The sequence below is a fragment of the Gossypium raimondii genome, chromosome 2 (assembly GCF_025698545.1).
Source record: "Gossypium raimondii isolate GPD5lz chromosome 2, ASM2569854v1, whole genome shotgun sequence".
NCBI classification, from domain to species: domain Eukaryota; kingdom Viridiplantae; phylum Streptophyta; class Magnoliopsida; order Malvales; family Malvaceae; genus Gossypium; species Gossypium raimondii.
The window spans coordinates 8,280,500-8,352,588 of record NC_068566.1 but is presented as its reverse complement, the minus strand read 5'-3'; the positions used below and the strand labels follow the sequence as shown (position 1 = coordinate 8,352,588).

General features: G+C 34.7%; 2 protein-coding genes and 1 non-coding gene across 3 annotated transcripts; 2 read left to right on the top strand and 1 right to left on the bottom strand.

Moving 5' to 3' along the window:
* Positions 1 to 19,647: 19,647 nt before the first annotated feature.
* On the top strand, positions 19,648 to 23,858 carry LOC105789507 (phenylacetaldehyde reductase). The gene is made up of 5 exons (XM_012616876.2): positions 19,648 to 19,798; positions 19,881 to 19,996; positions 22,498 to 22,686; positions 22,828 to 22,986; positions 23,709 to 23,858. Exons 1-5 carry the CDS (start codon positions 19,648 to 19,650, stop codon positions 23,856 to 23,858), a joined length of 765 nt encoding a protein of 254 aa, XP_012472330.2.
* Positions 23,859 to 37,226: 13,368 nt separating this feature from the next.
* LOC105789411 (putative ribonuclease H protein At1g65750) lies at positions 37,227 to 40,114 on the top strand. The gene is made up of 2 exons (XM_052621876.1): positions 37,227 to 37,407; positions 39,474 to 40,114. The coding sequence occupies exons 1-2, from the start codon at positions 37,227 to 37,229 to the stop codon at positions 40,112 to 40,114; spliced, it is 822 nt and encodes a 273-aa protein (XP_052477836.1).
* Positions 40,115 to 43,958: 3,844 nt separating this feature from the next.
* Positions 43,959 to 44,065, bottom strand: LOC128039534 (small nucleolar RNA R71). Its single transcript, XR_008194034.1, has one exon. It is a non-coding gene; the product is annotated as a small nucleolar RNA R71 (small nucleolar RNA).
* Positions 44,066 to 72,089: the final 28,024 nt, after the last annotated feature.

Genomic DNA, 72,089 nt, shown 5'->3' with positions numbered 1-72,089 from the left:
TTAATTTCACTCTTACTGACTACAAATCCTAACAGTTTGCCTGATGTGGCCCCGGAAGTGCATTTTATTGGGTTTAGCTTTAGCTGGAATTTCCTCAACCTTAAGAACAGTTTCCTCAAGACTTTCATATGCTTACTCTTTGTTCGGGATTTTGCAATCATATCATCAACATAAACCTCAATTTCTTTGTGCATCATATCATGAAACAAGGTTACTATGGCTCTTTGATATGTTGCTCTCGCATTTTTCAATCCAAATGGCATCACTTTATAACAAAATGTTCCTCACATTGTTACGAATGTGGTCTTCTCCATATCTTTAGGATGCATCTTTATCTGGTTATATTCGGAGAAACCATCCATGAAAGAGAATAGTGAATGACCTGTCATATTGTCTACTAAAGTATCAATATGGGGTAACGAGAAATTATCCTTTGGGCTGGTTTTATTTAAATCCCTGTAATCTATACACATTCACACTTTCCCATCTTTCTTACAGACGGGTACTATATTGGCTACCCACCCCGAATATTTGACCACTTGTAGGAAACTAGTCTCAAACTATTTCTTGACCTCTTCTTTTATTTTCAACAGTACGACTGGCCTCATTCTTTGAAGTTTTTGTTGAACTGGCTTGCATTCTTCTTTTATGGGAAGCTAGTGTACCACAATATCAGTACTTAGACCAGTCATGTCTTGATACGACCATGCGAAGACATCTTTGAATTCTTGGATAACTAAACGAGGTTTCGCCTTGTTTCTAAAATGATACAAGTCCCAATTTTCACCTCTTTCTTTTTTTGTTCATCCCCTAAGCTCACAATTTCCACTGACTCTTTGTCAGGTAGGATCTGTTTCTCATATTGCTCAACCATCCTTAACAAATCATGAGGCAAATTATAATCTCGATCATCTTCAAAGTCCTGAGGTTCCTCTGGACACATATCCTGCTCAAAAGGAGACTTCGAGTTAACAGCAGCGTCGCTCATATCATTGATATCCGAAGAACTGTTATAGGAATAAAAAGAGTCCCAATGAACAAATGGATTTAATAATGATTAACTGTGTGGTATGAATACGAATGAAATGAAAAAAATGCTAAAATGTTTGCCAAGTAGGGACATAAAAATGCATTGTTTTCATTGAAATAACGATAATTGACATGTGCCTTTTCACAAAAGGATCCCTATTGCTCCCAGGCTTTAGAGCAATAGATGTGTTCTGAGCAATACTCTGAAATAGTCTTTAAAAACTACAAGGATCTCCTCCATAGTCCAGTTGTTCAAAACACTTTCAGGGATGCATGGACAAATTCCTGATAGATTTTCTTCTTTAGTTCCCTTTTCAGAGGCACAAACATCTTTCCCCTCTAAACCCTTGATATCTTTAAAGAATTCCAACTCTTTTTTGTCCATTAGGCTCTCTACCAGAGTTCTGAACTCGGCACACTTTTGGATTTCATGACCTCTTGCAGCGTGAAACTTGCAGTAGGTTTTTACTCTTTTCCGCCCCTCCTCTAAATTTTGAATGATCAAACTCACGTCTATCATTTTTTTCCAAACCCATTTTAGAGGGGATTTTACCTCTACAACATCGGTTTTTTTCATCTTGCCCCCACTATCGATTATCACATTTACCCCTTAGTCGTGATGATTGGGTAGCAGATTTTCGGCCACATTAGGCCCTGAGGGATCGTCGAACCTTACAATTCCCATATTGATAAACCTCTCAATCAACTTCTTGAAAGTAGTACAGTTCTTGATCCAGTGTCTCGTTATTCCCGCATGGTGTTCGCACTGAGCATTCGCATCATACCACTTTGGGAATGGAGGTTGCATAGGCTTTAAGTAAAATGGTGATAGACGTGAGCGTTGAACAGATTCTGGTATAATTCTCCATATGTTATCAGGATAGGCGTGACTTTCAGTTTTTCTATGTTTGGCCTTAAATTGGATCCTTGCCTTGAAGAGCCCTGATGATTGGTCGTCATGGTCCTAGGTTGCACCATTGTGACTAGCTTTGAATAGCTCTTATTATATAGCTTGCAGTGTTTACTTCATTTTCTTTCTTTCTCAGGGAAGACCTTTTAGCTTTTTCCCCTGCATCTATTTTTCCCTTCCTTATTACATTCTCAATCTTTTCTCCGGACATAACTATATCTGAAAAGCTCTTGGTAGCATTGCCCAGCATATGGTTGATGAACGGGGCTTTAAAGGTGTTGACAAAAAGTATTGTTGTTTCCTTTTCTAGAAGAGGTGGCTGAACTTATGTTGCCACATCCCACCACCTTTGAGCATATTGCTTAAAGCTTTCATTTTTCTTCTTCCCCATTTTTGCAGCATAATTCTATCAGGTGTCAAATAAGTCACATGGTTGTACTGTTTCATGAAAGCCTACGCCAAGTCTTTCTATGAATTGATCTTCGCACGACTCAGCTGATTATACCATTTTCTAGCTGACCTGATCAAACTATCTTGGAAACAATGAATTAATAATTGGTCATTATTAACATACCCTGTCATTCTTCGGTAGAACACTGTGATATAGGCCTCAGGGAAACTAGTCCCATTGTATTTCTCAAACTATGGAGTTTTAAATTTTGGTGGGAGCACTAGATCTGGGACTAAACTCAATTCCTTAGCATAGACCCCATAAAGGTAGTTAGCTTTCTCTATAGCTCTGAATTTTTCCTCCAACCACTTGTAACGATCTTCCAACTGTTTTGAAAGTTCTACTCTTGCTTTCTCAATTTTCACCATGACGTCCAAATTTGGAACAACGGGGTTGGTTGGATTATCTCCAGGGTTGGAACATGAACCCAATGGGTAATTCACCGGTCTTGAGCTACCGACCTGGTATTGTTGTGGTCTTATGGTAACGGGTACTCTTTGTGGATATGTCTCTAGTTTGGCTTGGACGTTCATTGAGGTAAGCCCCAGAGGGTATGTAGGGTCATCATTATCGTCTCCAGAGTTTACCGTAGCACTCTTTCCTTTTTCAGCCCCTTCAGTCAACTGGCTTATTATGTTTCTTTGGACTCTTGTATATGGTCTTTCATGTCTTGTTGTAACTTAGCTAATTGATCCTGCAACTGCGCTTGCAACTGGTCTTGCATGTCCTTCTGAATTTATTCTAGTCTTTCTAACCTCTAATCCATGACTCTAGTTTTACTGCGGGTATCGTAGCGATATTCGGTTGGCAAATTCTTAGTAGTTTCCAAGGTAACTATCATAATTTTGATTAATTAGGGTCTTTTTATGAAATTTAATGTATGTAATGAAATGTAATGCTAATGAATGGAAAAGATGCATGCAAAAAGACACTGATTCTAGTTCAATTCCATCAGAACAACTTTACTAGAAAACAAGTTTCTTTATATAAAACGGATACTTCCACTTTATCAAGAAACTCATTTTCCATGAAAAACTCTCTATTTAGCAACTAAACACGAATCAACAGCTTTCCTTTAAGATAAAAATGTAATGCAACTACAGCCAAACGAAGCGAGTCAATATATTTTCTATAAAGTTCGAATATAAAGCAAAGAATACCAATCAAAACATACATTCTTTGTAATCTATTTTGGTAAACGTTAAAGGTTTGACATGGATCTTCCTAGGGCTGGCTCTTAGGGTTTATTATATGCAGTTTGGTTCTAAAGTAAAGGTACCTGAACTGGTAGATTCCTCGATCATCACCCATTATAAGCTCTTGTGGACCGAGTTTAGTTCAGGAGAATACATTTCCCTATGTATGTACGAAGGTGAAAACCTCATGAAGGCATAGGTACGGATGTATCCTGAAAGTGATCCACTATCCTATACGAAGGTGAAGACCTCACGAAGGAATAGCTTCTCACTCCCATTTAAGAAGGGTAAAATGGGATGATTACGCCATGGAATAGGTGAAAACATATAAAGAGAAACTCAAATCAATAAAACAGACGTATTAAATCACCATGTAACCTGAGATAATAAAGACATTATTTACCACCAAAATAAAACATGAAGAATGAAATGTAAGGAAGAGATCGTGAATTTAAACCGAATTATCAATTTTTGACCAAAAGACGAAAAATTAATTAGCTCGTAGCTCCACTCTCTTATTTTTCCCCAGTAGAGTCGCTAAGCTGTTGAAAATTTTTTGGAAATTAACTTGTTATTTTAAAAAAAAGATGGAGTCGCCACCAATCATTTTTATTAGGTGTGATTGGATCACCTTGAAACTTAACCGTTTTAATAAAAATGTTAATTTTACTAAAACAATAAATTTTGGTCGACAAAATCGAAGAAGTTGGTTCAGGAGTCAATTACATATGAGGAAGGATTGGCACCCTTATAACGCCCAAAATTGGTACCTAGTTGATTACTTGATGTCTTGGTGTCAAAAATTGAAAATTCGAAGCAAATTTAAAATATGATCCATCTTTGCATGATGTTATGTGATTAAACTATTGCTAACTAAATTAAATTTTGTGGAAAAGGCTTTATTTTGAGTCAATCGAGAAGAAAAGAGCATGCCCCGTAAGTTAGGGTATTATGTCTCGAATCTTCGAAAACAAGAATAATCTCCGTTTGATTATTATCTAAATCCTATGTGTTTTCATTTTAAACATGATATTCGATTACTTCGATTCAAGAAGAAAGTCATACTCCGTAAGTTAGGACCATGACCCCTCAGATTCTGAAACAAAGAATATTGCCTTGGTCTTAAATTATTTATTTTTGTTATGAGTTTGCACAGAAAAAAATGAATTTATGTACTAATATTTACAATACATGATGATAGAAAAATTATGACATTTAACGAAATAATGCCATAAATAATAAAAATGACAATAATATAATGAATACAATAATAAAAATGAATAAAATCAAATACAAAAATTCAAATAATAATATTATATAATAATGATACGTGTTGACACCATTTTTTGATTGAAAACGGGGTCGACTTGGGTTTTGAAAAATGAAAACGAAAACGGGAGTCGCCACCGATCCTTTTTTTATGAGGTGTGATCGGATCACCTCAAAAAGTGGTTGTTTTTAATAAACAATTTAATTTTATTAAAACAATGATTTTGGTCCACGAAATTCAGAAAAACGGGTTCGGGAGTCAGTTACGCACGAGGAAGGATTAGCACCCTCGATACGCCCAAAATTGGTACCTAGTTGATTACTTAATGTCTTAGTGTCGAAAAACTGAAAACTTTAGAGAGATTTAAAATACGATCCTTAAAAAAAACTTGGATGACATGGATTGAAATTCGAGAGGATATTTGGCTATTTGGTTAAACGAGAAATCGAAACCCAGCACCTTAGGGTACATTCCTCAAATTTCCAAACACAAAACATTGCCTTATTTTGAAATTTTTAAAAGGATATTTAGCCATTTGGTTGAATGAGAAAAATCGACACCCAGCACCTTAAGGCATGTTTTCTCGAATTTCCCAAACGCAAAACATTGCCTTATTTTAAATTTTTTAAAAGGATATTAAGCCATTTGATTGAACGAGAAAAATCGACACCCAGCACCTTAGGGCATGTTTTCTCGAATTTCCAAACGCAAAACATTGCCTTATTTGAAAAATTTTTCGTTTTTGATAAATCCGAGTAAAATGTAAGATAATGATAATGATGATAATGTAAATAACACAAGCAAAATAAGAAAAGATAAATAAATAAGATGGAAAATATATAATGAAAAGAAATCAACAAATAAAAGTAAATAAACAAATAAAAATTAAAGCACTTAAATAAAATAAAAATAATAATGAGCATGTAAATAAATAAATAAATTAACACCAAATAAAACAATAATATTGAATAACATTATAATATATATATATATATATGCATGTATGAATTTTAAAAAATATAAAAGGTATGTTTTAAATTATAAAGATTGCATATAAGTAGGTATATATATTTATGAAAATAAAAATATGTATATAGATATATAGATATGTATATAAGTGGTAAAATATGTAAAATATATAAATATATATAAGTTTAAAAAATAATGTATGTATATCATAAAAATATATGCATGTATATATATATATATAGATTTGAATAAAAAATATAAATAAGTAGGTAATAATAACAATAACAATAATAATAATAATAATGCTAAAATATGGACTAAATCGAAATAAAAACGAAAGTATTGGGCGAAATCGAAATAAAAAACAAAAAAGGATTAAATTGTGACGCGCGTCGAAAAGGGGGGACCAAAATGGTAAATACCCCGAAGCCCCAAAACGCTGCGCTTTGATGGGGACTAAAATGAAACAAAAGTAAAATTTTAGGGCTAGATCAAAATAAAAGAAAACAACGAAATAGGACCAAACTGTAATGCGCTGAAAAAATAGAGGGACTGCGCGCGGAAATAACCCATTCAAGGAAAACATGCGGATCCTTCCCCAGGGTCGGGTCACCGCGCGGGTCAGGGCCAAAACAACGTCGTTTTGGCACCTGACCGTATATGGTAAAACGACGCCGTTCTGATGGTTTATTTTAACCAAATTTTTAACCAAAAATTCATTTTAGTTGCAGTTAAAATAAAAAAAAAACCAAAAGTCTTTTTTTTTTCTCTGTTTCAAAAGAACCGATCCCCTCCCCTTTGAATCTGGCCACGGTGCCGGCGATCTCGTGCGAAGGCTTCGCCATAGCCTAGTCGCGGCTTCGCCTTGCCAAAAAAGAGAAAAAAAACGTCTATTTCCCCTTTAGCCCGCTCCTCCTTTGACGCGGCCTAAACGAAACCCCGAAGGGTTTCTACAGCCTTGGCACACGGAGGGAAACATCGACGGTGGCGCGCCGCAAGTAAAAAAGATACCTCCTTTTAACCCTTTTCTTTTTAGATTTTTGAGAAATGAAATCAAAAGAAAAATATAAAAACCTATGAAAAATAAAAAGAAAACAGAGAAAATAAAAGGTGAAATCACCTTGCGACTTTGCTTTTTTTTTATTTCTTGCTGTTAGTATCTGTTTTTTGTTACAAGGAGTACTCGAAAAAAACAAAAGAGTTACATATTCGGCTTTTATAGCCGATTCTCTACTGCTTGTGTTCTTGGCTTCTTTGTTCTCTTCCTTGCAGGTGACGGTGTAAGTGGTGGTGGTGTCGTGACTGCAGCGGTGGCGACGTGACAACGACGGCGGTGGCAAATAGCCAAAAGGTCAAAAGGCTAAGGGGGAGGGGGAGGCGGCGCCTAGGGTTTCAACTTCTGAAACCCTAGGCAGATATTTTTTGGGAAATTGGGCCCGGACTATTTGGCTTCGAGTTTGGGCTAATTGGGCTGAGGTGAATTGGCTTGGTGCTGTAATGGGTTAGGTCTGCTAGGTTTGTATTGTTTTTGGGTTCTTGGGTTGTATTGGGTTTTGCATTGTAATTGGGCTCGGGTTGGTGGGTTAGGCTAGTTGGGTTTTGTTTTAAATTTTTGGGCTTGTTATTTGGTGAGGCCCGGGTAAATTTGGGCTGTACAGCTGCCCCTCTTTGCTCGTTGTCGTGTAACGAGAACAGAGCAAAGACTAAGAAAGACGAAATTTTCCCGGTCTCGTCGAGTCTTGACCTCTTGGTGCCTTTCTTCTTCAGATAGCCTTCTCGCAATCCATTGTGTCTTGTTGCTTCAATCCACTTCACTGCACTTCAAAGAGATACGGCTTGTAGCTTCAATCCATTCTGTTGTAACTTCAGGGGGTGAGGTTTGTGGTTTAAATTTACTTCCCTACTATCTTGGGAAGATAAGATTCACCATCTTTGATCTGCACCACTACTGCTTAAGGAGACAGAATTTGCAATCTTTGACCTATTCCACTACTGTTTAGGGAGATAGGATCTGTAATCTTCAATCTATTCCACTGCCAACCAGGGAGATTGAATTACTGGCTTCAATGTACTCCACTGTAATCACAGGGAGGTAAAATCTGTCATGTTCAATCTGCTCCACTTAGGGAGATAAGATCTGACATCTTCAATCTATTCCACTGCCAACCAGGGAGATAGAATTACTGGCTTCAATGTACTCTACTGTAACCACAGGGAGGTAAAATTCACCATCTTCGATCTGCTCCACTACTGCTTAGGGAGATAAGATCTAAAATCTTCAATCTATTCCACTGCCAACCAGGGAGATAGAATTATTGGCTTCAATCTGTTTAACTACAATGTCGGGGAAGTAAGATTCACCGTCGTAGCTTCAATCTGTTTCACGGCACCGCCTGGGAAGGTAAGATTCACCGTTGTGGCTTCAATATTTTGAATTGCAATGTCGGGGAAGCGAGATTCACCGTCGTAGCTTCAATCTGTTTCGCTGCATCGCCTGGGAAGTAAGATTCGCCGTGGTGGCTTCAATCTTTTGAATTGCAATGTCGGGGACGCAAGATTCACCGTTGTGACTTCAATCTTTTCCGCTGCATCGCTTGGAAGTAAGATTCGCCGTTGTAGCTTCAATCTTTTGAATTGCAATGTCGGGGATGCAAGATTCACCGTTGTGACTTCAATCTATTTCGCTGCATCGCTTGGAAGTAAGATTTGCCGTTGTGGCTTCAATCTTCTGAATTACAATGTCGGGGACACAAGATTCGCCGTTGTGACTTCAATCTGTTCTGCTGCATCGCTTGGAAGTAAGATTCGCCGTTGTTGATTTGCTCCACTACTGCTTAGGGATACAGAATCTACAATCTTTGACCTATTCCAGTATTGCTTAGGGAGATAGGACTAATGGCTTAAATCTGCTTCTCCACTGTCTTGGGAAGATAAGATTACCATCTTCGACTTAGGGTGACAGAATCTGCAATCTTCAACCTACTCCACTACTGCTTAGGGAGATAGAACTAATGGCTTAAATCTGCTTCTCCACTGTCTTGGGAAGATAAGATTCACTATCTACGATCTGCTCCGCTACTGCTGAGGGAGGCAAGGCTTGTGTCTTCGATCTGCTTCCCTGTCGATGCAGGAAGGCAAAATCTGCTATCTTCAACCAGCTCCACTACAACCGAGGGAGGCAAGGCTTGTACCTTTGATCCGCTTCGCTGTCGATACAGGAAGGCAAGATCTACTGTCTTCAACCAGCTCCACTACAACTGAGGGAGGCAAGGCTTGTGTCTTCGATCCGCTTCGCTGTCGATTCAGAAAGTCAAGATCTGTTGTCATCAACCAGCTCCACTACAACCGAGAGAGGCAAGGTTTGTGTCTTCGATCTGCTTCGCTGTCAATGCAGGAAGGCAAGATTTGTTGTCTTCAACCAGCTCCATTACAACTGAGAGAGGCAAGGTTTGTGTCTTCGATCTGCATTGCTGTCAATGCAGGAAGGCAAGATCTGTTGTCTTCAACCAGCTCCGCTGCAACCGAGAGAGGCAAGGTTTGTGTCTTCGATCTGCTTCGCTGTCAATGCAGGAAGGCAAGATCTGTTGTCTTCAACCAGCTCCGCTACAACCGAGAGAGGCAAGGTTTGTGTCTTCGATCTGCTTCGCTGTCAATGCAAGAAGGCAAGATCTGTTGTCTTCAACCAGCTCCACTACAACCGAGAGAGGCAAGGTTTGTGTCTTCGATCTGCTTCGCTGTCAATGCAGGAAGGCAAGATCTGCTATCTTCAACTAGCTCCACTAAAACAGAGGGAGGCAAGGCTTGTATCTTCGATCCGCTTCGTTGTCGATGCAGGAAGGCAAGATCTACTGTCTTCAACCAGCTCCACTACAACTGAGGGAGGCAAGGCTTGTGTCTTCGATCCGCTTCGCTGTCGATTCAGGAAGGCAAGATCTGTTGTCATCAACCAGCTCCACTACAACCGAGAGAGGCAAGGTTTGTGTCTTCGATCTGTTTCACTGTCAATGCAGGAAGGTAAGATCTGTTGTCTTCAACCAGCTCCGCTACAACCGAGAGAGGCAAGGTTTGTGTCTTCAATCTGTTTCGCTGTCAATTCAGGAAGGCAAGATCTGTTGTCTTCAACCAGCTCTGCTACAACCGAGAGAGGTAAGGTTTGTGTCTTCGATATGTTTTGCTGTCAATGCAGGAAGGCAAGATCTGTTGTCTTCAACCAGCTCTGTTACAACCGAGAGAGGCAAGGTTTGTGTCTTCGCTGATCTGTTCTCTAGGGAACATGACTTGTATAATGAACCTGATTATGCCTAATGATTAGGATGGCATGATCAAAATAAATCAAATGCTCCTAACTAGACATGTATGGATGGTGTTTGCATGAATGCAAGATTTTATTCTTCGAAAATGATCCCTCTTAGGTTATCATTACTCAAAGTTTATTAAGGCTTTGTGACTAACGTGCTACAACGCCTTCTTGCTTGGCTGGCTTTTCTGAAGAAACATTTTGCCAGGTTGCCCCCACTGTAAACCTCAAAGTTTAATTCATTAGGGCGCAAAATTTGTACTATCCTTCTCCCACTGTAATCCTAGGGTAGAAATATGTGGCCTTTCCTCAATCCTTTCCTACCACAATTCAAGGATACAGGACCTGAATCGTTCTAGTTCCTCACACCATTCCGAAGGTGTTATACTCATGTGCAAATGAAGGATCTCTTCTCCGAGGTAACCTCTTCCTATTGTCTGATAATCATTGCTTGCTTGTTTATTTAAGTTTTGTCATTGACACAACATCTTGTCATTTTGTTCAAGCAATGCACTTGACAACAAAATCCAAAGAGAAAGTCTAAATTTGGACTCTTCCTTCTCAAATTTCCAACTTTAAAATTTGGTGTGTTCTAAACAATTGTCCTATTTCAGGTTCCTATATTATTTAGAAACTTTTCAGAGAAATATGTAAAACTTCCTTTGTGAAAGTTTTATTAGTCCATTAATCATTATTCCAATGCAACATGCTTGCAAAAAAAAGATCATAACAATGGATAAGAATAAAGTTGGTTCTGAGCATAGATCGAAAGAACAAACTATCGAAAATAGTAAATGAGGATGACAAAGGAATTAATTGGGAATGTATATCTTGGAAAAGAAAAAAGTTTTCCAAGAACAACAAATAATATGAGAATTGGGTGCCCCAGATATTGCAGCTTGAACTTCTCTGTACAAACTATCTGAAGACCATTTTGAGTTTGACATGTGTTTAGGAGATCTACAGGACTTTGTCGATGCCCCAAGATGTTGCCTACCCTTTCCTATTGATTCAAGTATAGCAAGATCATCACATGCCCCAATCTGATCAAAATTTGAGCTGATCTGATTGCCTCATGCCACAATTTGATCCAAAATTTGAGTTGCCCTTTTCGGGTTTTCAACTCAAATCCCCTTTGGTTTCAAGGCGCCCTTTGCGGGTTTTCACCTTGGCCTCTCTTTTTTCTCTTTTTTCTTTTCTCTTTTTTTTCCTTTTTCCCTTTTTTTTTTAGTTTTATTGAATCCGTGATCATAGGATTAGGCATATCCTTGTTTTCCGATTAAGATCGACGCTTTTCCATATAAGGCCTTCCACATAAGGTTCTTCTCAGCTTGGCATAAAGTTCTTTTTGTATGGGAAGGATCTTCTTCGATACCAGGTCCCTCTTCATGGAATTCTCTAGGGCGAACTTTTTTGTGAGCTCGCATCATTTGCTTTTGGCGCATTTGACCCTGATGGATAACTTTGAACATTCCTCTTCAATTAGGATTGGATCCAAAAACTCAAAGAGAAGAAAATCTCGACCTCAATAGGTGAAACCGCGATAAGCCAAAAAAGAGGGCGTTGCCCCTGCGGAGTTTTTTTTGGCCATTATCCTTTTTTTTTTGGCGATATGGTGTTAATCTTGAACAAACTGCAAAATTCTGATATCGTGCTCTTGTTCAAATTTGGTGCATTGTCAGATATGATCCTTTTCAACATTTCATGCTGACATGATTTTTTCCAAAAATTTGCTGTCGACTTTATGACATTCGCATATGAAGCAGCTTCTTCCCGCGAAGATAAATTAATGACCGCCAAACTCTTTTGGTGAGATCGACCCAACAACCTTCATACCCCACATAGGGAGAAGTCGTGGATTTCATTGATTCTTTGTAGGGTAGGATCTGTTTTCCATATTGTTCTACCATCCTCAATAAGTCTGAAAATAGGCTACAATCCATGTCATTTTCAAAGCCATGAGATCCGTCTAAACACATACCTCGCTCAAGAGGAAAATCTGAGTCTGTAGTGTCACTCATGTCATTGATATCTGGGGACTCAAAATAAGTACCAAAGAATGTACAAAAGAAAGTATAAATTTATGAATAATTATTTATACAATATGATTATGAATGAATGAATGATGTGGAAGAAAATCCAAAAGAATGAAATAATAATTGGCTCCAAAACGAATGCAAAGATGTATTTTATTAGAATAATAACGTTCGGACATTAGCCTATTTCACAAAGGAATTTCAATCATTTTTAGGCTAAAAACAACAAAAATGTTTTGAACATTACTCTAAATAAGCTCTAAAAACTACAGGGGTTTCTTCTACAGTTTAATTGCTTAGAACACTCCAGATTCATAAGGGCAGATATCTAACAAGGTCCCTTTTCATTTGTGTCTTCACATATGTCATTGGTATGAACACTTGCCAACATTGTGTATATGTTTTTATCCTCTTTAATTTCCTCACAGAGCTTCATCTCCTTGTCATCCATCGTGTCCGGAGCCAAGGCCTTAAATTTCACACTCTCTTGGGTCTCGTACCCCTTCTCGTGATGGAACTCATAATGGTTCCTTGTTTTTCCATGGTCTCCTCCTGAATCAGAAATAACTAATCCCCTTCCTACCTTCATGTTTACCCCACTATCAATATGATTGGGTAGTGGATTTTCTGCGCTAGACGAGTCATTAAATCTGACAACACCCATGTTAATGAGTTTTTCAACAAGTTTCTTGAAAGCAGTGCAATTCTCTATTGAATGCCCCGTAATTCCTGCATGATAGTCGCATTGTGCGTTTATGTCATAACATTTGGGATACGGAGGTTGTATGGGTTTTAAGTAGAAGGGGGACACCACACATGCATCAAATAAGCTTCGGTATAACTCACTATATGACATTGGTATAGGTGTAAACTGCAGCCTTTCTATATTTGTCTTTGTATAAGATTTTTGCTCTAAAGGACTCCGACGTCTGGTGGTTTCTGTCTTTGGCCTGCTCATAGTGATTGGCTTTGAGTGGCCCCTGTTATGCTTGTCTGCATTATCCTATTTATTTCTCTTCTTTCTTGGGGCCTTAGTAGTATCTAGGTACTCCACCCTCGCCTGTTTTGTTTCAGCTGGGTTATCAAGAGCAACAGGGAAATTGTTCCTCAAATTGGATCTTGGGTCCGTCAGGCAACTCATTGGTGTTGCTGTACCAGTCTGATATTGTTGAGATCTGATAGTGAAGAGTGCCCCTTGTAGGTGCCCATCTGGCTGGACCTGGGCACTTGTCGAAGTACAATCTAGGCAATAAGCAAAATCCTTATTATCAACCCCAGAGTGGTCCATCGAGTCCTTCCTTTTTTCTCCAGCTAGCAATCGGTTGAACTGGCTCATCATGGTTCTCTATAATTCTAGCATCTGATCTCTCATCTCCTGTTGAAATTCGATCAATTGCTCCTGTATCTGTATCTGTATTCGCTCTAATTTTTCCAACCTTTGTTCCATTTCTCTAGTTCCTGTTTGGGTAACGCAAGGGTGTTGGTTTGGTAGGTTGGTTTCCATTGACTCTGAAATGATTTTGTTTGATTAGGGTCTTTTAGTGAAATTTGATGCATGCAATGAAATGCAATGCAGACGCATGAAATGAATGCAAAAAGAGACGTTGATTCTTAGTTCAATTCTATTAGAACAACTTTACTAGAAAACAAATCTCTTTACATAAAGCGGATATATATACGGCTTTACCCTTATGTTCCAAGAGAACGATCATTTTCTTCATTCGCGCGTTAAGATAAATCTCACGAACTCTTCCAAAAGGGATGTCTCTTCTATCTCCCTTTTGCTTGATCCGGGCCGCGACTCGTTGCTCACTCATCTTCGTGACGCTCGTTGGCTTCTCTTTTAAGAAAGTTCAGCGGTTCTCAAATAATCTTTGTCATCTCGAATTCTCGGACAACGGAGCAATGGTCGTGTAGTCCTCCATTAAACTATCATCCTTCTCTTATCATGTTTTCTTGGACCATATTCGGACAACCGTATTATTATCCACTTTATCAAGAAACCCATTTCCTTATGACAAACTTTGTATTTAACAACCGAACGTGAATCAACACCTCTTTATGATGAAAATGCAATGCAATCATAACAAAAAAAGAAAACAGGTTAGTACAAAGCAAGAGCAAGCAAGAATAAATAGAACACCTATTTGGGTGAATACTAGGGGTTCGAAGTGGTTCTACCTAGGGTGGGCTCCTAAGGTTCACTACATGAGGTTTGGCTCTAAAGTAAGGGTACCTGAACCAGCAGATTCCTCGATCTTTACCCATTATAGGCTCATATAGACCGAGTTCGGTTCAGGGGAATACATTTCCCTATGGCTACACGGAGATGAAAATCTCACGAAGACATAGGTACAGATGTATCCCGAAAGCGATCCACTATCCTGTACGGAGGTGAAAACCTCACGAAGGACTAACTTCTCACTCCCACTTAAAAAGGTGTGACCAACGGTCATGGAATACAATGCAGAGATATAAAAATTTAAAATACAAAACATGATAAAAACTATAACTCAAAACAAATGAAATGCAATGAGAGGATCATATATTTAAATCAATTTTTCAAATTTCGACAAAAAGACAAAAAGTAATCAACTCGTGGCTTGACTCTTTTATTTTGGGTCCCCAGCGGAGTCGCCAAGCTATTGACACCATTTTTTGATTGAAAATGGGGTCGACTTGGGTTTTGAAAAATGAAAACGAAAACGGGAGTCACCACCGATCCTTTTTGATGAGGTGTGATCGGATCACCTCAAAAAGTGGTTGTTTTTAATAAACGATTTAATTTTATTAAAACAATGATTTTGGTCCACAAAATTCAGAAAAATGGGTTCGGGAGTCGGTTAGGCACGAGGAAGGATTAGCACCCTCGATATGCCCAAAATTGGTACCTAGTTGATTACTTAATGTCTTAGTGTCAAAAAAATGAAAACTTTATAGAGATTTAAAATACGATCCTTAAAAAAAACTCGGATGACATGGATTGAAATTTGAGAGGATATTTGGCTATTTGGTTAAACGAGAAATCGAAACTCAGCACCTTAGGGTACATTCCTCAAATTTCCAAACGCAAAACATTGCCTTATTTTGAAATTTTTAAAAGGATATTTAGCCATTTGGTTGAAAGAGAAAAATCGACACCCAGCACCTTAGGGCATGTTTTCTCGAATTTCCCAAATGCAAAACATTGCCTTATTTTAAAAATTTTTAAAAGGATATTAAGCCATTTGGTTGAACGAGAAAAATCGACACCCAGCACCTTAGGGCATGTTTTCTCGAATTTCCCAAACACAAAACATTGCCTTATTTTAAAAATTTTTAAAAGGATATTAAGCCATTTGGTTGAACAAGAAAAATCGACACCCAGCACCTTAGGGCATGTTTTCTCGAATTTCCCAAATGCAAAACATTGCCTTATTTTAAAATTTTTAAAAGGATATTAAGCCATTTGGTTGAACGAGAAAAATCGACACCTAGCACCTTAGGGCATGTTTTCTCGAATTTCCAAACGCAAAACATTGCCTTATTTGAAAAATTTTTCGTTTTTGATAAATCCGAGTAAAATGTAAGATAATTATAATGATGATAATGTAAATAACACAAGCAAAATAAGAAAAGATAAATAAATAAGATGGCAAATATATAATGAAAAGAAATCAACAAATAAGAGTAAATAAACAAATAAAAATTAAAGCACTTAAATAAAATAAAAATAATAATGAGCATGTAAATAAATAAATACATTAACACCAAATAAAACAATAATAGTGAATAACATTATAATATATATATATATGTATGTATGTAAGAATTTTAAAAAAAGGTATATAAAAGGTATGTTTTAAATTATAAAGATTGCATATAAGTAGGTATATATATTTATGAAAATAAAAATATGTATATAGATATATAGATATGTATATAAGTGGTAAAATATGTAAAAATATATAAATATATATAAGTTTAAAAAATAATGTATGTATATCATAAAATATATGCATGTATATATATATATATATATCGAGATTTGAATAAAAATATAAATAAGTAGGTAATAATAATAATAATAATAATAATAATAATAATAATAATAATGCTAAAATATGGACTAAATCAAAATAAAAACGAAAGTATTGGGCGAAATCGAAATAAAAAACAAAAAAAGGATTAAATTGTGACGCGCGCCGAAAAGGGGGGACCAAAATGTTAAATACCCCAAAGCCCAAAATGCTGCGCTTTAATGGGGACTAAAATGAAACAAAAGTAAAATTTTAGGGCTAGATCAAAATAAAAGAAAACAACGAAATAGGACCAAACTGTAATGCGCTGAAAAAGCAGGGGGACTGCGCGCGAAAATAACTCATTCAAGGAAAACACGCGGATCCTTCCCCAAGGTTGGGTCACCGTGCGGGTCAGGGCCAAAACGGCGTCGTTTTGGTACCTGACCCTATATGGTAAAACGACGCCGTTCTGATGGTTTATTTTAACCAAATTTTTAACCAAAAATTCATTTTAGTTGCAGTTAAAATAAAAAAAAAACCAAAAGTCTTTTTTTTCTCTGTTTCAAAAGAACCGATCCCCTCCCCTTTGAATCCGGCCACGGCGCCGGTGATCTCATGCGAAGGCTTCGCCATATCCTCGTCGCGGCTTCGCCTTGCCGAAAAAGACAAAAAAACGTCTATTTCCCCTTTAGACCACTCCTCCTTTGACGCGGCCTAAACAAAACCCCGAAGGGTTTCAACGGCCTTGGCGCACGGAGGGAAACACCGACGGTGGCGCGCCGCAAGTAAAAAAGATACCTCCTTTTAACCCTTTTCTTTTTAGATTTTTTGAGAAATGAAATCGAAATAAAAATATAAAAACCTATGAAAAAATAAAAGAAAACAGAGAAAATAAAAGGTGAAATCACCTTGCGACTTTGCTTTTTTTTTATTTCTTGTTGTTAATCTCTGTTTTTTTACAAGGAGTACTCGAAAAAAAATAATAGAGTTACATATTCGGCTTTTATAACCGATTCTCTACTGCTTGTGTTCTTGGCTTGTTTGTTCTCTTCCTTGCAGGTGACGGTGCAAGTGGTGGTGGTGACGTGACCGCGATGGTGGCGACGTGACAATGGCAGCGGTGGCGGAGAGCCAAAAGGTCAAAAGGCTATGGGGGAGGCGGTGCCTAGGGTTTCAGCTTCTGAAATCCTAGGCAAATATTTTTTGGTAAATTGGGCCCGGGCTATTGGGCTTCGGGTTTGGGCTAATTGGGCTGAGGTTAATTGGGTTGGTGCTGTAATGGGTTAGGTCTGCTAGGTTTGTATTATTTTGGGGTTCTTGGGTTGTATTGGGTTTTGTATTGTAATTGGGCTCGGGTTGGTGGGTTAGGCTAGTTGGGCTGTGTTTTAAATTTTTGGGCTCGTTATTTGGTGAGGCCCGGGTAAATTTGGGCTGTACAATACGAATAGTGAAATAATATAAAAATGTATGTTAATAATATAATTACAATAATAAAATATTGATTTTTGAGCAAATTTTTTTTAAAAAATAATATTGATTAACAACGGTAATCACTTAATAGTATTAATAGTATCAATAGTTAAAAAATAAAGGACCGAAATAAAATAATCAGAAATTCGAGGGCAAAAAATTAAAAGAAAAGCAAGTACAATGACTTAATTAAATGGATAGGGGACTAAATTGAAATTGTGACAAAACCTCAAGTATAAATAAATAAAAATAGTAAATAAAAGGGTTAAATAATAAAATAATAAAATACAGGGACCAAAAGGGTAAATAATCCAAACTCAGTACACGTCGTTCCTCAAAGGGTCGATAATCTGGGGACTGAATTGAATATGTAACAAAATTTAAAGCATAAATCATAAAAAACAAAAAAAATAGAATATAAAGGATCGAATTAAAATAAAGCAGAAAAGTACAGGGACTCAGAAGGTTATTTTCCCAACCCCTATACACGTGGCATTCCCTTAGTGGGTCAGCAATGGGCCAAGGGACTAATTTAAAAGAAAATGAAATTAAGGGGTAAAAGAATAAAATAAATAAAAGACACAAGACAAAATTGAAAAGGAGCGAAAAGGCAGAAGGACCAAAACTAAAAATATCCCCACCCTTCAAAAAACACGTGGATCTTGAAGGAATTCGAGTCAAGCTTGGAATGATGTCGTTTTGGGCGTCTGAAGCGAAGCCCAAAACGATGTCGTTTTGAGGAGGCTATATAAGTAAAAAAATATTTAAAAAACTCGTTTTCAAGATTTTTTATAAAAAAAAATCTCTCTGCTCTCTCTCAACTCCCCCTTTCTGATCCCAAGGCCACCGTACATTTGCTGCACCACCGGTCATCAGTGCTGGCAACTGCCACCTTCGATGGTCAAAAATTCCCAAAAGAATCCTTTTTGTCCCCTTTTCACGTGGAACAGAGATCCGAGGTTAAAGTCCCCAAAAACCTAGCCAAATTTTGACTATGGACCAAGAAACCCTTCGAATTCTCCCTTTTTCGATGAGGCCCTTGACGGAACCCCTTGGGTTTCGAGGCTTCTCAAGTCGGAGAAAAGGGAAGTTCCACGACGGCATGAGTATTATAGGTAAAAAAACATGAATCTTTTGTTGTTTATTTTTCTTTTTTTATATTTTTTGAAATTTAAAAAGGCAAATGAAATAAAATAAAAAACTACCTTCTTTTAAACTTGTTTTTTTTTTCTTTTTGTATTTCTCTGTTGAATCTCTTCATAAAAAGGGAGAGAAAAAAAATTATGAATTGTTCATTGGCTTTTTTATAGCCGAAAATACATGTTATTTTTGTGTTCTTCCTTTCTGTCTCTCTGTTTCTATTTCTCTATCTTTTGTAGGTGGTGGCAGCGGCAAGGACGAGGCGACAATGTCAGGCCTCAGATGGCACACCTACTGATGTGGCAAGGGGAACGGCGGCTATATTTTCTAAAATTTTTTAATGTTTTAGGCTTTAGGGCTTAGATAAATTGGGCTTTAGGGTTTTATATTTGGCTTGTAACAGATTGCACTTTTAATTAATGTACTATTTATTTATTTGAGTTTTTTTGGGCCAGATAAAAATGGGCCTCTACACTAAGTGTTGTATAAACAAAACAATATTCTTAAATAAATGTTGATGTGATTTTCCTAAAATTAAGAATTTGAAAATATTCCAAAAATTTAGAGGTAGAAATTAGTTTTAATTTGGAAATATTTTGATTTTTAATTGTTTTAAATATATCTAAAATGTACTAATAAAATATTAAGTAAAAAGTTAAGCTTCAATTTGTTTTTTATTTTAATATAAACGAAATTATTTAAAAATTTGGAAATTTTCTCTAAGTATTTACTTAATTCAACGGTTTGTGATGTTGCTTGTCCCAACCAATTGCTCTTATCCTAAAAGCTGATGGCAATGTCTGGGTGACTTCCAAATTAGCTTAAATGACTTAGCTCCATGCTCTTTAACCTCAACCTTCGTTACAAGATATACATAGATGCATGCAAATGAAGAGGTCAGGACAAAAAGGGTTGAGCCTAGCAGAGAAGTAGTTTGTGTGTTAGGAGCATCGGGTTACATCACTTCCTGGCTTGTCAACCTCTTACTGCAACATGAGTACTCTATCAATGCCACTGTTCGTGACCCACGTCAGTGCTTCTTTTTCTTTGCTTTTACTATCCCACTTTCATCATGCTCTCTTTTCTTTTTAATCTTAAAATGTTTTCTTAGACGATCTAAAGAAAACAGAGCTAATTGAGGAGGGATCTTTTGATCTAGTGGTTGAAGGTTGCATTGGCGTTTTCCATACAGCATCTCTTTGTTATTTTGATGTGGAAGATCCACAGGTATTTTCTCTTTTTTAATGGATGCATGATTTCTTGTTAAAATTGAAAATAGTTGCAATTAGAATGTAATACCCCATACCCGGTCTAAACGTTACAGTTAGATTATGGAGGTTACATCATTCAAGCAAAAGAAACACACATTTAATCGTATTGAAAATCAATTTTAGCAGAAAGAAAAGTAACTAGGATAACTTTTAAAAGTATAGAAATTTTTTTGAGAACACATCTTATGTCATTTTACTAAAATCAAAACCAATTCATTGGTACATTTGCAAGATAAATCACTTAGAAAATTTCAGTTAGACTTGCAGTAGAAAATCATACCGTGAATTGTTTGAAAAATCATGATTATTATTATTTAGTTATCTTAAGTTAAGCGTCATTAAAAAGGAAGAGACTTTTGCTTAATAAAAATCAAAAAGGTCCTAAAGATCTAAATAAACCACAAAATATAAAAAAAATCAAGAAAAGTCCAAAATGTCCATAATAACAAGAAAACCAGTGAAATCCATAGTACTAAACCAGAATAAAATGTGAAACCCGAGCTCTAGAGTCGTCGTCCTACCCTAAATCAGAGGATCACCTGAAACAAAGCAACAAATGTGTGTATGATTTGACTCATAATTTTAGTACAAACATACATATGTATCAGAATGTCTCATATTATTTCATATCATATCAGAATTTATACGAATCATATCTTAACGAATCATATCATATTGAATCTTAGCATATCATGTTATATCGAATAATAACACAACATACTTTATCATATCATATCATATCCTAGCCCCATCTACTACACACCATATTTGTCCAACCAATCACACCATACAGGACTAAAAGAGTCCATCCATCCAATCACACCAATTTGTGGCGGTGTGCCACTCATATATTTGGAGCTGAGCTGCCATACATAAATTTGCGGTCTAGCCGCCATAACTGTAGTATAAAGTACCATATAACACTTTCTCCATCATATCATAACCCACCCTGAAACACAGATAAATCATAATCATATATCATACTTACATATATCATAAATCATATGGCATACATACTACATATATCATACAATTCAGAACATAGCACATAATTTAATAGTAACATTTCTTACTTAACACAACTTAGGCCTTTCCGACCCCATACGATGCCTACGGACCTAAATTTCAAGTTCCTCAAACAACCCCTAATTCGGCCCTAAAATTGGACAAAAAGACCCACACAGGCCAAAAACCTAGCCTGTGTGGTCCATACAGTCTACCCACATGGTTTGCATAGTTTTACACGACCGTGTGCCACACACGTCTAGCAACACGGCCTGCAGAGTCTCACAGTCATGTGCCACACATGGTCTGGCCACATGGTCTGCACAGTCTCACACAGCCGTGTGCCACACATGGTCTACCACACGGCTTGACACACGGCCATGTGGCATTGGGCAATTTTGAAAGAGCCATTGTTTTATGATTTTTTGAGTTTCTATAGAGTTTAAAGGTCGTTTTCACACACCTGATTGTGTAGTCGACTAACTTCGATAACAAGAACTCACAAACCTACAATTATGTAGCAAATCGTACCAACAATATGTCAAAAATGCAATCAAACAATGCCTTAATTAAACAAAATTGCAGCCCCCAAAACAAAATTTGAATCCATACCACTAGGAAAACAACGACTAAAACGGAACCTACTCTGCTGGAGGAATTAGATTATTGCTTCCTTCGCCTAATCAACACAATAACATTATTCACTAAAAAAATGAAAGAAAACAACTTTAATACAACCACTACCTTAAGTAAAGAACAATTGAATCAAAATAATAGAAATAGAACAATCGCGCTTACTTACTCTTAAATTGATTACAATAGAAAAGAAGAGCCAAAGAAAACCCTACTATGGTCTAACGACAACCAGAAAGAAACAGTAGCAAGCAAGAAAGAAAGAAAAGAAAAAATGGGATTTCAAGAACAAATAACAAAAGTGAAAGAACGTGCAGAAATGAGAGGGAACAAACAATTTTAGGGAAAAGAAGGAATATAGGGATTTGATAGACTTAAATTATAAAAATAGAATAAAATAAAAATAACAAGTTTTTATCTAATCCAAACCCCACCTTTCAGATTTAATAGCTAACAACCCACGAGATGTCCAAGCAAAAACATTCCACATTTACGCATAATAAGAATTGAACTCACTACCAAATAGTAACCAAATCCTTAACCAATGAACCACTAGGCTCATCATTTTCATAACCCAACAAGGAAATTGATTTAAGTCCTAAGGTTCCAACTTAACTTAAAGTAAAAAATTAATAAAAAAATCCCTAAACAAGGGTATTGAACTTAAAACCTAAAGCAAACTTCCAAAGCACTTAACCAACACACCAAATCAAATTATTTAACAAACATACACATTTCAAAATCCAAAAATTTGGGGCGTTACATAGAAAGTAAGCCCTGATACATCACTAAACTAAATATATCCTTGGGTTTATGTAGGCTGAAATGGTTGAACCAGTAGTGAAGGGGACACTCAACGTTCTTGGATCCTATGCTAAAGTCCCATCTATTAAAGGAGTGCTTATAATCTTCTCTATTGCAGCAGTAATATTGATTGGAAAACCTCTGGCTGATGATGTGGTAGTTGATGAGACATGGTTCTTAGATCCTATTGTTTGTGAAAAATTAAAGGTATTTGCTTTCTTGTTATCTTCATTAATTGTACCTTTGAAAAAGTGAAGGATGTTTTAAGAATGTTGATATTCGATATGCTTTGAATTATTATTATTGTTTCACATTTTGTTAATCAATGATCATATTCTTTTTTTTCAACAATGGTATATGCTTTCAAAGACTTTAGCAAAGAAGGTTGATTGGAAGTTTGTAGAAGAAAATGGTATAAACATGGTCACAATAAACCCATGTATGGTGTTAGGACCTCTTTTACAGTCAACTCTCAATGCAACTATGGATCCAATTGTGAATCTTGTAGCTAAGTAAACTTCCACCCCAACCACCACAACATTAGTATTATGGTTTATCTTCTTTTATTTGTGTGTGTGTGTGAAGATAGTAAAGAACTACATATTCAAAAAGACTTTGCTTGTAAGTGGTTAGTGTTTATTTGCAAGAGAGAGTAGGGAAGTCGTTGTAAAATAGAACACAAGTGAGAAACTACAAAGGGAACTTATCTAGGTTTTGTATAGGGCTCTAAGCAACTTCTTGTGGCATAAGTGATAGAGGCCAAAACATAACATGTTGATAATATAAATGGTTAATATGTAGTTTGCCCCTGAACTTGTACAAAAGTACCTAGTTGGTACTTGAACTTGTATTCCATCACCCAGGTTGGTAACTCCGCACTAACACCGTTCTTTTGTGCTAACATGGCATTGATGACATGTGGAGGAGATAAACTAAAAAGAAAAAATCTTTTAATAAATATAAATTAATTTAAAAGAGTATATTTTTTTAATAAGTTCAGGTACTAATTAGGTACTTTTTGGACAAGTGCAGGTATAACTAAGTACTTTTGGACAAGTTCAGGGGGCAAACTACATTTAACCCTTAAAAATTTAACGCAATGTGTGTGAAGGAATACAAGTTCAAGTACCAACTATAATTTAGACAAGCTTAGGGAGTAAACTACATATTAACCCTAATATAAATCATTTTTCTACGAATTTCTCACACTTTAACATACAAATGAGTTGATGCATGTAGGGGGTGAAACATTTTTGAATGCAACATCTAGATGGGTAAACGTTAGAGATGTTACGAATGCATATATATTTGTATTCGAGACACTTTTAGCATGCGGAAGATATTACGTAGCCGAGAAATCTGTGTATCCTTCTTAACTAGTGAAGATATTACTGGAATTTTACCCTCATCTTATTCTTCCCCAAAGGTAAGTTGTTTAACTTGAAATGTAATTTGCAATTGGTGATGCCATTTGGTGTGTGTGTGAGTGAGTAATTAGTTGAAAGTTTTGGTGATGGCAGATGCTGAGGCAAGAAGGAATCCCTACCGGTATTTCCAGCATTTCAAGTGTCCCAGGAGAGAGTGAAAAGTCTAGGCATTAACTTTACTCTATTGGAGGTGAGCTTAATGGAGAAGAACTTGTTGAGTGTGTGATTCATGCTATATTACCAGCCACTCAGATTATATTTATCAATTTACATACTGTTGAGTGCTTGTAATATGTAGTTGTTAACTTGTCACTTTGTTCTCATTGTGTTCTGCATATGTATAGCACTCATCACAAGTACTAATAAAATCTAGGAATTAAAGAATTATATGTTCAATTAAAAGGTTTACATGTTTCACCAATGAAATTAATTCATTATTTTTTAAATTAAATATTTTTAATTCCATTTTAAGTATACAATTTTGGTTTTAATTTTTCCTTTTAAAACAAATTCAGTTTTGAGGATATTTAGGATTTTAGTCTCTTCAAGTGAATATGACAAATTTTTTTTTGGAAACAATATATATTTAAGATCTTTTTAACCGTGCTTATTCAATATTTGAAAATACAACAAATTATAATTAATAAATAAACATATTATATTGGGTCATTATTTATATACTATATATTACAAAACATCTAAATTCTAGTTTTAAGGAGTGCAATACCTTCAATGCAGATTCTCTGCATGTCTGCAAAGTCTTCAAAAGGAAAAGTAATTGATGAATAGTAAGTAGTCAAATTTATGAAATATATTTTAAAACAAGATGAATGGTGCGATTCCTTTCAAAAGTTTTGAAATATTTTATACAAAAGTTTATGAAATTTAATAATCAGATATGATAATGGATCGGGTCGGGTTCGGACTGGATTAATGTAAAATTTTAGGTACATTTTTTAGGCCCGGCCCATCCTAAAAAATAAGTAAAATTTTTCCAATCCCGACCCAAATAAAAAATACTAAAGTTGAGCCCAAGCCTTCCTAATTATTTTTATGTTATTATTTTATATAAAAACAAATTTAAAAAATATAATACATCAAATACACTAAAAGCATCAAAATATGTCCAAACCCATTTTTCGAGCCCATACTTTTACCCAAACTAACCCACTCTTTAGGTGAACCTTTGGGCCTGAGTGGGTGGCTCGACCCATGATCAGGTCTAGTAATAATGTAGGCAATAATTCTCAAATTTGCAATAGTGTAGTTCAAAAAAATATTTTTCACATTTGTAATGATATATGGGAATAGATTCCCCAAAATGATAGAGTTTGTTGGTTTAAGAATTAGGAAGTTTGTTCAATAAATTCCTATGATCATGGGATATTTAGTCATTTAAGTTTATTGGGTAGTTAGTAGTGGCTCCTTTATTTTCTCATTTTCAGCTGCCGAATATTTTATTTTTCCAGAATGTAGAAGATGTTGGATCAAGTGCCCTAAGTGTAGTATATTTATTTAAATTTGTAAACTTTTTGAACAGATTGGTTAATAAAACAAATTCATTGATTCTATTAATATACTTTATATGATTGTCCTCATATGGTTTTTACACGCAAAGAAAAATGTACGCAAATGTTGCTTATTGGTTGTCTAATGTTTAAACTAATACTAAACGATATTACATGGTCAGGTCATAATACAAAAAAACAACTTATATTAGTAGACGAACCTAAACATGTCCTTAGTTTAATCAGAAATGAGTAAAATCATTGAAAGACTAATATATCATTTATCAAGTCCAATTCGGGAGATGCTTTATCTTGGGCATCTAAGCCGATGACTCCAGAAGATAGAGATATAGATGTGACTGACTGGACTAACAATATATCAAACTAGACCCAAGATAAACAGATCATGAATCTATCTATGAATTTATTCATTTGAGATATTCATAGTGTGGCATAGCTAAATCCTGAGTGGATGGCAGACTATGTATGCGTGACTTATACACTTTGATTTAAGTAAAAACCTGAGTTCAAACAAATAAAAAACAAAAAATTGGTGCGTTGGGTGTACGAATTTTACAGTATGTAGTGTCATTCAAAATAGTGGAATTCATAGCCCAAGACATGGGTAAATGATATCCTCTCATTTGAATTACATGGTTGATAAAAAATAAAAGTGGTCACAGGTCGTTCATCTTTGTTATGAATGACTTGATTACTATTTGATAGTAATTGACTTTTCATGAAGGAAGATGTAATGGTTACCATGAGATAAAATAAGATCATATTGGGAGAACGAATATTATCCAAAAAAGATTAAGGATATCCTATGAGGGTAACCCACTTATGATAAGGCCATTGGACGAGCACTAATCGAGTTGCTTTCATAATGGTATGTTGTTGGGGAAAGCTCATTTATGATACTATAGTGGAATGATTTCATGACTAAATGAGTTTATAATTAATAGGCGAAAAGCTGGAACTTAATTATAAATCATTTAAGCCTCAATTGCATATGTCCAATCTGTCCCTCTGCTAACTCGTTGAAACAAAAAATGAGTTGTATGTTGAATCAAATGAACAAAAATGAAAATAAATGGTAAAAATGGTGAAATAGGAAACATTTGGAAATGATTATTTTTCTCCAAAATGGAAATGAAAATGGAGAAATGGAATCATTTGGAAATGAATGTGGTTTTCTCCAAAATGAAAATGAAAAATGAAAAAGACCTAAAAAATGAATTTATGTTTTTCAAATTAAATAAAGTTAAAAATGGAAATAAATCATTTGATCATAGTGAACTGTTGAATACAGACATATTAAATATATTTTCTTATAAATTCATTTACGATAAAGTCGTCATCATTTTAACGGAATTAGAATTGGGTGAAGAAATTTATTTAATTAAAAATATATTGAAGTTTATTTTTTGGGAAATAGGAAAACAAATATTGGGTTGGACCAAATTATAAATTATTGGGTTAAAAGCCCAGAAAGTACTTATAATTGAACCCAATATAGAAGAGGCCCAAAAACCCCTTATGTTATAAGGTGGGACGACAAAATTAACTAGGGTTGCCGCCACTTACATCCTAGTTAGACCAGGAGTTTGTTTTTCTAGTTGAAATGAACATCTACAATTCAACAAGGCTTCTAACTTCTCTCCCTATAAATAGTTGGCATCGGTAGGGCTATTTACACAACTTTAAGATATTGTTACTTTGTCGAAAAATAGAATTTTTTTCTCAACTATTAAGTCTATTTTTCCTTAGCAACAATTTTGTCGATTTTATTTGAGAAGAGAATTTTTGTTTTCACCCAAAATAAAATAAAACTATTTCTAGTTCTATGTTTTGATTTGATTTGTTCGAGCCCACACTCAAAGCAATTTGTGGCACGGGAATAACGGAGAAGATCATTTGGTTGAAAGTCGGGAATGTTAATGATCCGTCTATCCAAAAACACATTTATGATTTTGGTGTAGGGTTTATTGCTATAAATATCACGAACCGGGTTGGGTGTCAAAATTTTTATTCTCTGCTGTACAAGATCATTCTCCTCCATTTCTTTTGTTCTTTAATTATTCTTTCTTATTCTTAACATTTGGTATCTGAACCATTAAAGGGCCTAGTTCATTTAGAAGCTGCAGTTTTCTTAAACTATGGCAAAAAAGGGATTATTTTTACAACCAGCAGTGTCAAAGTTTAATGGGCATTATTATCATTGGGCGATGCTTGTGGAGAACTTTCTACGTTCCAAGGAGTATTAGGGATTTGTGGAGAATGGCATTACTGCTGCAGCAGAAGATGCTACTAATGTATAGAAAAAAGAACATTGAAGATCAAAAAACTAAAAGATTATAAACCAAGAAATATTTGTTTCAGGCTTTGGATCATACAATTCTAGAGACGATTCTTAACAAGGATACAACAAAGACGTTAGGAAATGTGCCCATATTGTAGTAAACATGTAACTAGTTTCTATTTATTTGAACGATGAATAAATAAATAAAGTTAATTTCATATTTCACTATTATGTATTTTTTATTTCTGTATTTTATATTTTGCATTCATAGTGAAATCTTGACAAGCAAATATTAGCTCATTGATTGTCTAAGTTCAAACTGAAGATAAGTGGCATTGTATAAACGTTTACATTGCGAGAAAGACAACTTACTGCAATAGGTAATCAAAATACGTATGTAATCTCGCAAAAGAATCAAAGTGATCATTTGATTCAAATACTAAGAAGGATTATTATGTCATCTACAATTCCAATTGGGGAGATGGCTAGTCTTGGCTATTGGAGAAGTTGACTCCATAGGTAGAGACATAGATGTATTCATTGGTAGAATGATACATTGGACTAGACCTAAGATTAATTAATTTTGAATCCGTTTGTGAATTAATTCACTTGTGATATTCATGGTGTGATTTACCTAAATCATAAGTTAGTCATTGACCATGTGCATGCAACTCATGTGCTTTGATATAAGTGGAGGCTTATGCTCTAAAGATGATCGAGCCCATAGGCAGTATGTTGGGTACATGACTTGTGTATGGCATGTGATAACTCTTGAAAAGAGTTATATTTTGAACCTCTAAGCTTGATTAAATGCATGTACTTAAGAAGATATATTTGCATTTTTAGGTTATTTTTAGAACATTGCATAATAATGCTTGGATTGTGCCTTAAATGTCATTTCATGTTACTTTTACTATTGGGAAGAAGGGAATTTGTTATTGTATGCAGCAAGTGTAGGAAGGATGAAGAAAAGGAGGAAGAGAATGGAGGAAGTGAAATATTTCCATGACAAAAGGTTGGATGAATTGCCAACACAAATGCCATGGCAATTCCAGTAAAATGCTGACGTGACACTCAGTCCTTATCACTCTCAGTCAGTTGGACATGTACCCGATAAATCCACCTAAAAAAAGAGGGAGAAAAGTGTGTGCCAAAAGAGGGGAAGAGGAAAAAGAAAAGAAAGAAAAAAGAAAAAGATTTTGGAGGGGATTTTACACGAGGATTTGAGAGGGGGATTGGGAGAGCAGTTTTCCCACCAGAAAAAATCGTGAGAAATTCCAGAGAAAAAAATAGGGTAGTGGTTTAAGAGGAAAGTAAAGATACAAGGAAAAAGACGAGAAATCACCCTAAGTGAAAGCTAAAGTGGCGACAACTTCTTGCAGTTCTACCTTTATTTTGTTAATTAATTTCTCTGATTTCTAAACTGTTAATGATGTTGTTGAATGTTATTTTGATTTTGGATTTTAAATCCTAACCCATGAGGTAATTTCATTTGGGTTAGAATTACTAGATCTATCTTGATACATTTATTGATTAAGGTGATATTTTGAGTAGATCTACTATTTTATTCGATTTGAATTATTCTAAATATATGCATGTAAGCTCTAGACATAGATGAATGCATGGTATTTTCTTAGACTTGATTTAATTTTGAAAAGGTTAAATAAGTTGGATCGTAACCGAATGATACGAGCGAGTACTCGAGCGAATACTTGTAGCACTCTAGACATATAGTTGTGATCTGTAAATACTAAGGAAGAATATTGTTAGGTATTGTTCTTGAGACTTGTAGATGTACAAAGACTTAGAATGATAGCTTTAATTCTAGCTCTTGAAAGAAGCAGAATGCAGTAGTTATACTCTGAACAGTAATTTGGTCAAGATTTTTCCATGATATTATTATATTATTAAGATATAATCCAAGTAATTCCAACCTTTCCATTCAACATCATCAATCCTCTCAACTTTGTCTCATAGAATTGCCACAACATTTTATTTATTATTTGATTTTTATATTTCATATATTAGTACTTCACTTCAAATCATTATTCTGTTTATTATTCCATAAGCCTAATTAGTATAGTTTATAGTAATAACTGAATCATATTTTTACCTATTTCGATCCCGTAGAGATGATCTCACTTATCACTTTATTACTTGATTTGATATGTATACTTACACATTCGCATTATATATTCACACATGATAGGTTTTGGCATTGTTTTTAGGAATCGACAAATTGGTGAATTTTGGTTTGTTATTATTTATTTAATTTTGTTAGTTTTAGCTTACTTAGTTGTTTTTTTTATTTTTTATTTAGGTTTGTTGCTAGTTTATGAGTAAAGGTATTCTTGAGAACGAATAGCATTATTTTAATCCTGAAATAGAGAAAACCTTGAGAAGAAGGAGAAAAGAATTGTGAGATGAGAAGAAGGAGAAAAGAATTGTGAGAGATGGCAATGATTGGAAATGATCCAAGCAAAAAAGATTTGTTACATCTGAATGTAGGGATGGTGATATTCCTCGTGTGATAGATGATAAAGACAAACACATTAGGCAATGCCCCAGAATTTGGGCCTAGAAGTATTGGGCCTTGAGCAAGGGAATGGTTAGGAAACTGTGCACAAAAGTATGTTTGCTTTAGTGGTTAATGGTCCTGAGAGGAGTTGGAAAAGTCTTGAGTTCAAACCTGGGCTTTAGCAAAAATTTTGGTTTTAAGGGGATAAAACCCTGGATGCTTGGATGTAGGCCTTTTAAATTATTATGTTAAAAAAATGTCATAAGGAATCTTGTGGTCTAGTGGTTTTGGCGTCATTAAGGTTATAAGAAAGCCTGGGTTCAAGTCTTGGCTCTTACAATTTATTTTGTTATTTTAAAGGAACCTGGACTTTGGCCTTTAGACTTTTTTATTAATTGAAGATAAAATGTGTCAAAAAAGAGCTTGTGGCAAGGAGGCAAGTGGCGTGTTGAGCTATTGAGGGGGGCTTGGTTTTGAATCCTAGTGTAAGCAAAAAGAATATTTATTTTGCTAGTATGAGGCGGCAGGAGTTTGAGATGGTTTCGAACTCTGTAAAGTGAAGTTTGAATTGGTCTTGGATGGAATTGTGGAGCAAATAAAGGTGGAGATTGGAGAGAAAATCAAGGAAATTCAAAAATGGGAGGTTGGTAGGGTGTTATGGCCGATTGGGACTCTAAGGCTTAGTAAAATTCGACTAAGGGGAAAGGAAGGGAGCATTTTTGACACAGGGCAATTCTTTGTTCGGTTTTGAGAGGGTTGAAAGGAAGGTGCCGAATGTTCTTTGAGATTTTTCTATCATTCGGGGTTCCTTTTAGGTTTGTGTTTTAGCTATTGAAGTGTTCAAAATTTCGACTACTTCTCCTCCTTCCTTCATTTGCCGAATAGGTAAGTTTCTTTTTGGTCTCATTTTTCTTTCTCTGCCGAACACCATATTCTATTTTCTCTACTCTCCTAATAGTGCTGCATGCACTTCTCTTCTCTCTTCCCTCCATTCTTCTATTTTCTTTCAAAGCCGAACCTACTCACTATCTTCTTCTTCTCTGCTTCCCACTCTCCCCATCCCAACCAATTTCTTCAAGGCTCTTTTGTGTAGTTTCAGTTACGATCCTTTCTCTATTGTGCTTGGCTGAATATACCTAAGCTTTTTTAACCTATTTCATCATCATCAATTTCGGGTGTTAAAATCTTGAGAAGAGAAAAGAGGATTCTCTAGTGTGTGGAGGCATTCCAAATCTTCCCTTCACCAGCCGTTTGATTGTTGGGGTAAGTTGGTTGGTAGGCTGAATATGCTGTGATTTTGGTGTTGGATTTTTCTTAAATCATATTCGAGTAACCATGTCTGTTTTATAAAAATCGTTGCTTGAGTAGATAATCATCAAGAACGTGGAATCGTGCCTTGGCCAAGAATCTTAGAAGAGTAGGCCATACTTCTTATAATCGTGGTAGGTGATGATTGTTTAAGAGTGGTTTAAGTACTTGAAAATATTGGTTATTGAAGGGCTGACCGAATATTCAAATCAATGTAGGTTAGTGCCAAGAGGTGTTTCGCTAGCTTTCGTGAAAAGGTGTGTAATCACACCCTCTCTCAATTGCAAAGCGGCAAGAGCCGAAAAGCTATGAACACGGCGATTGAGACCACACGAGTGTGCGAACGCTCGAGTGGTAAGCCAAACTTTTGATTCGTGGGCAAATTACCGAAATACCCTCGAAGGGTAAAATTACTGAAATGCCCTTAAAGGGTAAAATTATTGAAATACCCTTGATGGGTAAAATGACAAAAATACCCTCGAAGGGTAAAATGATCAAAATACCCTCGTAGGGTCAAATGACCATAATGCCCCTGTAAGGTAAAATGACTGTAATACCCTTGTAGGGTAAAATGACTGAAAAACCCCATAGGGTAAAATGGTCGTAATGCCCTTATAGGGTAAAATAATCGTAATACCCCCATAGGGTAAACTGACCGAAATACCCCTATAAGGTAAAATGATCGTAATGCCCCTAGAGGGTAAATGACTATTTTTCCCCTCGAGTGTAAATGATTGATTTGTCCATGATATAAATAACTGATTTGTCTATGATTGGTATGACTGATTTGTCTGTGATTTGTATGACTGATTCTGAGCATGGCATTCTGCATACACAACATACTGCATGGGGTTGGGATACTGTTATGGAGGAAATCTTGTCTTGGTGGCTCGCCACAATCATCATTACTAGTGGCTTGGCCACATATACTATTACTGGCGACTTCTTTGTGATATCATTCTTGGCGACTTTCTTTGGGATGCTACTAATGGCTTTGTGCCAATCATATTATCGTTACTAATTGCTTTGTACTGATCATATTATCGTTACCGATGGTTGTGTGTCGATCATATCACTACTATTGATGGCTTTATGCCAATCATATTATTGTACTTATGGCTTGTAGTCATTCTGTTTATAGCTTATAGCTATCCTATTTATAGCTTATAGCTATCCTGTTTACGGCTCTTAGCCATTCTGGTTACTAGTAGCTTTGCTGCGATACTGATTAGTGTCGCAATCGGTGCTGATATTGGTGTGTTGGCTGGGTGGGTCGATTTTATCCCCACATGGTGTGTTGGTTGGTACGGGTGGTGTGTTGGCTGGATTGGGATGGGTTAAATGATTGCATTGTTGCATTTCTATTACTGATTCTGTCACTGTATTGGGCTTAGACCCACATGTATTCTATTTCTGGTTTTGATATTGTGATGGGCTAAGGCCCACACTGCACATTTACTGTTTTGGGCTAAAGCCACATTGTTCGGTTACTGAAAAGGGCTCAGTCCCAAACTATTATTGCTTATATTACTGACTAGATGGTAGAGGATCACACATTGAGTTTTCGTAAACTCACCCTGTTTTTAACCTTTCAGGTAATCCCCAGCGTTAGACGGTTCCGAGCTACAAGGGACTCGGAGAGGGCCACACAACTGCACAATTTTTATTTTGTTTTGCTCATTTACTAAAGCACTTTAATTTTGATTCGGGTTGTAATAAGGCCTTTAAAATTTTGGATTTTAAATTCGGGATTTTATTGATTGTGATTCTTATCTTCTAGAAGGAGAACTTGGTTTTCCTAAACAATAACTATTTTCAAACGTTACGTTTCCGCAACTCAATTTTTAAATAACACGTTTTCGCAAATCATTTGTTTTAAATTAAGCTTCGACAACAATAAGGTTTTGAAGGTAACAACATTTCTTTAATAAACCTCGATTGAAAATAAGAAAACACAAACTGAGGTTTTGTACAAGTTTTAAATGGCAAGAAGTTTGAAATTTCAAGAAGGGTTTTCAATGAAAACATGATTTTCGAAAAACACTTCAATGTGACACACCAGATTCGAATATAACGTCTAGGTCAGGTTTGGGGTGTTACACATTAGAGAACATGTAGTGTAAATCTTGGATTATTTGAATCCAGGGATTGTCATGCCACATATTCAAGCTCAACATTTTGAGTTGAAACCAGTGATGTTTCCAATGCTACAAAAGTAGGATAGTTCAGTGGATTACCTACTAAAGATCCGCGACTAAATTTAAGACTTTTTTTGGATGTATGTGATTCATTCAGGCAGCAGGGTGTTCCTGAACATGCCCTAAGACTCAAGCTATTTCCTTACTCATTACGAGATAATGCCAGAGCAGGGCTGAATGCTTTGCCGTCAGGAATGGTGGCATCTTGGAATGAGCTTTATTAAAGGTTTTTTTTGTGATACAATTGTCCAAACATGAATGTCAAATTAAGGAGGATATTATATTTTTTTGGTAATTTGAAGATGAAACATTGTATGAAGCTTGGGAGTGATTAAAAGAATTGATTAGAAAATGCCCGTTGCATGATTTCCAACATTTGACGCAAATGAAAATGTTTTATAATGGACTGAATACACATACACGAATGGTAGTTGATGCATCTGCCAATGAGACTTTGTTAGATAAATCGTATAATGAGGCATATAAAATTCTGGAAAGGATAGCTAACAATGATTATTAATATCTAACTACTAGAGTAGGTACTGGCAGAAGAGTTGCTGGAGCTATGGAGCTTGATGTGATCACTTCCTTAACAGCTCAGGTATCATCCCTAACTAATATGATTAAAACATTAAAGAGACCATCAAGGAAGTTTATTTTAACTTTGACGCATAGGACCGTGTGGAAAGAAATTTTATTGAGATGGTCATGAAGAAAATGGGCTTTGTTGACAAGTGGATTGATAAAATAATGTGTTGCGTTTGTTCTGTAAGATATATGGTTAAATGCAATAATATTTTGTTGGATGTTATTATTCCCGAAAGTGAATTCCGTCAAGGGGACCCCCTTTCCCCTTATTTGTTCTTATTTTGTATGGAAGCATTTTCGAGGATGCTTATTCATGCACAAGGCAATAATATTTTAAGAGGGATCCGGGCCAGTATAAACGACCCTAGGATAAATCACAATTTTTTTTTCGACGATGTCCGCCTCTTTGTGAGAAACAAAAAAGTGATGTTCAGGGTCTTGTAAACATTCTAAAGGTTTTTGCAAACGCTTCAGGTCAAGAGATAAATTTTGAAAAGTCGATGGTTCTTTTTAGTCCTAACTCTCCTAGAGGGCAAAGACAATTTTTTGGTGATTTACTTGGTATGAAGGTCGTAGAAAAATTGGACAACTACCTTGGTCTTCCTCTTCCAGTACGTAAGAATAAAACTTTGGCTTTCCAAGAGATCACTAACACTATGTTTGGTTGGGTGTATTGGCATAGCCAATACACCCCTAATCGGTGGGCCCTACTTATTACGCCTCTAATCCATTGTTTGGTTCAATGTATTGTTATTACGGGGCTAAACCATTATTGACCTAATCGGTGAAATCCACTGATTTCTAATCCCTTCCTTGAGCTCAGTTTAGGCGCTGCTTCAGTTTTGGTCCCTGTTTTACCCTCCCCATTCCCGCTTCTGTTTTACCTAAAATCCACGTCTTCTGTTTCTTCCTTCTAGCTTTCTTCTCCACTCTCATCGCATCTTCTCCTTCTCTTTTTTATATAGGTTTTTTTCACGTGTGGTGGGCATGGCATGGCACTAGTATTTTATTATCTCTCTCCATTTCTAGATCCCCGAAACCCTCAAATACTTTTTTTTATCTTTCCTTCCCATCGATCTCGCCAATGGCCAACACTAATCTCCCTCGAAGAATCATTAAGGTTTCTCTTTCGATCTCACTCTCATCCTTCTCGGTTTCCTCATTGGAACCCTCAGAAAATCTTCCTTTTTTTTTAAAAAAAATAGTGTGTTCTTTTTTTTGTTGTTCTAGAGTTTAATTTGGTAGCTGAATTGTTTTGGGGTTTTAATGAATCAGAAGCTTCAGTAAATTGTTTTAAGTCTTCTTAGTTTGTTTTTGTGAATTATGTCAATGTTTCATGCTTAATTTTTGTTTCTTTATCTTTGATCTAAATAGGAAACTCAGCGTCTCCTCAGTGAACCAGGTAAATACTTCGCTTCTTTTTTGAAATTCTTGTTGAATATTGTTTGCTATAGGTTTTTTTTTTTGGTTTAAATGTTATGGGCTGAAAAATGTTTAATTTTATTATTTTTCCATTAAATAAATACTTTGGAATTAGTGCCTCACCATCGGAGGATAATATGCGATATTTCAATGTGATGATCCTTGGTCCAACACAATCTCCATATGAAGGTAGTTGATTTTTTAATCGATGGGTTGCGCTTTTTCTTTGTGTTAGAAATGTAAAATTTTAGCGATTATTGTATAATAGTTGGGTCTCAACTGATTGAATACATAAAGATTGACACCATTGCCAATTTTAGTCATTAAAATGACCTCTATATGCCTTAAGAGTATGATTTTTCATTTGAGAAAATGGTTATCTTGTGTTTATTTTACTTCATCTCTATCTTTTAATAAGAAATAAGGGCCCTTGTTTTCAATGTTGAGTGTTGAAATATAAGTCCAATTAGCATGGTTTTAAGTCTTATCTTTGTGGTTAGTCCGGTTTTGGAAGTTGTTTCGGTAATATCTCATCACTTTTTTGTCATTCGCATTTATGTATAGGATATGATGCATTTTCTTGTTTGGTTATTTGTTTAGGAGGGTTTTCAAGTTGGGACTATTTTTGCTGAAGAATATCCATGGCGCTCCTAAGGTAGTCGAAGATTGAGTTATTCTTAATGTTTAGCATGATCTTCATGTTTTGGCATCTGTTGGAGTATGCTTGATTGATTTCCTTGATATATGATATTGATTGACTTTACATTGGGTTTTATTATGAATTAGGGATACACTAGTTTACATGTAGAGAATGATGTCTTTGCTTTGTGTATTTTTTATCATCACATTTTTTTGTTAGTGCATCTAGTTTCCAAGCATATAATAACTTAAAGAATTATTTAGTATTTAGTTATTTGTAAGCTGTCTTTAATTATCTGTTAGTGAAGTAAGTACTCACTTTTTGCTTCATTGACCAAGCTTTAATGACCTATATCAAGTTGCGTTATGTTTCTTGAGGATTACTTCTTAGTTGTCTTTCCAGTAGAACTTGTTAAATGATTGGCAATAGAGATTTCCTTTAACCGTCCAACCATTTTTGATCGGCTAGTTGTTGTAATTACAACTTTCTTTTGGATTTTCTGGTTCCTACTATCTTGATGAAGCTACAGGATGGGGTTTGGAAGTATCGAGCTTAAGAAACTACTGCAGAAGCCAAGTCTAATGGCATCACCGTTAGGGCCTTGGTTGTAATAAATCCAGCAACCCAACAGGGCGGTATCAATGAAATGCTTTCATAAAAGTATATTATAAATGAAAAAGGTTCCTGCAATTTCATTTTCTCATTTTGATTGTAGGTTCTTCTTGAGGAAAACCGAAGGCAATCGTGGAGTTACGCAAGGAAGAAGGTCTTGTTTTGCTAGCGAGATGAGGTAGGTTGATTTGCATATGTTCTTGCTTTACCATTCGTTAACAATGACTTCGCTTTCCCAAGGGCAAGTTTGCCTCGACCTTGATAACCACCTTGGTTTCACAGGTCTACCGGAGAATGTTTATGTTCTGAAAAGAAATTACACTCTTTTAAGAAGGTTGCCCGATCTATGGGTTACTGGCGAGAAGGATATACACTTGGTATCTTTTCGATTCGGTCTCGAAGGTAACATTGGTTTATCTTATTTCTATTATTTCATTTACGGAATGTGAATGAGCTTATACAAAGTTTGGAATTTTGACACGAATATAAACTCTTTTCTTGTCTCCGGTATTATGGAGAGTGTGGAAAAGGGAGGTTACATGGAGGTTCTTGGGTTTGGTCTTGATGTAAGGGAGCATATATACAAATTAGCATCTGTGAATCGTGTTCTAACATCATTGGTCAAATTCTTGCTAGTCTTGTCATGAGTCCACCTAAGGTTATATCTTTTGCCATTTAAAGCCGTTATCTGTTTGTATTCAAATGACATTGGATGTATGACATAGGACTAAATAGATTTTGAGCTTTGACAAGTCGCTTATAAGCATTGTTTCTTATAGAAGAAACACATTATTGGAGAAAGCTTTTGAATCTCCCAACTATTGGATTTGGGTTTCTTTTGACAATTTGTTTATTGTGCTTTTGTTTAGATGATGAGAAGGAAAGTCAAGAATTATATTTACTCGTGAAGATATTTGTAATTTAAAAAATAAAAATTCAATATAAATTTAAAATAAGAGTTTAACTAAAAATAAGAGTTAGTGGCAAAATTAATAAAATTTAAATTTTCTTGGTAAAATTCAATAACATAAAAATTAAGTTACAAATTTACTCATATTTTTTTAAAAATAACGGCAAATATAAATAAAAATAAAGTACAGTGAGAAATTTCAATATTTATCTATAGTATGATGATAAATTAGCACTTTAATATTTTTAAGAAAACAATATTTGAATTTTTTAGAATGGTACGGTAAAAAAATTTAATAGTTTTTAAAACATAATTATTGTGCCGACTATTTTAAAATTTTACCAAACACAACTTTTAACATTTTTAGATAATTTGGTAAGAAATTAAGCGTATTCCAATTATTAAATAATATGGTAATTTAAAATAATTTTAGTACAAGATCATATATATCTAATATAATTAATCGTCATTAATTTGAATTTATATTAAATAAGTAATTGAAAATATATATTTTATTAAATTATATTTAATAATAATTATGTTAAATTATATTTCATAGTATTATATATTATGATTTTAGAAAATTCATATAAGAATATTTAATATTAAGAATTTTATTAAATTATATATTTTATTAAATTATATTTAATAATAATTATGTTAAATTATATTTTATAGTATTATATATTATAATTTTAGAAAATTCATATAAGAATATTTAATATTAAGAATTTTATTAAATCATATATTTTAATTAAAATATATTTAATATTAATTATTTCAAATTATATTTTATAGTATCATATATTATGATTTGAATAAATTCATATAAGAATATTGATTATTAAGAATTTTATTAAATTATATATTTTAATTAAAATATATTTAATAATAATTATGTTAAAATATGATTAAATTATTTATTACTGATATTAATAATCTTATTAAAATTTAATAACAATAACAATAATCATTTATCTAAACAAATTTCTGCTAAGGATATTCTAGTCATTTTAGTTTTTTCCCTTATGCTATTACACCTCCATTCCATTCAACCAAACACAAGAATACTATTACGCCTCTATTCCATTACATTCAACCAAACAATTGATTTGCTATTACGCCTCATTCCATTACACCTCTAATCCAATACACCTCTAATTCAATACAGCGAACCAAACGTGCCCTAATAGGTTGTCTTACAGGATAAACAGTTAGACAAAGAGGCTACTATCCCTTGGTGGTAAAGAATTCTTCATAAAAGTTGCTCTTCAATCTATTCCAACGTACGCACTGTCGGTTTTTTTGGCTCCCAAAGGTGTGATTGAATACATACAAGCAAAGATTAGTAGAATATGGTGGCCGGGCAAGGAGAAAGGAAAATTCTAAACGATGCTTCCTTGGAAGAACTTATGTCACCCTAAGGGTATGGGAGGTCTCGGCATTAGGTATATTTGGTTGTTCAATTTGGCTCTTCTTGGGTGTTAAGTGTGGAGGCTAATAAATAACAACGAAACTTTTTGTTATAAAGTGCTGAGTTCAAAATACTTTCCCGAAGGTGATATCTTTCATCCCAAAAGAGTTGACAAAGCTTCTTTAACTTGGTCTATCTTTGCGGCTACGGAGGACGCTCTTAAGGATGAGTTTGGTTGGCAGGTTAGGAGTGGTGATTGTATCAATAGTCGGATAGACAATTGGAGGTTGGAAGGTTTAAATGGTGGGGTTCTTAATTCTAATTTGCTTAACCCAACTGAGTGTAGTGTTAAAGACCTTTGGCTCGAGGATTGTAGATGTTGGAACATTTGTAGAGTTCATGAGCTTTATGGGCAAGGTTTGGGGGACAAAATTTGTAACTTATCGATTGGGGGTAAGGGCCATTGCAATAAAACTGTGTGGTTTCATAACCCGCATGGCTTCATCAATTTGAAGTCAGCTTATTCTTGGTTGTTATTGAAAGAAATAGGGTTTGGTCCTCATAGGTTCTTTCATAAAGCTTTATGGAAGGTCGACACTATCCCTAAGGTTCGAGTGTTTACGTGGCATGTGGGACACGAGATCGTCCCTACTAACGTTAAAATTGCTTCCGTTCAACATGGCTTTAGGCAGGGATGTCCTAGGTGCAGGGCCGAGTACAAGACTGTTATTCATGCACTTAAAGATTTCCCTACTTCTAGGGCGATCCTCTCTATTGGTGGGTGAAATGATAGCACCATTTCGAAGGATTATAAGTGTTGCATCGATTGGCTGGAAGATAATATAAGAGTTCTTGATAAAAAAAAGTTACGGCTGACCTTATGACTACATTATGGAATAGCTGGAATAATAGAAACAATTTCCTCTTCAAGGGAAAGAAAGAGGAAGTGCAGGTCATTTGGGATAGGGCTAGCACCCTTAGTTAAGATTTTCTCATTTGTAATATGATGAATGAGTTGTTGCTTTCTCCTAACCTCGCTGTTAAAAAATGGGAAAGACCTCCTAAGGGTTTTGTTAAAATAAAATTCGATGCATCAGTTGGAGTAATCAAGGAGTGGGAAATTCCAGTAATGTTGTTTGACAGAATGTCACAAGTACACCACCTGGATACAATCATCCTATGCCATGAAAAAATGTTTAGCAAAGTTCATCATCATCTTCATCTATGGAAGCTTTATTGAAGGAATACATGGCTAAGAATGATGTTGTAATACAGAGTCAAGCTGCATCTTTAAGGGCTTTAGAAAACCAAGTAAGACAAATTGCCAATGCATTAAGCTCAAGACAGCAAGGAGCATTGCTGAGTGATACTAAAAATTCAGGATCTCAAGGGAAGGAACATTGCAAGGTCATTACACTCAGAAGTGGTACTCAACTACATGAAGTTATTAATGATTCCACTGTTGAAGAAAATAGCTCAGGTGTCATACATAAGGTGAATTTAGAACCAGTAGTGGAGCAACCTACAATTAAGAAGAGCAAAAAAAAAATGTTGAAGCAGAATCAGCTCTTGTTGCTAATAAGAATGCAACAGCAAAATAAACTCAACAATTTAAAGGAAGGCCATCACCACCTTTTCCTTAGCGATTTCAGAAGTCTAAGCAAGATTTTCAATTCAAAAAATTCTTGGATGTCCTGAAGCAACTTCATATCAACATACCACTGGTGGAAGCGTTGGAGCAAATGTCCAATTACGTAAAGTTCATGAAGGACATATTGTCAAAGAAGCGCAGACTAGGGGAATTTGAAACTGTTGCTCTCACTAAAGGGTGCACAACAATGTTGATGAATAAATTGCCACCAAAATTGAAAGACCCATAGAGTTTTACAATTCCTTGCTCAATTGGAAATCATTATATAGGCAAGGCATTATGTGATTTAGGTACAAGCATAACTTTAATACCTATGTCTGTTTTCAAGAAATTAGGAATTGGGAAGGCAAAACCTACAACTGTAATGTTGTAGCTAGCTGATCATTCTTATGCACATCTGGAAGGTAAAATTAAAGATGTATTGGTAAAATTTGACAATTTTATTTTCTCGACAATGGTAGAACATTAATTGATGTACAGAAAGGTAAATTACCAATTAGAGTTAATGACCAACAAATAACATTTAATGTTTTTTATGCCATGAAGTGTGCAAATACAGATGAAGATTCTTACACCATTGGGATTATTGACATTGCAGTGAAGGAACAATTGGCAGAATTTTGTTACAACAATTCTGAAAATGAAGTAGACTCAGTTGAGTTGAATGAAGAGGAACTAATTGAAGAACTTAACGAACTGATGGAGGCTAAGCAACTTGAAAATAGAGCAAGGATGAATTTTGAATCTTTAAATTTATCAAAGCAGTCTTTTAAACCTCCTCGACCTTCTATAAAAGATCTTCTTACTTTGGAGTTGAAGCATTTGCCATTACATTTGAAGTATGCCTACTTGGGAGACAACAACATGTTGCCAGTAGTTATATCTGCAGAATTAACATCTGATCAAGAGGCTCAATTTTTTGAAGTTTTGAAAAGATCTAAGAAGGTGTTGGGGTGGACAATCACGGACATCAAGGGAATCAATCTACCAATTTGCAAGCATAATATTTTACTGGAGGATTTTCATGTGATAAGTGATAAAAGTAGCATGTTTTAATACTGTTCTTAATGCATTTTTGGATGATTATTTATGCAAATTAGTGAATTTTATGCTCCTAATCCTTTAAATTCATGTTTTTATACTTAGGAGAGCATTTTGAGAGTAAAAGGAATGAAAAACGAGCGAAAATCAAACAATTAGAGCAGATTTCAGGAGCCATACAAGCTAGACACACGCTCGTGTGAGCCACACGGGCTACAACACAACCATGTGCCAGATCGTGTCAATTTTGCGATTCGCATTCCAAACATGCGGAAAAATACAATTTTTAGGATTTTCGAGTATTCTAAGACCTATAAATACCAAATAGAAGAAGAGAATAAGGAGCCATTAATGAGTATTGAAGAAACAACTCGAAGAAACCATTGAAGCCGACTCTAAAACAGATTCCCATCAATATTGAAAACCTTTTAATTTCTTTGAAGTTTGTATCAGTTTCCTTATTTCTTTTGGTTATATTGTCTTTGAGATGTTTTTATCTACAATTATGAACTAATTCTCTAGATACTTAGGGGAGATGAATTCTATGATGAATTGTATTATTTGATTTTTGTTTTATGTGATAAATACTTGAATCTTGTTCTCAGTTATGTATGCTTATCTTTAGTTTTAATATTTTTTGAATATTAATTCATGTTTCATGTGCTTAAATTAGAGGAGGAAAAGTCCATGTTTAAGAGTAGATTTAGTATACTTGAGTGGAGTTGTATGCAATCCTAGAAATAGGATGACATAAGTCTATCAGATTAGAGTTAAATCTAATAAGGGAATCCATAGATCCAGTTAATGCGACAATAGGGATTTTATTTAGAAAGAAATTTCAATTAATCAACCTATAGTCAGTTGCTCTTAGTCTTGAAGGAGATATTAACATAATTTAGGGATTCCTACGGATCAAGATACTAAGTGAATAAATTGTTTAATTCAGATTCATAATGACAGATGAAGTCTAGGTGGATTCTTTCCTGTGTATTGTTTCGCTTTGTGGTTATTATTCAATTATTTCCCTAATTTATTCTTTGCTAAGTTATTTAGTTAATTAATTTAGTATATTTTTGTTTAAGCTAATCACTCCAATTTTTCGGTTAAATAATAGGAAAGCGGTAATTACTAGTACTTTTAGTCCTCGTGGATACGATATTTTTACTCATCGTAGCTATACTATTTATCGATAGGTGCACTTGCCTTTGTCGTATTTTTAGTTAGTTTCGTGACTATCAAGTTTTTGGCGTCGTTGCCGGGGACTAAAATATTATGCAAAAATTTATTTCTATTAATTTAATCGTTTTTATTTTATTTTTATATTTTTGTTTTAATTTTATATTCACATTTAATTTTTTTCTTTTGTTTGATTCTAGCAAGTTCTTTTGGTTTATGACTAGAGGAAACTCGTCAGGACCATTGCTTTTTGATAGAGAGATTGAATGTACTACTCACAGAAATTGTAAAGAGGATAGAGAAGCAAGACAAAGTCAACAGAATATAGGAGACAAACAAGAAAACAACAATATTACTATGGAGATGGGTGATAATCAGAGTAATCATCTACCTCTTATAAAGCTTGTCCCTCGTACTATGCATGATTATGCCAATCCCACTCTGATTGGGGCTGAATTGAGTATTGTGAGACCTACCATTGTTGCAAACAATTTTGAGCTGAAGCCGAACACAATTCAGATGGCACAAAAGTATGTTCAGTTTGATGGTTTGCAAGATGAAGATCTAAATACTCATCTGGTCAATTTTCTAGAGATTTGTGACACTTTCAAGATTAATGGCATTTGCTTACGGTTGTTTCCATTCTCGTTGAGGAGCAAGGCAAAAAATGGTTAAATTCTTTACGATGAGATTCTATCACTACTTGGGCTCAAATGACAAAGAAGTTTTTCTTGAAGTATTTCCCATCGGCTAAAATAGCTAATTTGAGGAATGACATTTCTTCCTTTGCTCAGATCAATTTAGAGACATTATATGATGTATGGGAGAGATTTAAGGATTTATTGAGAAGATGCCCTCATAATGGGTTAGCTTTGTGGTTACAAGTTCAAACATTCTACAATGGTTTCAATCCCTCGACTAGGTAGTTAATTGATGCAGCAGCTGGTGGAACACTGAATAATGAAACACCTGAGGCAGCTTATGAGTTTATTGAGGAGATGGCATTGAATAATTATCAGTGGCAAGTCATGAGAACAAAACCGATGAAAGCAGCTGGTGTTTTTAATCTAGATGTGGTTACTATGTTGTCAAGCCAAGTGGAAGCATTGAATAAGAAAATTGATGATTTATATTTTTCTACACATGTGAATCCAGTGATGCAATGTGACACGAATGGAGTGGGGATGATTAATTCAGAATGTTCACCCTTCGGTTCTAGCATAGAGAATGAGCAAGTCAATTTTATAGGTAATAATTGTAGACCTCAAAATAACCTTATAGCAATAAATATAATGCAGTTTGGAGGAATCATCCAAATTTCTCATGGGGTGGTCAAGGAAATCAAAGATCACAACCTCCTTCTAGTTTTCAGTAACCTTATCAACAAGAAAAAAGTCAAACCTTGAAGAAATGTTAACCAAATTTATTTCAATGTAAAATACTCTATTTCAAAACACTAAGATAGCTTTGAAAAATTATAAAGAATTTATTGAAGGGCTTAAAAATCAAATTGGATAGTTTGCAAACTTAGTTTTGGAAATACCAGAAGGTAGCTTACCTAGCAACTTTGAAACTAACCCAAGGGAGCAACTCCACGCAATCACTTTTCAAAGCGTGGAAGAGTTAGTCGATCCTGAACAGAAATCAAAACTAGAAGCTATGGAGAAAAATGGTGAGGTTGAGGAAAGCAAGAAAGAGCAAAAGCCGATTAGAGAATACAAACCTTGAATTCCATATCCAATAGCATTGAAGAGAGACCACACAAACGAACAATATTGTCAATTTCTTAAGCTCTTAAAAAATTGCACATTAACTTACCGTTTGTTGAAGCTCTTTCGCAGATGCCAAATTTTGTAAAATTTTTAAAGGAACTGTTAACAAATGAAAGGAAGTTAGATGACTCGTCGACTGTGGAGCTCAATGCAGTTTGCTCGGCCATTCTACAAAACAAACTACCCAACAAACTTAAAGATCCAGGGAGTTCTACTATTTCTTGTATCATTGGTAGTTTAAATGTTGAAAAATCCTTTGACTGATTTAGGGGCTAGTATAAATGTCATACCTTACAAGATGTTTAAAAAACTTGGTCTTGGGAAACCTAAGCACACTAGGATGAGTATTCAATTAGTGGATAGAACAATTAGATATCCCAGGGGTATTATTGAGGATGTACATGTGAAAATCGACAAATTTATATTCCCCATTGATTTTGTTGTATTAGACATGGATGGGGATAGTGAGGTACCTATGATCTTAGGTCGACCCTTTTTAGCCACTGTTAGAACTATTATCGATGTTGGTTCTGGTGAACATGTGCTTCATGTATGTGATGAAAAGATTACTCTTAAGTAAGTGATTTTGTGAGAGTCCCTAGTGAGCAAGATGACTCTACTCGTTCTGTTAATGTTAGTAACCATGTGGCTCAACGTTCTTTGCAGGAAACCCCTCATGAAAATGTGTTGGAGCCATATTTCACTCAAGGTAACAGAAACCAAGCGACAAGTGAAGAACAAATGGTGCAACTCGACGAACTAGATGAATGGCGAATGAATGTTAATGAGAAACTGAGAAAACACAATGAAGAAATAAAGCAACACCATAATGTGCAGGTAAAGAGGCCGAACCAATTCAAAGTTGGGGACAAAGTACTGCTAGACAAATCGGATCCACGAATTTTCCCTTTGGAGCTGAAGTCAAGAGGATTGAACCTATTTGTGGTACTAAACGTTTTTCCATTCAGTACAATTGAGGTAACACATTTTGAATTTAGCACATTCAAGGTAAACAGTACTCGTCTCAAACATTATTTTGGTAGTAAAACTAATAAAGAGAGAGAGAAGCTTCGGCTCCAAAATCCATCATAACCGTGAGCCTGAAAATGGATGTCAAGCTTAGACTTTAAATAAGCCTTTCTCAGAAGGCAACCCGAGTGTTACTATTATTATTATTTTTAATATTTATTTTTTATCTGCTTTGATTTAAAAAAAATGGGTGCACACGGCCTGAGACATGCCCATGTATCCCACATGGAGTAATTTATAGTGAGTTACACAGTTTGAAGACATACCATTCAAGACACACGACCAGGACACACAGGCATGTCCTGGGCTGTGTGAGTCCTGGGACTTAATTTTTTTGTTTTCGATTGTTACATGACCTGATGTGGTCTACATGGCCTGGACACACAGACGAGTCCACAACCATGTGTAAACTAGAGTGAATTTTTTAATTTTATTTTAAAACAATGAGTTACACGGGCCAGAGACACGATCGTGTACGAGACACGGCCTGTTACGCGGGCATGTGTGAGACCATGTTCCTAGCACGGCCTCGCACATAGGCGTGGGAGAAGTGAAGGATGTTCACACATGGCCTAGACACACGGCCTAATTTTTATTTAATTTTTAATGACACAGGGGCTGAGATGGCAAACACAGGCAGTAGACACGACCGTGTGGCCCAACACGAGCCATTTACATGACCATGCCTCCTATTTTAATCTAGGGTTTCCATTTTAGTTTGTTTTTTTTTTCTTTTTTCTGCTGTTTCACCAAGCCCTAGCCATCGTCGACCACTCATCCCTTCACCGTCGGTCACATCGTCCCCGTCGTCTTCCATTTCAAACCATTCTAACCAAGCCACCTACCCCTTCACCTCTGAACATCCCTCATTTCCCCTCCACCTTTCCCTTTCCCCCAATCTTTCTTCTCCCTTACTCCCTATCTCTGTCTCCATCGAACATCGCAGCCTTCCTCCACCACCTATTCTACTCGAGCTGACCAGTCCTCATCAAACCCTTGTTTCTTCAACGACCTACCATCAAACCTAAATTTTTCCCTTTTTTCCCAATCTTGACCATCGACTACTCAAACATCACTCCTCTTTCCCTTGTCGACCACACCATCACAACCCCGTTCCCCTTGCCCCGTGAGTCACTGTCGTTGGTTGTTTCTTTGTCCCCCTGCCATCGATCATTCCTCGCACTAACCACCGCATCTCCGCCCATAACTGCCACCGTCGTCCAACCCTAGCCTGATTGGTCCCTTCATTTACCTTATTATTTATTTTTTATTTTATTATAATTTTTATTATCATATTTAGTTTATTATTGATTTTTATTTATATTCTTATTATATTATCTTTCTTTGTTTTATAATTCTTATTATTATTCTTATTCCTATTTAATACATTATTATTTATATATTTTATTATTATTTTTATTATATTTACTTAGTATTATACTGTTATTTGTTTTTTGTGTTTCATTATTGTTAGTTGTTTTATTAATTGGCCTTGATTGGTTTTTATTTTCTTTTTTTTTTTATGTTGTTCTTGTATTTATCATGTTAAGTATTGATGAATTTATTTTTAGGTTAGTTGTTCAATCTTGTGGTTTAGGTTTTAACTAAGATTTGGACTCTGCCGTGCCATTTATTAGACTGGAATGGTTGTTTTCTTTTATTTGTCGACTTGTCTCTCTATCGATTTCTTGTTATCTATGCTGATTTTTCCAATTATCCGATATTAGCTTTTATATAAGGACAAACATGCGAGGTAAGACTAAGACTGTTGTTCCCGCTTCAAAAAAGTGAAAGACTCTGAGCACAACCTTTTCCTCGGGCCTCACCTCCGACACACGCCATCCTTGCCTACGGTTTCCACCGGGCCCTCACGAGGACCTATATCAAGTTCTTAAGCAGAGACCCTTGGGTTTAGGACATTACATCAACTATGTAGCATTACAGACAATACATCTAGCTGATAGAATGCTAGCACTGATTGATACAGCTCCATGGGACTGATTTTTCACCATCATAAAGCCTACTTATTCAGAACTCACACTAGAGTTTTGTTCAACATTTGTTTTGTAGCATGTGATATCGAGACATGATAAGCCGCACACTGTTTCTTTTCAACTCGGTGGTACAACATGTTATCTGAGCGTCTTAGGCTTTAGAGCTGCTCTTGGACCTATTCTGAGGAGTTCATGAGTGTTGAGGGGTTCCTCACCTTATACCAGCACATCCATTATTCGCCATCTTTATGCTGGACTGAACTTACTGCTCGTACGATGCCATATGACCAAATTCGGTCAAAGGCGACTTTCCTACCTCCGACATTGCGCTATATCCATGCCATCTTGGCCCAAACTTTGACTAGTCGGAGGGAAAGAACCAGGGTCGTTGGTACATTCGACGTTTATTTTCTTTGGAGTATGGCAGCGCAACTCACCTTCGATCTTGCTTACTTTGTTGCCCTTGCTTTTCGCCACTAGATCTAGCATATTAGGAAGGGTCCTATCTATTTAAGCCCTTATGTGACTTATCTAGCATGACATTTTGGTATCCTTGACACTCTAGAGCAGTTATCCTCCTTCACACTTGTTGGACAGATGGTCCCGCAAGGATTATAGATTATGAGTCATATGAGGATGATCAATTATCAATTTTAACCCTTAGGATAAGCATGAGGACTTCCCCAATGATGTCCTTTTCACCATGAGGATACACCTCGTCATCCACCTCTGAGTCACCCTACTACCGCTCCTATTGTTACATTAGAGGACCTCTTTGAGCGATTTACCCATTTTGAGCAACGTTGCTTTCAGCGGTTCGATAGTATTGATGCTACTCTGCAGTAGATTTGTCAACATCTCCATATTTCTCCTAATGAGCTTGTTCCTCACAATCTCGATGCATCTCATGATGACAACCACTGATTTGTTTATTTTTTGTGCTTTCTTTATTTTATTTTCTGTTGTACTTTTCTTTTTATTTTTTGGTTGTTTTGTTTTTATTTCTTAGACTTTTTTAGTTTATTTTTCTTTTGAGCTATGTTTTTATTTTGATAGTTGTTTTTATTTGATTTTGTAACTTCTTAATCTTCTTCTTTATTTTTTTTATTTTCTCATAGTTTGCTCGGTACTATGCACTACATTTAGATTTGCCTACAAGTTCGGTTTTCACTTTTGTGGTGATTTCATCCATATTTAGGTAGTTTCATTTTTCTCCCTCTCTTATGATATTCTTCTTATTTTGTGCATTATTTCTATTTCTACATTGAGGACAATGTACATCTTAAGTGTGGAGATGTTATCTTTATATAGTTGTGATAAAATTCCTGAGTTATTTGTTGTTTTAAGTAATTTTCTCATACCTCCATTAGAGTGAATTTTGTTTTTATTTGATATTTTTATTGATGTTGTTTTAGATTAATTTGTAGATATTTGTGCATTATTTGATTTAAACTTTAAGACATGAGAGAGTAAAGCATGATAAGTTTTTTTTTGAAAATAAATATTTTAGGTTGTTTCCCTGAATTGATGTATTATCTTGAAGTTTTAAATTTGCAAGTTTGACATCAAAACCATGATTTTATGTAAGCTTTTGAGCCTATAGAGCATACATTTTTCATGCTCATTTTATTATTGGCTATGAGTGTGTCAACTTGATTTGTTATTCTAAAACTTGCTTCGATTATAAATGTCGAGACCACACCATTGATTTGATATACTGAGATGATATAGGCACTTAGGTTTTAACCCACTTAACCTGTGAAAAGCTTACCTATTAAATTAAACCTTAGTGAACCTCGTTGAGCCTAAGGCATTTTTTTCTTGATTAACCTGTTAATGTTAACCCATAACCCATATTTTTGTTGTAAAATTTTCCCATTTTATTGGCTCCCTTTTGGTCGAGATTTGATTTGGTTAGTTGCCTAACTATGTTCCTTTATTGAATTGCTTAATTCTTTTTATGATTCTAAAAAATCAGAAAAAAAAATTATTAATTAATTATTAGTTGATTGAGCTTGAATAATTAGTTTCATATATTGTGGAGAAGCTCATTGTTATTGTTGTTTATTCTTGATTGATGCACTCTCTTTTAATTCAACATTTGATTATATTTCTAGTTTGGTAATGTATAAACTCGACCTCGATTATAACCAACTTTTTTGGCCATTTTCCATACCCTCAACCTAAGCCCCATTACAACCTCTTAAAGACCTCTTGATAGGTGTGGCATCTCATTTTAAAGTGGTAGAGATTTGATTTTCAAGCAAGCCTATTGTAATGACATTTCTTGTTCAACTGTTGAGTGCATATTTCTTGAACCATAAACACTTTGAGTGATTTGAGTGAATCTTTAGTAAAGATGTCAATTCTTATTGATTTTGAATTAAAGGTAATTACTTAAATAAGGGGAGATACTTATGTTTTCGTGCTTTAAAAATTTTTGGCTTAGATTGATTGAATCTTTAGTGTCCTTTTATTTGAATTGCCAATGCATGATTGTTTGCGATTTATTTTGAGACATTATTGATGAAAATAACTAATTGAGAAAGGTTAACTTTAATGTGGGTTGAGGATTTTGCTTGAGGACAAGCAAACGGTTATGTGTGGCGATATTTCATAAGTGATAAAAGTAACATGTTTTAATCTCATTCTTAATGCATTTTTGGATGATTATTTATGCAAATTGGAAATTTTTATGCTCCAAACACATCTGGTAGCCCATGTGGCTCACATGGGCATGTGCCCATCCCGTGTTGATTTCGTAATTCGCATTCCAAACTGCGGAAAAATGTAATTTTTAGGCTTTTTGGGCATTATAAGACCTATAAATACCAAATAAAAGAAGAGAATAGGGAGCCATCAGTGAATATTGAAGAAAATAACTCGAAGAACACCATTGAAGACCTTTTAATTTCTTTGAAGTTTTTATGAGTTTCTTTATTTCTTGTGGTTATACTGTCTTTGAGATGTTTTTTATCTACAATTATGAATTGATTCTCTAGATATATAAGGGAGATAAATTCTATGATTAATTCTATTATTTGATTTCTGTTTTCTGTGACAAATACTTGAATCTTGTTCTCAGTTATATGTGATTATCTCATGTTTTAATATTTCTTGAATATTAATTCATGTTTAATGTGCTTAAATCAGAGGAGGAAAAGTCCCTATTTAAGAGTAGATCTAGCATAATTGAGTGAAGTTGCATGCAATCCTAGAAATAGGATGACATAAGTCTATCGGGTTAGAGTCAAATCTAATAGGGGAATCCATAAATCCAGATAATGCAACAATAGGGATTTTAATTAAAAAGAAATTTTAATTAATCAACCTAGAGTCAGTTGCTCTTAGTCTTCAAAGAGATATTAACATAATTTAGGGATTCTTATGGATCAAGATACCAAGTGAATAAATTGTTTAATTCGTATTCATAATGACATATAAAGTCTAGGTGGATTCTTTCCTGTGTATTGTTTCGCTTCTTGGTTATTATTCAATTATTTTCTTAATTTATTCTTTGTTGAGTTCTTTAGTTAACAAATTTAGTAGATTTTAGTTTAACCAAATCACTCCAACTAGTACTTTTAGTCCTCGTGGATACGATATTTTTACTCACAGTAGCTATACTATTTATCGATAGGTGCACTTGCTTTTGTCGTATTTTTAGCTAGTTTCGTGACTATCTCCATGGAGATTCTATTAAGCAGTAGAGAAGACTGAACCCTATTATGAAGGAAGTCATTAAAAAAGAGATTATCAAATGGCTTGATGTTGGAATTATCTATTATATTTTTATAGTTCGTGGGTAAGCCCTGTTCAATGTGTACCCAAGAAAGGGGGTGTTACTATGGTTAGCAATGACAACAACGAACTCATTCCAACTCGTACTGTAATGGGATGGAGACTTTGCATGGACTATCGAAAGCTCAACAAAGTAACTAGAAGGACCATTTCCCTTTGCCATTCATTAATCAAATGTTAGATAGATTAGTGGGAAAAGCCTTTTATTGCTTTTTGGATGGTTATTCGGGGTATAACCAGACTGTCATAGATCCTACTGACCAAGAAAATACTACGTTCACATGTACTTATGGAACCTTCGCTTTCAGATGAATGTCATTTGGATTATGCAATGCCCCTGCAACATTTCAACGTTGCATGATGGTAATATTTTTGGACATGGGGACAAAGTTTTTGGAAGTTTTTATGGATGACTTCTCAGTGTTTGCTGATACTTTTGAAAGCAGTTTAAAAAACCTATAGCTAGTTCTTTGTCGATATAAGGAGACTAACCTTATCCTGAATTGGGAAAAATGTCATTTTATGGTTTGTGAAGGCATTGTTCTGAGACATAAAATTTCACAGCAAGGGTTTTCGTAGACAAAGCGAAGATTGAGGTAAATGAAAAATTTCCACCACCTACTATAGTTAAATGTATTCGAAGTTTCCTTAGCCATGCAGATTTTATAGATGATTTCTTAAGGATTTTTCGAAGATATCCAAACCCCTGTGTGCATTGTTAGAACATAATAGAGCTTTCAAGTTTGATGAACCTTGTGTGTAAGAATTTAAAGAATTGAAAAAGCAACTGGTAACAATACCGATTGTCATAGCATTAGACTGGACATTACCTTTTGAACTTATGTGTGATGCCAATGATTTCACTATAGGAGCAATGCTTGGCCAAAGGAAGGATAAAGTGTTTCATGCCATCTACTATACAAGCCGAGCGCTGACAAATATGTAGTTGAACTACACCACTACTAAGAAGGAATTATTGGCTGTTGTATTTGCATTCGACAAATTCAGATCCTATTTAGTTGGCACCAAAGTTACAGTTTATATGAATCATTCTGCGATTAAGTATTTGGTGACCAAAAAAGATGCCAAGTCAAGATTAATTCGATGGATATTGCTGCTACAAGAATTTAATCTAAAATTTGAGATAGGAAAGGCACAGAGAATCAAGTGGCTGATCACTTGTCGAGAGTTGAAGAAGGAAATGAAGACGGTAATATTCAACTCACTAAGGAGGATTTTCCAGATGAGCAACTGCTAGTTGCCACGGCATTACCTTGGTTGGTCGATATTGTCAATTTCTTAGTAAGTGGACTGCTGCCACTTGAGTTCAATAATTAAATACTAAAAAAAATTTCCATGATGCTAAGCAATATTATTGGGATGAGCTATTTTTATTCAAACATTATATAGATCAAATAATTCAGATGTGTGTTTCGAATGATGAGATTCAGAGTATTTTGCACCACTGACATTCAACACCATTTGGAGGACACTTTGGGGGAATCCGAACTACTGCAAAAGTTATCCAATCTAGCTTTTATTAGCCAAGCATGTTCAAATATGCACATGAATTTTGCCAAGCTTGCGATCGTTGTCAACGAACTTGGAACTTTACAAAAAGGTATGAAATGTCATTGCAAAAAATTCTAGAAGTTGAATTGTTTGATATGTAGGGAATCGACTTTATCGGTCTATTTCCACCCTCTTGAGGAGATATATACATTCTTGTAGCTGTATATTACGTCTCCAAGTGGGTTGAAGTTGTCGTTCCCCCTATGAATGATGTCAAATCGATGCTAAAGTTCCTGCATAAGAATATTTTCACCAGGTTTGGTACTCCTCGTGCTTTGATTAGTGATGAAGGTTCTCATTTTGACTACAAATTAGTTGGTACCACCTTGAATAGATATGGAGTTAAACATAAAATTGCCACGACATATCATCCCCGATAAATGAACAAGTTGAGGTCTCTAATAGAGAGATTAAGAAAAGTTTGGAGAAAGTAGCCAATCACACTCACAAAGATTGGTCATCCAAATTGAATGAAGCTTTGTAGGCATATCGTACTGCCTTCAAGACACCATTGGGAATGTCGCCTTTCAAGCTCCTTTATGGGAAGCCTTGTCATTTCCGTGTTGAACTTGAACATAAGGCAATTTGGGCAATTAAGAAATTGAACATGGATTGCATTAATGCTGGACATAACTGACTATTGGATCTGAATGAGATGGAGGAATTCAGAGCTCCAGCTTATGAGAATGCCAAACTGTATAAAAAAAAGACAAAGTGATGACATGATAAGAAGATTTTGCCACGGCAATTTGAACCTAGACAACAAATGTTGTTGTTCAATTCCAAGCTAAAATTCTTTCCTGGAAAATTAAAGTCTAGTTGGTCTGGCCAATTCAAGATAGTGCATGTTTACCCTCATAGAGTTGTAGAAGTGAAAGATGGCAAGACTAGTTTTAATTTCAAAGCCAGATGTTTTAAGCATTATTGGGGAGCTTCCATACTTCGTGATAAACATTCCATTACTCTTCGAACTACGTAGTGTTTTATTTTCCTTGGTTTTAGTTAATTAAGTTGTTTTTTATTTCTTTCTTTTATCAGTTTAATTAATTTCTATTTCTTTCCTTTACTTTAGGAAGATTTTGGCCTAGGCTTTGTCATAGTTAGCCCACTTAGCTTACTTGCGAATTTTTAGCTTATTTTTTTTCTTTTCATGCCTAATTTTTACTTTACCATTTCAGGCCAGAATTTCAAGCTAATCTTATCCCCCATGTCACTGCTATATTCTCTCTCATTTTTACCCTAGTCGATTCATTTTCTTTCTCCAAGTTATTTTTAATTTTATTCTTTTTCACCATTTTCATTTTTTCCTCCCTAACTTTAAAGGTCTTAACTTTTTCTTTTTACAATTAATATTTCTCCTCAAATGGCTCGACGTATGCCATCTCCATCAACCTCTATGCCTCTCAAACATTTTTCAGTAAAGTCGTTGAAGAAAAGTACAACACGAACACATCAAAGCGACCCTTTTCTATGAAAAAAGGCTTTTTTTTTCAAGACACAGCCTTTCTGGGATACACTGAAGCAATTTATTCCGTGGTAGAGAAACATGGATGACAACTCTTTTACCTTCATCCTGACGATGTTCTCACGAAAGTTGTAAAGGAATTTTATAACCATTTAACCTCTCCAGATAATGCTTTCATCTATGTACACGGTGCTTCAGTGTTATTCGATGAATACTCCATCAATGCACATTATGGTTTACCTAAAAGCCTTGATGAACATTCTTAATTTATCAAGACAATAACAGCAGAAGGACTCAATCAAGTTCTTGTGAATTTATGCGTGAAAGGGACCAAATGGATAGTTTCTCAGAATGACTGCTACATCATCGACCATGTTCCTTTGAAGCCTCATTGTAGTGTATGGTACCATTTTCTTAAATCTTACCTTAACCCTTCAACTCATAACTCTACTATTTCAAAGGAATGCATGTTGTTACTACACTCTATTATGATTGGAAGAAAGATAAATGTTTGAGAAATCATTTTTAGAGAATTTCATCGTCACGTACAAAAGAATGCAGGCACCCTGAACTTTCCATCTCTCAGTACTGCACTTTGTTAACGGGTCAATGCTCCTATCCAGCAAATGTGGACAAAATCCCTAAAAAATGAGCCATCACAAAATAGATTGCCATGAGATTTTACGGGAAGAAGTGCTACGACATCCATGCTCTACATAAACTCTTCTCCACCTACCGGTACCCATACCACTCCATCCACATCTCACAATAATTTCGAGCAGCAAGTGTTCGATGCTCTTAAGATGTCGAAAGAACAGTTTTGTTTGATGGAGAAACAACAACTGAAGATAGCTATTGATCTAAGAAGGGCTCAAGAAGAAATGGCTTTCTTTTGAGGCTGTGTCAGAATGAGGGATAAATTTATCAAGAAATCTCTTAAGAAAAATTTTACCAGGTCTATGCCTATATTCCGTACTTTTCCCAAAGAGTTGTTATCAGATCCAGATGATGAAGATTAGGAGGTAGTCGAAGCCACTATGACGGACATTACCACACATCCAGCCACTACAGAATAGAAGAACAAAGAAACAGAAGAGAAAGAAGAGAAAACAGAATCAGTGAACATTGACTCAGATAAGGAAGGAGATAACATGAATCAAACTGAGTTTAGTGGAAAGATAAACTAAATACATTAGGAGGTTCTTATTATAGTCAAAATTACATGAATATTTAGGAACTTTTATTTTTAGGTAACATTTTCTGCACTTCGTATGCTAACCAAACCTATAAAATTTGAACCAATTTTTTTTAGACAGAAGACTGCTGATAATGGAGGTATAAAATATGTTTCATTTGGTTTAGCAGTACAAGAGGCAATTGTGTAATTATGGCAAATTCATGCATATTCTGCTTGAGGACAAGAAAGAACTCAGGTTTGAGGGTGTGATAACTCTTGAAAAGAGTTATATTTCGAGCCTCTAAGCTTGATTAAATGCATGTACTTAAGAACATATATTTGCATTTTTAGGTTATTTTTCGAATATTGCATAATAAAGTTTAGATTGTGCCTTAAATATCGTTCAATGTTACTTTTACTATTAGGAATAAGGGAATTGGTTGTTGTATGCAGCAGGTGCATGAAAGATGAAGAAATGGAGGAAGAGAATAAATGAAGTGAAATATTGCCATGGCAAAAGGTTGGATGGATTGCCAACACAAATGCCATGGCAATTCCAGGAAAATGCTGACATAGCACTCGGTCCTCTTCACTCTCAGTCAGTTAAACGTGTACCAGATAAATCCACCTAAAAAAGAGGGAGAAAAGTGTGTGCTGAAAGAGGGGGACCTACCCTATAAAAAAAGAAAAGAGAAAAGAAAGAAAAAATGAGAAGGTTTTAGAGGGGATTTTATACTAGGATTTGAGAGGGGGATTAGGAGAGTAGTTTTCTCTCCAGAAAAACTCGTGAGAAATTCTAGAGAAAAAAAGAAGGTAGCAGTTTAAGAGGAGAACAAAGATGCAAGGAAATGGACGAGCAATCACCCTTGGGTCCTACACGATTCAGCAGCGTAGAAGTGAAAGTTGGAGTGGTGATAGCTTCCTACAGTTCTACCTTCATTCTATTAATTAATTTCTGTGATTTCTAAACTATTAACGATGATCTTGAATGTTATTCTAATTTTGGATTTTAAATCCAAACTCATGATCTAATTTCATTTGGGTTGGAATTACTTGATTTATCTTGATCATTTAATGATCACGGTGATATTTTAAGTAGATCTATTGTTTTATTCAGTTTGGGTTATTCTAAATATATGCATGCAAGCTCTAAACATAGATGAACGCATGGTATATCCTTAAACTTGATTTAATTCTAAAAAGGTTAAATAAGTTGGATTGTAACCAAATGATACGAGCGAGTACTCGAGCGAATACTTGTAGCACTCTAGACATACAGTTGTGATCTGTACAAAGTAAGGAGGAATATTGTTAGGTATTGTTCTTAAGACTTGTAGACGTACAAAGACTCTCGAAAGAAGCATAGTGCAGTAATTATACTCTGAACAGTAATTTGGTCAAGATATTTCCATGATATTATTACGTTATTAAGATATAATCCAAGTAATTCCAACCTTCCCATTCAACAGCATCAATCCTCTCCACTTTGTCACGTAGAATTGCCATAGCATTTTATTCATTATTTTATTTTTATATTTCATATATTAGTACTTCACTTCAAATCATTATTCTCTTTATTTTTCCATAAGCCTAATTAGTATAGTTTATAGTAATAACTCAATCATATTTTTACCTATTCTAGTCCCTGTGGAAACGATCTCACTTATCACTTTATTACTTAATTCAACGTGTATACTTGCACATTTGCATTATATATTCACACGCGACAGTATGAATTTACTAGCAACAGTGAAATTCATAGCTCAATTAAAGAGTTAATGATAACTTCCCATTAGCATTGTGTGGATTGCTAAATATGGAATGTGGCCATAGGTTGTTTGTTCTCGAACGAGCAATTTATCATAGTCATTTGTTGACAGTGATCATATTAATCATTTAGAAGACACAATGGTGACAATGAGATAAAATAGGATTGTATTGAGTGAATGGATTTAACTCAAAGGAATCAAGGATATCATATGAGGGTAACACACACATGACGAGGTCATTGGACAAAATAGCTGGATGAATTGTTTTCATAAAAAGTATACAATAAGGTGTTTCTTGTGGACTAACTCCATGATTAAGTAATTGTGAATTATCGGAATGATGCTTCTGGACACAATTTTAATTACTAGAGCCTAATTGTATATGTCCGATTGGTCCCACTGCTAGCTCAGAAAAAGCTCGACCGGACTGCATTTAAATCAGAAGAAAATTCTACGACTTTGGAAATAATTTAATTGAGTCGATTTATTCGATGTGGAATTCAATTAGGTGGTCGTGAGATTGTTTAACTAGAGAATTTTATTAAAGAATTTTCTTCAAAAATTTAATTTGGAAAATCTAAGTGATTTTGGGAAAAATTAATTTTGATAAAGTAAAATTAAATTAATAAAATTAATTAAAATTAATATGATATTTTTGAAAATTAATTTTCAAGTCAGACAATTGGCCGAATGGGTTATTGAACTTGAAAATTGGATCTGAGATCGTAAATTGGGCTTGGGAGCCCAAAACTCGAGACTAAGCCCCAAAAATTGGTTGAACCGGGCCGACGGTCTAGCAAGTGGCTAGACCAAACCGGTCAGGTTGCCACTGACCTGACTGAACCAATAGTAGCCGAAGAATTTGCTTTTAAATTAACAATTCCAAAAATAATATTATTTTAATAATTTAATGTTAAATTTAATTTAATACTTATCTTAATAGTATTTTATTAATTTAAGATTAAAGTGATTATCTTAATATTAAATTTAATTTAATGTTTATATACGAGATAAATATTTTATTATTGTAATAAGATTTAATATTAAAGTGATTAAGTTTAATCATAGTTGAATTCTCTAAACTCTCTCTATATAGAGAGAGCATTGGGTCATTATTTTACACAAACTTGAATTCAAGAGAAAGTTGTAGAGAGAAAACTCTCTGAAGAGATTATTTCAAAAAATTTATAGAGTTATTTTTCTAATTTACAACTTAACCTAAAAGTTTAGAGAAATTGTGAAATTACCTCACAGGTAATTTTTGTGAAAAAAATTTCTAATTCGAAGCGAGCCCACACTTGGCAGACGTGAGCTTGAGGATAACAGAGAAGACTACTCAGTCGAAGTGCTCATCCTAGACGAATCAAAAAGGTACAATGTTGTTTTCCCTAAATTTATTTTCCACTGCATTTTTCAAATTTTATTTTTCAAACAAAAGAGCATATGAGATTCCATGAAGCAAAATTATCAAGGCACAATACGGGTCAAGCATGCACACCTGCAAGCTCTTCACACAAAGTTTTAAATTTTTCATATGAATGTAAGAGAGTCTGTTAATAAGTTTTTTGCTCAAACTTTTATTATAGTTAATAAGATGAAGGCTAATGGTGAGATGATGGAAGATGGTACTGTTGTTCAAAAGATTTTGAGATCCATGACTAGCAAGTTTAATTACGTTGTTTTTAGCATTGAGGAGTCTCAGGTGATAAATTCTAAAAGTAACATGTTTTAACCTTATTCTTAATGTGTTTTTGGATTATTATTTAATTTAAAATGGTGAACTTTATGCTCCTAGTCTTTTAAATTCATGTTGCTATACTTAGGAGAGAATTTGGAGCAAAAAGAGTGAAAAACGAGCAAAAGAAGCAAAAAATGAGCAAAACTCAAAAAATTGAAGCAAGTTTCAAGAGCCACACAAGCTAGGCTATTCCACACGACCTGGACACTCAGTTGTGTGAACCACACGGGCTGGACACACAGTCGTGTGAGCCATCAGGGCTGTCACATGGCCATGTGCCAGACCGTGTCAAAATCATAAAATGCACTCCAAACACGCAATAAAATGTAATTTTTAGATTTTTCAAGCATTCTAAGACCTATATATGACAAAGATGAGATGGGAGAGATCCATCATAAAATACTGAAGAAAACAACTCGAAAAACACCATTGAATTTGAATCTGAAGCAAATTTCCATCAAGATTAAAGATGTCCTCTTGATTCCTTCAAAGTTTATTATGGGTTTTTTTTTTGTTTCTTGTGGTTATATTGTCTTCTAGATATTTTTATTTGTGATTATGAAGTAATTTTTTAAGTACCTAGGGGAGATGAACCCTATAATGAATTCTATCTTTTGATTTATGTTTTACGCAATAAATACTTGAATCTTGTTCTCAATTATGTGTGCTTAATTCTTGGTTTAATATTTATAAACTAATAATCCATATTTGATCTGCTTAAATCAGAGGAGGAAAAGTCCCTGTTTAAGAGTAGATCTAGCATAATTGAGTGGAGTTGCATGCAATCCTAAAAATAGGATGACATAAATCTACCGAATTAGAGTCAAATCTAATGGGGGTATTCATAGATCGAGTTAATACGGTAATAGGGGTTTTAATTAGAAAGAAATTCCAATTAGTCAACCTAGAGTTAGTTGCTCTTACTCTCGAAAGAGATATTAGCATAATTTAGGGGTTTTTACAGATCAAGATACTAAGTGAAGAAATTTTTTAATTCAGATTAATAATAATAGATGAAATCTAGGTGAATTCTTTCTTGGGTATTGTTTTGCTTCTTGGTTGTTAATCGTTTGTTTTCATGATTCGTTCTTTGTCGTGTTATTTAGTTAATTAATTAAGTTAATTTTAGTTTTAATCAATCTCTCCAATCGGTTCAATAATAGAAAGATAGTAATTACTAGTACCTTTATTCCTCTTGGGAACGATATATTTGCTCATCTTAGCTATGCTATTAATTGATAGGTGTACTTGCCTTAGTTAGATTTTTAGTTAGTTTATGATTGCAATCATCGGGATACAAGTATCCTAACCATTAATGAATTGCAAAGCAGCTTGTTTCTGCATGAAAAACGTATGGGATCTCATGATGAAGAACATGCTTTCAAGATCACTCATGAAGATCGATCTGGTGGCAAGGCTAGAGGTCGTAGTGGCTTTAGAGGTAAAGGAAGTGGACAAGGCAGGTGAAGATTTGATAAAGCCACAACAAAATGTTACATATGTCATAAGCTAGGACATTTTCGGTGGGAATGTTCTAGTGAAGAAGTAAATTATGCAGAGATTCAATAGGAGATGTTATTGATGGCTTTTGTGAATATAGAAGTTATTAATAGAGAAGATACTTGGTTTCTTGATTTAGGGTGTAGCAACCATATGTATGGAAAAAAAGAGTATTTCCCATATTTTGATAAAAATTTTAAAGATATGGTTGAAGCTTGGAAACAACACAAGCATGACTATAATCGGAAGGGGAAATGTAAGGCTGTAAGTGGATAAAATGGTGCAGGTAATCACAGGGGTGTTCTATGTGCCGAAATTGAAGAATAATTTGCTGAGGATCAAATAGTTGCAAGAAAAAGGGTTGGCCATTCTATTTCAACATGATAGATGCAATGTGTATCATTCAGAGAAAGGTTTAATCATAGATACGAACATGTCTAGGAACCGAATGTTCAGATTACATACAGTCTCTCAGTCCATAATGTCTACTTGTTTCAGCATAACTGCAAAAGAAAAGGTTCAGCTCTAACATCATAGATATAGACACTTAAGCTACAAATGACTAAAGACACTTCAAGAAAAGACGAAGGTGGACGGGTTACCAGAATTAGAGTCTCCTTCAAAGTTGTGTGATGATTGTAAGGTGGGAAAGCAACAGAGGACCTCATTTCCAAAGAAAAAGGACTTGGAGAACAGCACAAATCCTTTAGTTAATTTATGTTGATATTTGTGGACCACTCAAGCCTAATTCTAATAATGGAGATAGGTACCTAATCACTTTCATTAATGATTTTAGTAGAAAAACTGGGTTTACTTTCTGGTAATGATAAGTTGATATTCATGACTTCAAAGATTCAATGAAGCATAGTTTGACATGACAGATCTTGGGAGGATGTGATATTTCCTTGGTCTTGAAGTTCTTCAAAAAACTAATGACATTTATCATTCAATTTAGCGATTTGGAATGGATAAAAGTAACCTCGTTCAAAATCCAATTGTCCCTAGGTTTAAGCTTGTAAAGGATGAAGGATGGGTTAAAATGGATAAGACTTATTATAAACAAGTCGTGGGCAGTCTTATGTATCTTACAACAACACGACCTGACATGATGTTTTTTGTAAGTCTTTAAGTATATATATGGAAAATCCTACTAAGATGCATTTACAGGTGGCAAAACAAGCATTAAGATATTTGAAGGGTACAACTGACTTTGGGATCTTCTACAAGAAAGGAGGAGATGAAAAACTTGTCACTTACATAGATAGTGATTATGTTGGAGACGTAAAAGATAGGAAGATCACTTCAAGATATGTATTTTTTCTATGTTTAGGAGCAGTATCATGGGCTTCTAAGAAGTAACCAGTTGTGAGTTTATCTTCTATAGAGGTTGAATTCATTGTTGTTGCATTATGTGCATGTCATCTAGTATGGTTGATAAGGGTATTAGAAAAGTTGGGTCAAAATCAAGAAGAAGCAAGCACTACTTTCTTTGACAATAGCTCAGCAATTAAACTCTCAAAGAATCCAGTCATGCATGGTCGTACTAAACATAAATATGTGCATTTTCATTTTCTTTGAGAGTTGTCAAAGGATGGAAGCGTGGAGCTGGTTTATTGTGGTTCGTAAGATTAATTGGCAGATGTGATGACTAAACCTTTCAAGCAGATCAATTCTTAAAGTTATGAAAGTTTTTAGGAGTTTGTGCTGTTACTGATATAAACTAAATGTTTTTAAACATCTCAATTCAAGGGAGGAAATGATAGAGTTTTTTGGTCTAAGAATTACAAAGTTTGTTCAATAAATCTCTATGATCATGGGATATTTAGTCGTTTAAGTTTATTTGGTAGTTAGTAGTGGCTCCCTTATTTTCTCATTTTTAGCTGCTATGTAAGGCTATATAATAGCCCGATATTTTATTTTTCCAGAATGTAGAAGATTATTCTCATCCATTTCTTTTGTTCTTTAATTATTCTCTATTATTAACCCAAAATGTCATTGTAAAAGTAAAAAGAACCCTCTATAAAATGCTCTCAATTTGGCAATTTTCCCAATATTCTTTTGAGCAAATTTTCTCTAACAATTCCTTCAAAAATTTATTATTTCAAAACTTTAAGATTTTGTTTTCAAAAATTTAAATTCAAATCAAAATTTAAATTTCGTGTTTCCAATTACATCAATCATCATATCCTCATGACTCATTTATATATTATAGTAAGGTTTTAGAGCAAATAACGAAAGTAGACTTGAGTGAATAAGCTATAATTTTGCCAAGGCGTAACTCTCATTATTTAATATCTTATCAATTATAATTTTAAAATATTAATTAAGAACCATAATTAATCATAATATATAATGAATTGTGTTTATATGTAAGAGTAAAACACTCCTAAAGCCATGTTTAGGGTTTTTGTAACCTCCCAAACCCGGCCTAGACATTAGACCCGAATTCAGAAAGTTACATTAGTCACCGAAATGACCCAGCAAGCTATTGGAGTTTTGAAAATAGTCATTTTAAAACATTTGTTTATCTTAGAATAAAACTTAGTTCGTTACCAAATTATTTATTACTCTAAATTTTAATTATATTATAGCAGTGGAAAAGTGATATATATGCATGTTTTTAATAAAAATCGAGGTTCATGCATAGCTAACTAATTATTCATAATTCGACATCCTAAAATAAAATTAAATGGTATTCAATATAAAAACAAAAATATAAACTCAAATCCTATGTCTCATGCCACAATTCTAAATAAAATAATACATACTTTGAATAATAAAATAAATCAATTAATGAGCCTAAAATAGTTTTATAAGTAAAAACCGAGCCAAGACCCTCTGTCGTGTCCGTGTCCTAACCTGGTGGGTTATCTGTAAATATGAGAATTAAAGAGGGAGTGAGCTATGACGCTCAGTGTGAGTTCCATCATAAGAATATCAGTGCAAAATAATAAGCCAAACATATAATAATAGTATTCAGTACAGTAACAGTCATATATAATAGCAATAATTGACAGTTATTCGAGCATGCTTATGAGTTCCATTCTAAAAAATAGGGGAACAGGCCCGTGCGGCCAGGTCGTGTAACAGACTAAGGCTGTGTGGAAATTGCAAAATCAAGGTACAGTGGAGACACAACCTTGTGGATGGTCTTATGCCACGTGAGAATTGAATTTCCTAGGTTTCAGGGGGAACATGGTCGTGTGAGGAGGTTGTGTGGTCCACATGTGTGGCCCCATTCCAAGGCATGGTTTGCCCAGATTCGCTTGTAAAAGAACGCACACATGTCTTCGAGATCTCAAATGTTGTTCCTCGCTCCTAAATTTGGTCTGATACACCTGTAATGGGTTCTTCAAATGACATTTAATACACGGATTAAGGTTTGTTTTTCAAGATTTATCAAGATTACCGAGAATTTTGGCAACAAATCGTAAAAGATTGATTAATCGATTGAAAGATTGGTGTTGTGATAGTGATATTACAATATACAAAATTCGATTAACAAAACGAAGACACTTACCGATTCTTGGTAAGGTTAAAGATGGAATCAATGACGATTTGGTAAATTGATAGAAACACAACGAAATGGAAGATGATTTGATTTGGAAAACACAGTAATTATCAGCAGAAAAGATGTAAAATTCAATGTAAAAGAGAGGAAAGAAAAGAAAAGAGGGGAGAAATAGGGGAAAGATGGAAAATCCTATTTGGATTTGAAAGAGAAAACATAGTCCTAGTTCATTTAGCAAAAATTGGATTAAATACCTAGGGTTTGGGAACCCTAGAGAGGAAAGAGCAATTTTCCCAAAATTTTAGGCTGAATTTTAAAAGAATAATTAAAAGGAATATAAAATGGACAATTTTGAGAATGGGGTAGGTCAAACCTAGGCATGCAAGGGGGTTAGGCATGTTAACCATTGGGTTGCTGCCGATATCTTATTAAGTTTTTACTATAAATTATATATATTCTAATGTATTTTTCATCCTAGTTTGTTGAAATGAAAAAGAAAAAAGATGACAAAGGAGTGGATAAAACCTAGGACCTTTAAAGAGTGCACTAGCTACTTAACCACTAGGCCTAGGTCTTTACTTAGTCAATTAATTTAATTAACCCCTTATATTTTAGGGTATGACAGTTTTTTATATTTTTTACTGACCTCACTTTTTTTTTAACTTTTGTATTATGGATTATATCTTTTTTTTTATAAAAAAACAAAACAAAACAAGATTATATATATTTTAATTAATGTTTATGTATTTTTTAATCCACTTTTTGATACAATGCCTAAAGCTACCCATAGTTCCTCCCCAACCCTTAAATAGGAGGATAATGTATTTCAACACACTTGAACCCACGTCCTTCTACACTGACACCAATGCCCATGCCAATCGAGCTAAAACTCAATCAACTTTTTAATCCAATTTTTGAATGATCAAGACTATTTTTTAGTATTTTCACATTAAGGTTATTTATAATTTTTAAATTTCATAATTAAGCCCTTAATAATTTTTTTTTCCCTTTTGAAACTCAAATTCAATGCTTAAGGTTATTTTTTTAATATTTTAAAACTAATTTCGTTTACAATTTTTAAATTTTATAATTAGTCCCTTCATAATTGTTTTAACTAAGGTTATTTACCCCTTCTTCATTTGGTCTAGCATCTTTATGACGGCCAAAGCCCCTGAAAAATGATTTGGGTGGCAAGTGGGGGACGGGCGCAGCATTCAGATTGATACAGATACTTAGGGTTTCGAAGGTCTAGATGGCAAGGCTCTGCAGATCCCTTACAAAGCTCCCCAGCAAATGCACGTTTGTGATCTCTGGATGCCGAATCATGAGGGGTGAAATGTGGGTCGAGTTCGTGACCTTTTTGGGGACTACTTGGCGAGTCGTATCTGTGACATTTTGGTTTTGCAAAACGGTCCGAGCGAGAGAATTGTTTGGTTTCATAACACCCATGGATCCTACACGACTAAATCGGGTTATTCTTGGATGCTCCTTAACAAAGTTGGTTACGGACTGCACCATTACTTTTGGAAGTTCATTTGGAAGCTCAAAATCCTCCCTAAGATCTGGGTCTTCGCTTTGTGTATTGGTCATGGTTTGCTTCCTACTAATGCTACGCTTTCGTCTATCAAAAGTCATGTGGACCTGGTTTGCTCAAGATGTAGGAATGGGGATGAGATGCTCCTTCATGCATTAAGAGACTGTCCCAAAGCTCGTGAGGTTCTCATTGCGGGTGGTTTTGATAATCGGTTGCTGACTAACTCATATGACTTTTGTATCGATTGGGTTGAAGATTCCATGAGGATTCGAAGATTTCATTTCTACCTTGTGGAACATATGGAATAGTAGAAACAATGCCATCTTTAGAGGTAAGGAGGAGGATGTCTATAGAATTTGGGAGCATGCTCGTAAGCTCAATACTGACTTCAGGATTCACAACCTTTCCTCTCAACCGGTCTTACTTCAAGTCCCTAGATGTTGTAGATGGGAAAAGCCTCCGATAGGGATTATTAAAGTTAATGTTGATGTTGCTGTGAACTCTTGTGGCACGAGCTTGGGAATCATTGCTAGAGTTTCCTACGACTTTGTTTTAAGCGGAAGAGCATCTTTCACAAATAAGGTGGTTAATCCCAAGTGGGTGGAGTTGGATGCCCTCATTGATGGCTTCCGACTTGCTCACTTTCTCAATGTTGATAAGGTCATTTTTGAATTGGGTTGTGCAAGCATCGTCAATCGCTTTAGTGATCACAAGGAGGACATTACGATCCTTGGGTACCGGATCAAGGAAGCTCGCAAGTTGCTTGATTCTCTTTTTTTCGTCGAGGTTAAATGGGTTAACCAGAGTTGTAACAAATTAGCCGATTCTCTTTGTAATTTGTCTCTTTTAAAGCGTTGTAATTTGAACTTTGACATGGATTATTCTAGCGATATCCATAACATTGTTATTTCACATGCAACTTAATTTGAGGTAGTGACCTTCGAGTCCTTTTTCGTCAAAAAAAAACTAAGGTTATTTACAAATTTTAATATTTTCACACTCTCAATTTAATTATTTTTCTATAAACATTTTTTTATAAAATCAATTTCAGTAAAATATTTTTTAATTTTATATCATCACTTTTATTAAGAATTTTCTAATTTTTTCTCCAAATTAGTTCAAAAATGTTTTCTATAAATTTAATTCCAAAAAATAATTCTAAAATAGTTTTAAAATTAATAATACACTAAATATTGTTTAAATAATAAAAATGATAATTATTTGTACACCAACAGTGAATATTTTTAACTCCACAAGTAATATTAAGATTTTTCTATATGTCCCTAAGTTATATTTTAAAAATTTAAAATAAATAAATAAAAATGACATGTGACAAATCTCAATCCCGCCACTAATGTATCGAATAATTATCCATTAAAATAATGATAATTTTAAAAATTATTATACAAAATTTAAATAATTTTTCAAAAACTTAATATTATCAAATACTATTTTTAAATTAAAATAATTAATTAAAATTATATTTAATATTAAATACAATTAACCTGGTAATTTAGTACTAATCCAAAAAAATTAGGGGCACATCACTAAAATTTTTATGGCTTTCATTTATACTAGAATTAAGGGTAGGTTTGGATGGGTGATTGGGTGCGGTGCGGTGCGTTTAGTTTACTTTTTGTCTCACGCTACAGTATCGCTACAGTATATAATATCACCGTCACCACTATTTTTAAACTAACCGCAAGTAAACGCACCGCCCATCCAAACTCACCCTAAATCCGGCTTACGCCAACGTTTCAAATTTTTAGTGAAATTTTAATTAATTAATTAATATGAATTAATTTCAAATTAAATTTATTAAAAATAATTTTTTTTCAAAAGTTATAAATATAATAATCTAATATATTCAAATCAGGTAATTTTACTTCGCTCACACAGTTGTAATTGCGACATGTGGACAAGCTTTTATATCGTTTTGTTTCTGTCTAAAACATTGCTATAGAAGTTGACTTAAGATATATAATACGTAGAAACGATTGCTACTTTCTTTGCAGAATAAAAATTGTGGTTAAAATAGTTTTTAAAACTGTGGTTAGAGTTTCAGCTATGAAATCAAAAGTGCGTAAAAGATAAATATGAATATCGAGATTATTTATGCAATTCAATTTCAGTCTATATTTGCGGGATCTTGCTCAGAGCAATGATCATTATATTTTTCATAGTACAACCAATAATTTTTGTCTTAATACAGGTTTAGCAATCATCAATTTAGCGACCTCATCGTTGTACAGAGACTAGATCGCTCTCTCATTAAGCTTTCCCCTCGAGAGCTTAGCTTTATAACTCAAGAGACTCTCTTTATTGTTTACAAAAATAATACACACATAAAAAAGTTCTTAACTCGAATAGGTTTGTGCTCTATCAAGCTCTTAATCTTCCGGTTACTCTCAAGATCACTTTAACCTAGACAGAACTTAAGTTTATATACTACTTAACTTTTGTTTATCTAAGAGTTATAATCTAATCAATGTCTATAAAGTAAGGCTAAAAATCAACAAAAGATCATACTTCCATAAGAGTCCTGATAAAATCCAAAGTCTTTAACTATAGAAAGTGACTTTACTTGTTCCACAAGTAACCAATCTTAATTCACGAGAAACTAATATTCAAGTCTTCAATTTCAACACAATTGGTCTTCACGTTTGGGCTTTAATTCATCCAAATAATTCCACAACAAATAGTTTAATACTTTCGTTCTAAAATTTGCCAACTCTTAAAATAGACAAGTAAGGCAATGAAATAGCCACTGAGGTTATGGTCACTGTTTCAGCCATAGAACTAACAATAGAATCTTTCTTGCCATCAAATATGTCAACAATCTCCCTCTTTGATAATTTCTGAACAAAAAACATATAAAAAAATAGCCAAATAATCTTTCTTGCCATTAGAACTACATACGCCTCTTAAATTTGGTGAGTCAATAAATCTTACTTTTGATATACTTTTCTTCATTTAAAATAACTTATTATCACAAATAACTCAAATTTTCCTTTTGCACAAATTGTGCTCTATGCAATGCCACTAAGTAGCATCTGGTGTTGTTGTAAGAGATCACAATGGTGGCTAGATTATTGGTGTTAGAATTAAGTGACCCGAATCCTTATTTAAATAAAATACAGTGGTAAAATAAAATAAAAGTAAAATCCTTATAGAACTATACTTATTTTATTTTATTTTAGAATAAGGTTTTTTAAACCTTATTAAACTCCATCTATTTGATATTGATTAGAATAAGGTGTTTCAATCTTACTACACTTCTATTAGAATATGGTTTTACAAGCCTATAAATAGACATAGTCTACTCCTCTTATAATCATTCGAATTCAACATAGTGGATTTTCTTCTCCTCTGCCTGTGGTCTTTTTCCTAAAAGGGTTTCCACGTAAAAATCGGTGTGTTCTTTATTTTTATTTCTCTTTTCTTTGTGATATATTATCATTACCAACATTCTATTTCTTTTCAAATTGGTATTCGAGTTTCTGGGTTGTTCATCTCAATCGCGATAATGGCGTCTTTGCAGTATGAAATTCTGCTATTGGATCGTAACACCAGATTCGCGTTGTGGCAGATAAAGATGCAGATAGTTCTTGCACAGATGGACTTAGAGGAAGCCCTGCTAATGGTAGATAAAATGCCTTCAACATTGACGGAGGAAGAGAATAAGTGCAAGGATCGAAAGGCGTTAACACAGTTGCAGCTACATTTGTCTAACGAAATTTTACAGGATGTGATGAAGGAGAAAACCGTCGTTGGATTATGGAAGAGGTTGGAGCAAATATGCATGTCAAAAAATTTAACTAGCAAGCTGCATATGAGGCAGCGTCTTTATGCTCATCATTTGGAGGAAGGTGCACCTGTGCACGAACACTTAACAGTGTTTAAAGAAATTCTCTCAAACTTAGAGACCATGGAGGTTCAGTATGATAAGGAAGATCTAGGGTTGATTCTACTTTGTTCATTGCATCCATCTTATTCAACCTTTAGAGATACGATATTATATAGTCGCGAGCCTCTCACAGTTGATGAGGTTTATGATTCTTTAACCTCGTATGATAAGATGAAGCATCTTATGGTTAAAATTGACTCTTAAGGAGAAGGTCTCATTGTTCGTGGGAGACAAGATCAGAATGTTGATGATGATCGTGGAAGAACATAGGAATGAAATCCTCTCAGTAAATCTAAGGGTCGATCGAAGTCTTCAAACAGAGGTAAAACTTATAACTTCTGAAGAAGAAATGACACATTAAATCTGAGTGTTATAAGCTAAAGAACAAGATCAAAAGGGAGACTGGAAATCAAAATGGAAAACAACCAGAAAATTCTAGTAAAGCTAATACTGTAGAAGACTACAGCGATGGTGAACTTCTAGTCGCTTCTATCAACAATTCTAAAGTGAGCGAGGAGTGGATCATTGATTCGAGCTGCACCTTCCACATGAGTCCCAATCGGGATTGGTTTACAACTTACAAAACAGTGTCTGAAGGTGTTGTTTTGATGGGAAATAATGTTTCATGTAGAATTACAAGTGTTGGAACAATTAAAGTTAATATGTTTGATGGAGTTGTCAAAACACTTAATGACGTACGACATGTTCCAGAATTGAAAAGAAATTTAATTTGATTAAGTACTCTTGATTCAAAACGGTACAAATACACAGCTGAAAGTGGGGTTTTGAAGATTTCCAAAGGTTCCCTCGTTATGATGAAAGGGCAGAGAAAGACTACCAAGTTATATGCTTTGCAATGTTCTACTATTACTGGTGATGCAGCTGTCGCATCCTCTTCCTTGTTAGATAATGATATTACTAAGCTTTGGCATATGCGCCTTGGGCATATAAGTGAGAATGGCATGGAAGAATTGAGCAAAAGAGAACTTCTTGATGGGTAAGAAATTTGCAAACTGAAGTTCTGTGAGCACTGTGTTTTTGGGAAGCAAAAGAGAGTTCAATTCACCAGAGGAATCCATAACACGAAGGGAACGTTGGAGTATATTCAATCTGATCTGTGGGGGCCATCTAGAGTGCCTTCAAGAGGTGGAGCTAATTATATGCTAACTTTTATTAATGATTTTTCCATAAAAGTTTGGGCGTTCCTCCTGAAGCAGAAAAGCAATGTGTTTTCCACATTTAAGTCTTGGAAAAATATGATTGAAAAACAGACAGGAAAACAAATAAAATACCTCTGCACAGGTAATAGCTTAGAGTTCTGTTCTGATGAGTTTAATAAACTGTGCAAGTCAGAAGGGATCACAGGAAAATGACGTTGTAAAACGAATGAACAGAACAATTATGGAGAAGGTTCGACGTATGTTGTCAAATGCCAACTTACCAAAGTCATTTTGGGCCGAAGAAGCCTCTACTGCATTTTTTTTATCAACCAATCTCTATCCGTTGCCATTGAGATAAAGACTCCACAAGAGGTATAGTTTGGTAATCCTGCTAACTATTCTAATTTAGAGATCTTTGGGTGCCCTACGTATGCTCATGTTGATAATGGAAATTGGAACCGAGATCTATTAATATGTTTGATGGTGTCCTGAAAATAGAAAAGTTGTGATTAGTAGAGATGTTGTTTTTGATGAAACTGCTATGCTACTTAACTTATCTCTTAAAGGCTCTTCAAATAAAGAAAATCAAAAGTAGGTGGAACATCAGATTAATCCAGAATCTACAAAAGAGTCGACTCCTCAAGCCAAAACAAAAATTCATGATAGAGTTGCTTATTCACCACAATACTCTATTGCCAAAAATAGAACTAGAAGAGAAATTAAACCTCCAAAAAAGTATGTCGAGGCTGATCTAATTTCTTATGCTTTAAATGTGACTGAAGATTTAGATGCAAACCAAGAGCCATCTAATTATTTTGAGGCAGTTAGTTGTGAAGACTCAGAAAAGTGGATGTTTGCTATGCAATAGGAGATGAAATTAATCCACAAAAAAAATGGAATCTTGTGAAACTTCCTAAACGTAAAAAGTTCGTTTATTGTAAATGGGTGTTTAAAAAAAAGAGG

What these genes read in the sequence shown, in the direction of transcription:
- LOC105789411 (XM_052621876.1), top strand. Translation starts at nt 37,227, where the DNA reads ATGACTTCGCTTTCCCAAGGGCAAGTTTGCCTCGACCTTGATAACCAC. An exon ending in TTTTCGATTCGGTCTCGAAG is followed by an intron (nt 37,408 to 39,473) that starts GTAACATTGGTT and finishes ACTTTCCCGAAG; the next exon opens with GTGATATCTTTCATCCCAAA.
- LOC105789507 (XM_012616876.2), top strand. Translation starts at nt 19,648, where the DNA reads ATGCATGCAAATGAAGAGGTCAGGACAAAAAGGGTTGAGCCTAGCAGA. An exon ending in TGCCACTGTTCGTGACCCAC is followed by an intron (nt 19,799 to 19,880) that starts GTCAGTGCTTCT and finishes ATGTTTTCTTAG; the next exon opens with ACGATCTAAAGAAAACAGAG. An exon ending in TGGATCCAATTGTGAATCTT is followed by an intron (nt 22,987 to 23,708) that starts GTAGCTAAGTAA and finishes CATACAAATGAG; the next exon opens with TTGATGCATGTAGGGGGTGA.